Source organism: Mirounga angustirostris, unplaced genomic scaffold (assembly GCF_029215605.1).
Source record: "Mirounga angustirostris isolate CCGP_5_RB_7025 unplaced genomic scaffold, mMirAng1.0.hap1 SCAF_7, whole genome shotgun sequence".
Classification (NCBI taxonomy): domain Eukaryota; kingdom Metazoa; phylum Chordata; class Mammalia; order Carnivora; family Phocidae; genus Mirounga; species Mirounga angustirostris.
Window position 1 is genome coordinate 133,274,106 of NW_026991715.1, and position 72,089 is coordinate 133,346,194.

At 33.4% G+C, this 72,089-nt stretch overlaps 1 pseudogene; it reads left to right on the forward strand.

The window, feature by feature from the left end:
• Window positions 1–11,468: 11,468 nt before the first annotated feature.
• On the forward strand, window positions 11,469–46,647 carry LOC123853512 (tubulin alpha chain-like; annotated as a pseudogene).
• Window positions 46,648–72,089: the final 25,442 nt, after the last annotated feature.

The window sequence follows — 72,089 nt, forward strand, 5'->3', positions numbered from 1 at the left end:
TCACTCATTTAGTCCATCCCCCATGCACCCTACAGTAACCATCAGTTTGTTCTCTAGAGTTAAGAGTCTGTTTTCTGGCTTGCCTCTCTCTTTTTTTCCCTCCGTGTTCATCTGTTTTGTTTCTTAAATTCCACATATGAGTGAAATCATATGGTATTTGTCTTTCTCTGACTTATTTTGCTTAGCATAATATACTCTAGCTCTGCCCATGTCATTGCAAGATTTCATTCTTTTTTTAATTTTTTTTTAATTTAAATTTCATTCTTTAGATAGATGATAGATAGATAGATAGATAGATAGATAGATAGATAGATAGATAGATAGATGCATAACTTCTTTACCCATTCATCAGTCATCAGTCAATGGACATTTGGGCTCTTTCCATAATTTGGCTATCGTTGATAATGCTGCTATAAACATCGGGATGCATGTACCCCTTTGAATCTGTATTTCTGTATCCTTTGGGTAAATACCAAGTAGTGAAATTGCTGGATTATAGGGTAGTTCCATTTTTAACTTTTTGAGGAATCTCCATACTGTTTTCCAGAGTGGTTGCACCAGTTTGCATTCCCACCAACAGTGCAAGAGGGTTCCCCTTTCTCCACATCCTGATATCTGTCGTTTCTTGTGTTGTTAATTTTATACGTTCTGACAGGTGTGAGGTGATGATATCTCATCACGGTTTTGATTTCTATTTCCCTGATGATGAGTGATGTTGAGCATCTTCTCATGTGTCTGTTGGCCATCTGGATGTCTTCTTTGGAAAACTGTCTATTCATGTCTTCTTCCCAGTTCTTAACTGATTGTTTTTTTTGGGGGGGGAGGGGAGTGTTGAGTTTTATAAGTTCTTTATATATATTTGTATACTAATCCTTTATCAGATAATGCCATTTGCAAATGTCTTTTCCCATTTCGAAGATTCCTTTTAGTTTCATTGATTATTTCTTTTGTTGTGCAGAAGCGTTTTATTTTGTTGAAGCCACAATAGTTTATTTTTGCTTTTGTTTCCCTTGCCTCAGGAGACATATCTAGTGAGTCGTTGCTATGGCCAATGTCAAAGACTTTACTGCCTGTGTTCTCTCTAGGATTTTGATGGTTTCCTGTCTCATGTTTAGGTCTTTCATCCATTTTGAATTTATTTTTGTATATGGTGTAAGAAAGTAGTCCGGTTTCAATATTTTGCAAGTTGCTGTCCAGTGTTCCCAAGACCATTTGTTGAAAAGACTTTTCCCATTGGATATTCTTTCCTGCTTTGTCGAAGATTAGTTGACCATATAGTTGTGAGTTCATTTCTGGGTTTTCTATTCTGTTCCATTGATCTATGTGTCTGTTTTTGTGCCAGTACCATACTGTCTTGATCACTACAGATTTGTAATATAACTTGAAGTCCGGAATTATGATGCCTCCAGCTCGGCTTTTCTTTTCCAAGATTGCTTTGGCTATGCAGGGTCTTTTGTGGGTTCCATATAAATTTAAGGATTGTTTCTTCTAGCTCTGTGAAAAATGCTCTTGGTGTTTTGATAGGGATTGCATTCAATATGTAGATTGCTTTGGGTAGTATAGACATTTAACAATATTTGTTCTTCCAATCCACAAGCATGGGATGTTTTTCCATTTCTTTGTGTCACCTTCAATTTCTTTCATGTGTTTCATAGTTTTCAGAGTAATGATCTTTTACCTCTTTGGATAGGTTTATTCCTAGGTATCTTATGGGTTTTAGTACAGTTGTAAATGGGATGGATTCCTTGATTTATCTTTCTGCTGCTTCATTACTGGTGTATAGAAATGCAACAAATTTCTGTATTTTTCAAATTTCTTGATTTTTGTATCCTGTGACTTTACTGAATTCATGTGTCAGTTCTAGCAGTTTTGGGGTGGAGTCTTTTGGGTTTTCTATATAGAGTATCATGTCATCTGTAAATAGTGAAAGTTTGACTTCTTCCTTGCTGATTTGGATGCCTTTATTTCTTTTTGTTGTCTGATTGCTGAGGCTAGGACTTCCAGTACTATGTTAAGTAACAGTAGTGAGAGTGCACATCCTTGTCTTGTTCCTGACCATAGAAGAAAACCTCTCAGTTTTTTCCCACTGAGGATGATTTTAGCTGTGGGTTTTTCATATACGGCCTTTATGATGTTGAGGCATGTTCCCACTATCCCTACTTTGTTGAGGGTTTTTGTCATGAATGGATGTACTTTGTCAAATGCTTTTTCTGCAGGGATTGAGAGGATAATATGGTTTTTATCCTTTCTTTTATTAATGCAGTGTATCACATGGATTGATTTGCGAATATTGAACCACCCTTGCAACTTGGGGATAAATCCCACTTGATTGTGGTGAATCTTTTATGTACTGTTTGATTTAATTTGCTCATATTTTATTGAAAATTTGTGCATGGAGTGATAATATTTTTTAAAGAGATAATTATTAAACATTAAATGTGTTGTGTTAATTTCCTAGGGCTGTCATAACAAATTACCACATAGGTGACTTAAAACAAGATAAATTGATTTCTCAGAGTTCTGGAGGCCAGGAGTCCAAAACCAGGGTGTGAACAGGGCCACACTCCCTTGGAAAGCTCCATCCTTCCTGGCCTCTTCCTGGCCAAGGATGGCTCCCAGCAATCCTTGACATTCCTTGGTTTGTAGATGCATACCCAATCTCTGCCTCCATCTTTACACGGCCTTCCTCCCTGTGTCTCCATGTTCTCTCATCTTATTTCAAGGACACATCTTTGGAGTTAGGGCCCACCCTAATCTGGTATGATTTCAACTTAATTACCCTGCAAGACCCTATTTCAAATAAGGTCACATTCACAGGTACTAGGGGTTAGAATTTGAACATATTATTTTGAGAGACACAATTCAACCCACTAAGATGCTAAATACTTTCATTAGTTACCTAATTTGGTTCTCAGAGTAACCCAATGAGGTAAGTAATAATATTCCTTCTACCTTTTATATGAAAATCCTACAGCTTAGAAATGTAGTATCTTATATGTGACTGTTCAGCAAGTCGGAGGTGGATTGGGATTCTGATCCAGACAGCTTTACATCAGAGCTCAAAATCTTAACTATGCTGAAGAACATTTAAGTAATATTCCCATGAGATGTCACAAACTAGCATGTGAAATTCTGTCTTTTGTCCCCACAGTTTGTGTTTTTTTCATTACATCAGAATCACTTCCAAATTATCCAGGTGTACCTTGTTCCTATGCTTATTCTGGATTCTCAATAACTAGATTATTGAAAAGTTAGCCGATACCATTTTTCTCTTTGTTTTTCACTATTTGTTTCAATTGGTATTTACTGAGTACCTGCTCAAAGCCAGGCATATCATCTAGTAATAGGCTACTATTCTGGTGTAGGCTCCATCATTATACAAAGGAAATTATGTATGCATGTGCATATATATATGTACATAAGTATATATTTAAGGATGAATATATTTACATAATGCCCTTGTCATAGGATTTAGTTCATTTATAAAGAGATTTTTTTAAAAATACTATTGTAAGAAATCACTAAAAGAGAGAATTTCAAGTCAGGTTCTCAAAATAGAAATGATGATTGAAATTTAAACCATTTTCTACAGCCTATAATTTGAGAATTTCTTAGGAGACAGAAATGGAATATTTTATAGACAAGTGAGGATAAGCTAATATGAAAGTATCAGGGAAGTTTTCTGAAATACATGCAGAATGTTTCTGTTGCAAGTTCTTGGTGTCTCTGTAGCGCCTTAGCTAATTCTGCAGTGCTTAAATGTAAGTAGTCCCCACTGTTCAGTAATTGATTAGTACTGAGAGCTGGATGACCTTTGAAAATGCCAACTGCTGATCAAGACCTGATGTAAAAGTCTTTAGGAGACCACAGATCTATGTACAGTACGCTGCTGCTCCAGTAGCTATCATTCTTTTACTCTTAATACCAAATTAGTATCAACTTCTAGTTGACACATTAAGGGTGATGACTATTGTTTCTCATGATAATAATATCCTGATTTAAAAAACATAGAACCATTGGAAAATCAAAAAATAGAGTGAAATAAAATAAATTTGAAGGGTACTTTTAAAGCATATTTTCTTTGCTTTTTATGCAGCTTATGTTGAAATAATTAAAATTAAACTTATATATTGGAAAATATGTCACAAAGTTTTGTTAGGCTTTCTATGTTGTAGATTAGAATAAAAGAAGTTCAGGGGTAGGTCATTGTATGGGTATGAACAGTATCATTGTGTGAATTGAAAACAGTTATAATGGTAAAATCCTCCTGATATTATTTTAAGGTACTCTGGAGAACTGATTTAAAGATTTTATTTATTGGGGCACCTGGGTGGCTCAGTCAGTTAAGCACTTGCCTCCGGCTCAAGTCATGATCCCAGGGTCCTGAGATCAAGCCTTGCATGGGGTTCTCCCTCTCCTCCCTGCTTATGCTCTCTTGTGCTCTTTGTTGCTATCTTTGTCTCTCTCTCTCAAGTAAATAAATAAAAGAGAGAGAGAGTGGGAATGAGCAAGAAAGAGAGAGAGAGGGAGCAGAGGGAGGGGAAGAGGGAGAGAGAGAAGCAGACTCCCCACTGAGCAGGGAGCCTGATGTGGGGCTTGATCCTGGGACTCCAGGATCATGACCTAAGCGGAAGGTAGACACTTAACTGACTGAGCCATGCAGGCATCCCACTTTGGAGAATTCATTTAAACATAAATGATGTCCAGAGTAAGATTAAATACCTCTGATAGTAGTGGAAATGTATAAAATATAGTCAAAATGATAAAACATTAAAAACACAACTTGGTATTTCTTTAGTTGTATTTGATAACTAATAACTTTAGTTAAATTTTATAGACTAATAAAATAGTTTTGGGTAGAACCAGAAAGTCACAAAATATCATACAAGAAGAACACTACATTGTACTGACCTCCTAAATATTCTATGTACCAGCTTTTCTTACTATATGAAGTCATATTTTGAGTATTATAATAAAAAAAAGTTATGTGACTTTTAATATGGGATTTATTTTGGAGATCTTGGTATCACTGTCTTCTATAATTTTTTATTAGATTTTATAAGGGAAATTTTATTCCCAACTCCCAATGTCATGGGACCATAAGTTTTTCCAGGTTTATTTTTATCCTCTGCATATTGTGATTATTGTAACTCATTCTGATTTATTTTTTCTCTGCCTGACAGAATCTTATAGCTGACCTTGTAAAACAAGCCTACTAACTATACATGGCCTAATAACAAACATTCCATGTATTAACTTTTCCTTAATTAATACCTTAATTTCTATTTTTCTCATTTAATTTAATATTTCCTTTAATTACTCTTGAAATCACCTTAAATAATTTATAAGTTAAGTACATTATGAACAAACAAATGAAAGAATGAATAAACAATATAGTAATAAGAGAAAATCTTTTAGCAGTGGTTATAATTGGGGAACTATTGATATTTTATTACTTTTATTTGATTTCTTTGTAGTTATAAAACTACATGTATTTTATTTTCAATATAAAAACAAACAAATATAATAAAGTTGTATTAGAATTTTTAATGGAATGAATTATTATTAGAATGATTTCTTTAATAGAATGAATTATTTTAGAAGAATATTTTTAGAATAAATTATTGACACATAGTAAAGGACCTAATTTATTACAGATATTGATCTAACAGTATTTTCTAATCTATTTACTGCACCAGCTTGCTATTCAAACTACAGTGGGAGGTATCACCTAGGGGCTTGTCAGCAATGATGATACTGTGCTATCTATAGCCTCACCAGAAAACTACTGAATCAGGATTTGAACTTTAACAAGGTTTTAGGTTCTTATTTGCATGATTAAAGTTTTAGAATCACTACTGGAAACTGCATCAAACAAAATATCTCATGTAAAGGAATAATTCTATAGCCCAATAGGTTAGAATGTTATTTATGTTATCTTCTGCATCTGTATAGTACATCTTAACTTTTTCAAATTTCTGAGCTCACAAACTATATATATATGTACTTTTTTTTTTTTAAGATTTTATTTATTTATTCATGAGAGACAGAGAGAAACAGAGGGAGAAGCAGGCTCCCAAGGAGCGGGAAGCCCGATGCGGGACTCGATCCCAGGACCCTGGGATCATGACCTGAGCCGAAGGCAGACGCTTAACCATCTGAGCCACCCAGGCGCCCTATATATGTACATTTTAAAGTTTATTTATTTAAGTATTTTCTACACCTAAGGTGGGGCTCAAAGTCACAACCCCGAGATGGAAACAGCCACATCCTCTCCCAACTGAGCCAGCCAGGCACCCCACAAACAATATATTTTAAAAATCAAACCCTAAATATTGCAAACACATTTGATAAAAATGACTTTTTTCAAGTAAAGATTATTTAGCATACTAAAGAATAAATGTTCCATATAATATACTTTTAAATTATTGGTTTAAGCCAAGAGAAAAATAAATAAAAGGAAATCATTTTAGGTGCAGAAAGATAGAGAAGGACTAAGAAGCAAGATTGGATTTATAATGGAATATTTTTTTTCTATTTTCCATGCTGAGAATTTTCAGATACATAGAAAAAATATATTTTTACAATTCATTCAGTCCCTCATTTATCAAGTAGATAAGTATTAATTCATCCAGATATTAGATACAAGTACATATAAGAATATATTACCAGTGAAGTAGAAATTCATAAAAATATTTTTATGTATGCTATTATCATATGAAAAAATTATTATATTTTAAATTTATTTAGGGGGCGCCTGGGTGGCTCAGATGGTTAAGCATCTGCCTTCGGCTCAGGTCATGATCCTGGGGTCCTGGGATCGAGTCCCACATCGGGTTCCTGGCTCAGCGAGGAGCCTGCTTCTCCCTCTCCCTCTGCCTCTCTCCCTGCTCATGCTTTCTCTCTCTCTCTCTCTCTGTATCTCTGTGTCTCAAATGAATAAATAAAATCTTTAAAAATAAATAAATAAAAAATAAAGATTTATTTAGTTTTTTAGAGCGAGAAAGAGTGGTGGGGAGGCATAGAGGGAAAGGGAGAGAGAGTCTTAAGCAGACTCCATGTCAAGCATGGAGTCCATGCGGAGCATGGAGACCAACATGGGGGATGATCTCACAACCCTGAGATCCTGACCTGAGCTGAAACCAAGAATCGGATGCTTAACCAACTGCGCTACCCGGGCACCTTGAAAAACATTATTTTTAATAAATTTTGCTTAAAATGCTATTCAGAGATAAATATGGTTAATGTTTTTTTTTTCAAATTTACATTATTATCCTTGATATTAGAAGTGTACTTTCTTTTTTTTTTTTTTAAAGATTTTATTTATTTATTTGACAGAGACAGAGACAGCGAGAGCAGGAACACAAGCAGGGGGAGTGGGAGAGGGAGAAGCAGGCCTCCCGCCGAGCCGGGAGCCCGATGTGGGACTCGATCCCAGGACCCCAGGATCATGACCTGAGCCGAAGGCAGTCGCTCAACCAACAGAGCCACCCAGGCGCCCAGAAGTGTACTTTCTAATACATTTTATGAATATATTTTCTATATAGGGTATATTTTTAAAACAACTTTCAGTGTATTTTACATCAGAGTTTACATATCACTAGTTCATGGAATATGACAAGACTGCCAAGTCTCACACATTCAGAGAAACCTCAATCTTTAAAAAATTGTGACAATACATTTTCTATGGGTTGGTGAATGAAACTAGAATTTATATATTTCTTTGCATAACATCCCAATCTTAATGAAATCTAGTCCTATCAGTAATGGTTAATTGAAAGATCTAGAAAGGATTAACTGTTTACTACTTTGAGCTGGTCCTTATGCAAACTTATCTGAACTCCTAAGGACAAAGAAACACCAAAAGGAGAGGAAGGTGGCCACATTTCTTTAAAAATGAGTTGATTGTACATCTCTGGCAATATTTTTTAAACATGAGTCTATGCTGAAACTTTCACAGAGTTTTTATTGGTTTGAGGCACTCCCCTTAGGATTTAAATACATACTCCGTTCAACTTTTTTTAAGAGGATCCTGAAATATATAAATCAATTAAGAGCCTGGTGGGGGAACATCTTATCTGACACCACTTTTGTCAGACTCCTGACCTGTCAAAGCCAATTTGTTTTTGGTCCTGATGAAGAAAAGGCAAGGGATGATGTTGGAGTCTTGGAAGATATTATCTCTCAGAATTTTTTGATTCATGAAAACAATTACATTTTGTTTACAAAAATAATTACATTTTGACGATACTGAATTTGCTTCCATTTTTGCTAATAAACCTAAGTGAAACCTAACTCTGTAGGGATGGTGGCTTTTAAAAAATTAATCTGAAATTCAATTCTGTTGCGATGTATTATATAGCTACTAAGTTAACAAAAATATATCATTGAAACAATGCAATGTGTCAAAATAAATTTTGCTGCTTATGCTTTGTTGCCTTTAACATACATTTATATTACAAACCTTGTAAAGTTTCCAATATGAGTTTTGGTGGAAAGATAACCTTTTATTATTAGATAATATTATTTTAAAAGCTCAGGTTCTACGATAGCCTCCTTTTATGAAACATGGTGAGAGTAAATGGTGCTTTTATTTGGGTTGCTGTGTTTTTATTTTTCTTTGTTTTACATTTGTCATGTCCTTACCATTAAATTGAGAAGTGGATTTTATAAGTTTACTGCTTTACAGAATATTAAACAGGAAACAATTCTCTAAGGCATCTGCCACATTTCATATATGTGGGTTTTAAACTTAATGTTAACTTCACATTAAAACTCTTGCCCATATGAAAGTGAAAGACACAAAAAGCAAAACAAAACTAAATTTCAAGTACTATTTAAAGACACTTTAAAAAAATTCTATGAGGGCGCCTCGGTGGCTCAGTTGGTTAAGCAACTGCCTTCGGCTCAGGTCTTGATCCTGGAGTCCCAGGATCGAGTCCCACATCAGGCTCCCTGCTCAGCAGGAAGTCTGCTTCTCCCTCTGACCCTCCCCCCTCATGTGCTCTCTCTCAAATAAATATATAAAATCTTTAAAAAAAAAAATTCTACATGAAAATTAGCACCATCTAACACACTTTGCACATGTCTGATTTTAGTGTGATTTTTTGTTTCTGCTTCATTTCATTTTCTTCAAAATATATGCAAACTATTCAGCATTTAATATAACTGAATCCTAAATCTTCCTTTAAATCTGATATATATCAACTCATTTAAGTTAATTTAACCTCCATACTATCAAATTTGATATAATTTTTCTTTCTGCTTAATATGGGCTAATATTTAACTGATAAAATATAAAAATGAATTGCTATCTCATTCTGACCCTTAATATTCACCTTAATATTAGTAATACTGCTTCTTATCATTTCATATGTAAACTGTGGTTAGACCAATTTAATTCAATTGCTATAGATATTCTAAATCTCTTACTTAAGCCCATTTTAATTTTAAAAGCATGACTTAAAGTTTAAGTTGAACTGATTTAATTTATATTGCACATTGTTGAATATAAAATATGTCTTTAATATATAGAATTATGTGATGTTTCATATATATGCATTACTGAATCAACTATATCAAGTAATAAGGTGAGCCTCGACATTTTAAATGAAAAGTAAATTAATTAAAACTAATTTATTATTTATAAATTCAAAATAACTTGATAACAAAATTTAAACAACTTTGAGCATTATGTGTATATTTAAAATTTCTGAACTTGAAAGGATAATAAGCAAAGATAGAGTCTAAGCTTGATTTTCTAAGTTGAATAGTTGAATAGATTTTTTAGTTAAAAAATATCATGAAGTGCCCTGCTTCCAATACTGAAGTATTGGAAATATATAATATTTAAGTATTATGAATACATAATACTATTACATATTAATAATTTCCCTAATTTTAAAACACATGTTGATTAATAGAAACTGTGTTGTTGTTGTTTTTTAACCCAGTACAGATATAATCAAATATTTTAACAGAATCATGATTGAATTTCCAGGAAAATCCTCAAGCAATATATGTTTCAAATAATTTTCCTATAATTTCCTTGTAAGTCATTGTTTTGTAAATAATTACATGGAAACTGTAAAATAAACAATAAAACCTTCTAAGGAAGGGGGATATTTTTTTAGTGGGAATTAACAAAGTCTGTATTTCTAGGAGATAGAATCTAACCCTTTTCAATTTAGATTCGACCTGAATGCTGTTAATACCATTTCCCAGGACTTTCCAATCCCACTGGAAAGAACCTTTCTATCCTGCCTCTAAAGAGGTTTTACAAGATTGATCTATAGCAGAAAGTGGGATAGAAGCTTAGAGCCAAACATGGCACAAACAAAAATACCTTAATAATAAAATGATTATTAGTTACTAATTACTTATTATGTATTAGGCAGTTTTCTACACACTTTACATATATTAACTCAGAAATCCTTCCAATTGGCCTTAGCATAAGGTTCATTTATATCTCTCTTCTTTTCTTTTCTTTTTTTAACAGAAGACAAAACTGGATAATATTATAAGCAATATTTGTTGATGAACATTCTTCCATATTTAAACATTTCTGGAGGATATAGCTTACAAATAATGATATCTTATGTTCATGGAGGAATAAATTACTCAGGGTTACCCAGATAGTACTTGTTCAAGTTTAGTTTCAGCTCCAGGCCTACTGCCTTTGTTCTCTTGCTAAGACACACTCTGCCTTTGCATAGGAAGCAATGGAAGACATGGTTTTGTGCTTAAATATATTCATTGAAGATCATTAAAGTTTAGATTTCAGGCAACTGCCAACTAAAATAAATTGAATTATATTAGGTGGTCAGGGAAGGCCCTGATTCTGGGGAAAAGCTACTCAAAAGTACAGTGACCTGGGAAAAAGATCTGTGGTAAAAAGATGAAATCAAAAAGGAAATGATTATCACAACAAAGAAAATGTCCTTATTCATTTCTATTACTCATATTTTAAGTTTTTTTTAAAGACTACTTTTTAGAGTAGTTTTAGGTTCACAGCAAATTAAGAGGAAGGTATAGAGATTTCCCATATACCCCTTATCCCTACATATGCATATCTCCTCCATTATCCACATTTCCCATCAGAATGGTAGAGCAGAACCCCTTATCCATGAGGTATACATGCCATAGACTCCCAGTGGATGCCTCAAACCACAGGTAGTACTGAATCCTATATATACTATGTTTTGTCCTATATATACATACCTATGATAAAGTTTAATTTATAAATTAGGTCCAGGAAGAGATTTACAACAATAACTAATAATAAATAGAACAACTACAAGAAACATAATATAATAAAAGTTATATAAATGTGGTCTCTTTCTCAAAATACCATATTGCGCTGTACTCGCCCTTCTTGGGATGATGTGAGATGATAAAATGAGATGAAGTGAGGTGAATGATGTAGGCATTGTGATGTAGCATTAGTCTACTATTGATCTTTTGACACTATGTCAGAAAGAGGATCATCTGCTTCCAAACTGCAGTTGACCGCAGGTAACCGTAACTTTGGAAAGTGAGACTGCAGATAAGGGGGGGCTACCATACAGTTGCTCCAATTGATGAACCTACACTGATACATCATAATCACCCAAAATCCATACTTTACATTAGGGTTGACTCTTGGTGTTGTTACATTCTATGGGTTTGGACAAATATATAATGACATGTATATACTATACTGTCATACAGAGTACTTTCACTGCCCTACTTGGCGCTTTGCCTATACATCTCTCCTCTACCTCTGCCCCCCTGGTAACTACTGATCTATTTACTGTCTCCAGAGTTTTGCCTTTTCCGGAGTATCATATAGTTAGAATCATACAGTATGTAGCCTTTTCAGATTGGCTTCTTTCACCTAGTAATATGCATTAAAATTCTTCCATGACTTTTCATGGCTTAAGAGCTCATTTCTTTTTAGCACTGAATAGTATTCTATTGTCTTGATGTACCATAATTTATCCATTAGCCTACTGAAAAACATCTCAGTTGCTTCTAAGTTTTGGCAATTATGAATAAAGCTGTTATAGACATCCATGTGCAAATTTTTGTGTAGATGTAAGTTTTCAACTCCTTTGGGTAAATACCAGGGGCATGGCTGCTGAATCATATGGGAAGAATACATTTAGTTTTGTTGAGAAATCACCAAACTGTCTTCCAAAATGGTTTTTATATTTTTCAATTCCATTCCCATTAGCAGCAAATGAATTCCTGTTGCTCCACATCCTTACCAACATTTGGCATTGTCAGTGTTCCAGATTTTGGCCATTCTAATAGGTGTGTAGTTGTTTCTTATTGTTGTTTTAGTTTCCTGTATTTATTTGCCATCTGTATATTCTTTGGTGAAGTGTCTGCTATGGTCTTTGGCCTATTTTTTAATCGGGTTGCTTAACTAATCCCAATAGTTTATTTTTCCTTTTGTTTCCCTTGCCTCAGGAGACTCATCTTATAATAAATTGCTATGGCCCATGTCAAAGAGGTTACTGTCTGTGTTCTCCTCTAGGATTTTGATGGTTTCCTGTCTCACATTTAGGTCTCTGATCCATTTTGAATTTATTTTTGTCTATCACTCATTTTGTAGAGAAGTGTTCAAATCAATATTTGAAAAATGCTCAAGAGAATTTGTTATCTGCTATGCATGTAATGTATTTAATTTTGAAGGTACATTAAATACATTTCATAATTTGTATTGTAGTGTATGATTTCTCAACATATTCTTGTTAATTTTAGCCATTTTTAATGGAAGTACATTTAGCTACTTCAACAAAAAGACTATGGAGTTAGAAGATACCAAAATACTAATTTTGGCTATAAATCTGATATCAAGAATAAGCAGATCAGGAAAACAGCAATATTTTTTTGAAAACTGTCCCAATAAGTTTTCTACTAGTGTATTTGACACTATATCTATGTACTGTAAGTAAAGCTTTGTATTATTTAGATAAACATTATTTCCTCTTTCTTTAAATCCAACACTGTGTCACTAAATCTTTCTGATAAAGCTTCCTCAGGCTCATCGCATTGGACGGGCAATCAGAGGCTTCTAACATCCTCCCCTCTCTTTGGAATGTACTTTCTGCCCACTGTTCCCATACTAGAAGCTTTTCCAAGGATGCAGCTTTAAGAGAGTAATGTGTGGTTGAGATCATCAGGACTCTGTATGTTAAGTTCCCCAAATAAACTCTTAAGATTCTGGCAGACCAGTGTGGAGATCTACTTGTCTTGAGGTCATCCAAAACAACCCTTGTTAGTTCCCTTGCTGGTTAAAACTGTCACCTACCAATCTGGAGTGGTCTGCCTCTTTCTTCAGTCTTTCCTTTGTCCTCCATGTATGAGGGCCAGTTTCAAATTCCACCCAGGGGAACTCCTGAGGTTGTGAACTAATACCTTGCCTTATACTTTGTCAGGAAAATATCCAGATGAATGTATTTAATTAATCTTCCCAACATCCAAAATCAAATTCTATCTGCATGCCTCTCATTGTTGTTCAATCCTATATGCCAGAAGGAATTTTACTTCTCTTGCCTAGGATCAGTCTCTTGTAGTCTAGAATCCAAAGCTATCTGCAATCCCAAGGAATTATCTCGCCTGCATCATTAGTTTACCTTTTTATCATTCTCTCTCCACACAGCTTTTGATATCTCACATCTTAAGACAGTCACCCTAGCATTTCTACTTCAAAATAGCTTAAATATCTGAACTAATTAGTAATGCTCCACAAAGTTGCATTACTGGAAAATAACATGAACACTAACCAGCCCAAGTTGTATTAAATACCATTCCATCCTCACTATCCCACTAACGAACAATTTGTTTTTATGTCCCCTTTACAAAGCAATGTATACACTGTCTTATTTTTTCATAGAATCAAACCATTTCAACTACCTTCCCACCACTCCATGGAACTTGCACTTTTCAGATTTCTCCATCAATTCCATTTTTCATTTTCATCTTATTCAATTTGACCTAATTCTCACAACACTAATATTCCTCTGTTTCTACTACAGTCTCCTGAGTTGCTACTTCTTAACAAACTGATATGTTTCATTATCTTTATTTGGCTCATAACCCTTACAAAAGTCAGTTCCTAGAATTTCTCAAGACTCATTCTCAGAATAACTTTTCACTATCCTCTCATCTTGGAAGTCTTACCCTATCTAATGGCTGTAAATACCCTGGGTTAACTTTTGTATTCTAATATTCTCTGAGTTTCAGATTATTCAAAACCCCAAATACCTTTTTAATATTTTCAAGTTCATGTTTTATAAATTTCTCAATTAAATGCTAAAAAAAGGTAGAATTCTTTATATTTTCTCCCCAAAGCTAATAATGCTTCCTTTGCTTTCATCTCATGATAGGGCAGCAACTAGCAGCTAACAAAAGAAGAAGGAGGAGGAGGAAGAATAGGACAAAGAGCAAGAGAAGAAGACATGTCCCATATCCTGTCTTCTCCCTCTTCGTCCTTACAATATTCAATCTCTATGCAGATCTACTTCTCTTTGTTTCCACTGCCACAATTACTACTCAAATTTTGTCATTAATTGTAAGAAGACATACAACTTTTATCCTAATATGATAAAGAATCTCTCTTTAAGACACATTTTTCTTTATAATTTTATTCTCTTCAAGGGAAAATTTCAAAACCGAATGTATATATGCAAAAAATATGTCATGTATATATATATAATATATATGAATAATCTCACTATGACACTTTCTTTCTCTGTAAAATGTAGATAAAAGCATTTACTTCCCAAGATTATCTTGCAGATTCAATAAGATGATGTACATAAAAGGTTTAGTGCAAGGTTGGCCCATTAAAATTCATCTGTACGTGTTTAATTCAATCACTTTGACTTGAGATTTGAAGATCTAGTATGATATTTTACATAAAATATCAATGTCACTGTTGATGTTATGAAGGTTTAAAATATTTTTATAGGTAATTGTAAAAACTCATCACATTTTACATCAGTCTATACTATTATTTAGTTTACTCAATACTCAAATTATTTTGTAATTGTAGCTTACAAATAATCATTAGCAAATGCTCAGTGGCAATAAATGATGCACAGACTATCTCACTAACTGATTGATTTTACATTTCTTAGCTTTATTTTCCTTTTACCTTTGGGTGTTTATTGTTCAAAATGACAAAGAGCAACCTGAACAAGGGCATGGTAGAAACCCATCACTGTGAACTGAAGGCCAAATAAGCAGAATCTTTGAAGTTATACTTTGAAGTTCCATGAGACAGAAAATAGGGTGGAACATGATTTGTGATATCAGAAATAACCCTGAAGGAAATCTAGAGAAATGAGTGTATTTTCATTAGTTAGCTTTATGTTTCATAAGCTGTGTACTTCGATGTATTTTTGGTATTACAATACATCAAATTGAAAATTCTGAGAAATATATTGAATATATTTTCTATCTCAGAGCTCACTGGGAAGTTTCACTGTTCAGTTAATTTTACCTCCATTGGAAAATTATTCATAAAAATATACCTAATGAATGCTTCTACATGAAATTATTTATTGATATATACACCAAATATGAATAATTATATTTGATTAAATATTAAATATATATTGAAACATAAAAAGATTCCAACTATTTTTGTTTACTAATGTAGTTTGGAGTATGAAATAAAATATTTAAGATACCAAAGATTATGCCAACAAATTGGACAACTTAGAAGAAATGGATAAATTCCTAGATACACATAACCTGTAAAACTAAAGCAGGAAGAAATGGACAATTAGCAGCAATGAAATTGAATCAGTAATTTAAAAGTTTTCAAAAAACTAAAGTCCAGGACCAGATGTCTTCATAGGTGAATTTTACCAAACATTTAAAGAAGACTTAATACTTATTCTTCTCAAATTATTCCAAAAAATACAAGAGGAGGGAAAACTTCCAAACTCATTCTATGGGGCCAATATGACCTTGATAACCAAATCAGATAAAGACACCACAGAAGAAGAGAATTACAGGCCAACATCTCTCATGAATATAGATGCAAAAATCCTCAACAAATTATTAGCAAACTGAGTCCAACAATATATTAAAAAAATCAAATACCATGATCAAGTGGGATTTATTCACAAGATGCAAGGTTAGTTCAATATTTGCAAAACAATCAGTGTGATATGTCACATCAGTAAGAGAGAATATAAAAACCATATGGTCATTTCAATAGATGCAGCAAAAGCATTGACAAAGAACAACATCCAATCATGATAAAAACCCTCTGCAAAGTGGATCTAGAGGGAACATACCTCAACATAATAAAGGCCACAGTAATTAGACAATATAAAGAAACAAAGGCACTCAAATTGGTAAGGAAGAAGTAAAATTCTCACTATGGGTAGATGACATGATACTATATATAAAAAACCCTAAAGACTCCACTAAAAAACTACTAGAACAGATAAATGAATTCAGTAGTCTCAAGATACAAAAAATCAATGTACAGAAATCTGTTGCATTCCTACACAGTAATAATGAATAGGCAAAAAATGAAATTAGGAAAACAATCCCATTTATAATTGCACTAAAAAAAATAAATTATCTAAAAATAAATTTAACCAAGGAGGTGAACGATAGGTATCGTAAAAACTGTAAAACACTGATGAAAGAAATTCAAGATGACACAAAGAAAAAAGACAAGCAAACAACCCTAAAATTTGTGTGGAACCACAAAAGACCTCAAAAAAGCAATCTTGAAAAAGAAGAACAAAACTGGAGGTATCACAGTTCCAGATTTTAAGTTATATTACAAAATAATACAGTAATAATAATATAGTAGTAATTAAAACAGTATGGTATTGGCATAAAAATAGACCTATAGATGAATAGAATAGAACAGAAACCCCAAAATAAACCCACAATTGTATGACCAATTAATCTTCCTCAAAAGGAGAATAAATACACAATGGGAAAAATACAGTCACTTCAACAATTGGGAAAACTGGACAGCCACATGCAAAAGAATAAAACTGAGCCACTTTCATACACCATACAAAAAAATAAACTCAAAATGGATTAAACACCTAAATGAGAGACTTGAAACTATAAAAATCCTTGAAGAGAGCACAGGCAGTAATCTCTCTGACATTGGCTGTAGCAACATTTTTCTAGTTATGTCTCCTGAGGCAAGGGAAATGAAAGCAAAAATAAACTATTGGGACTACATCAAAATAAAAAGCTTCTGCACAGTGAAGGAAACAATCAACAAAACTAAAAGGCAACCTACTGAATTGGCAAAGGTATTTGCAAATAACATATCCAATAAAGGATTAGTATTCAAAATATTTAAAGAACTGGGGGACGCCTAGGTGGCTCAGTCAGTTAAGCATCTGCCTTCAACTCAGTTCATGATCCCAGGGTCCTGGGATCGAGTCCCACGTTGGGCTCCTTGCTCAGTGGGGAGCCTGCTTCTCCCTCTCCCTCTGCCTACTGCTCCCCCCACTCATGCTCTCTCTCCCTCTCTTTCTCTCTCTCTGATAAATAAATAAATAATAATACATAATAATAAATAATAATAATAAATCTTAAAAAAAGAATACCCCAAAACCAAAAAATCCAATTGAAAAATGGGCAGAAGACATGAACAAATATTTCTCCAAAGAAAACGCAGGTGGCTGACAGACACATGAAAAGATGCTAAACATCACTCATCATCAGGGAAATGCAAATCAACACTACAATGAAATGTCACCTCACACCTGTCAGAGTGGCTATAATCAAAAACAGAAGAAACAAGTGTTGGTGAGGATGTGGAGAAAAAGGAATCTTCATGCATTACTGGTGGGAATGCAAACTAGTCCAGCCACTGTGGAAAACAGTATGGAGATTCCTCAAACATTAAAAGTAAATGACCCTATAATCCAGGAATTGCAGGATTGGGTAAAAATACAAAATACAAAGTAAAAATACAAAAAAGTACAAAAACACTAATACAAAGGAATACATGCACCCCTATGATTATTGCAGCATTATTTACAATAGCCGAACTATGGAAGCAACACAAGTGTTCATCAGTAGATGAATGGATAAAGATGTGGTGTATATATACGTGTGTGTGTGTGTAATGGAATATTATTCAGCCATAAAAAAGAATGAAATCTTCCCATTTGCAACAACATGGATAGAGCTAGAGAGTATTATGCTAAGTGAAATAAAATTTGTCTTTCTCTCAGTCAGAAAAAGACAAATACCATATGGTCTCACCCATATGTGGAATTTAAGAAACAAAACAAACAAGCAAAGGGGAAAAAGAAGAGAGAGAAACAAACCAAGAAACAGACTGTTAACTATAGAAAATAAACTGATGGTTACTAGAGGGGAAGTGGGTGGCAGGATTGGGGGAAAAGGGGATGGAGATTAAAGTGTACTGATAAAAAAAAATTGTAAAAAAATGAAAATACCATAGGTTACCAATTTTTTTGTTGTTGTTGTTATTGATGTGATTTCGTAAAAAAAATCAAACAAAAGTTGTAGACATTTATATTTCTATATAAGAACCACTCTTTATAACTGAGGGATGCTGGAGGGGAGGTGGGCAGGCTGATAGGTTAAATGGGTGATGGGTATTAAGGAAGGCACTTGTGTTGGGCACTGGGTGTTGTATGTAAGTGATGAGTCACTAAATTCTACACCTGAAACTAGTATTACACTGTATGTAAACTAATTGAATTTTAAATAAAAACTTGAAACTACAAAAAGAAAAGAACCACTGTTTATCTAGCGAAAAATACATTTTAAAGAGTTAAAGATGAGCTGTGTGGGGTTTTTTGTGGATTTTTTTGTCTGTTTCTTTACAAACAGACAATAGTTCTAAACTTTCTTACCATCTCTGTGATGGCATATTGTTCTAAATATACCGCTTCTGTCTACTGGATACTTCCTGGCCATCTAACAACTGAAAAATAACTTTTTCATATTTGTATAAACTTTCTTCTGGAATAATTGTAGAATTAAAAAAAATTAGTGTAGAAAGCAACCATAGGCCTTTCACCCAGCTTCCCCTAATAACAGCATCTTATAATCATGATATATTTGTCCAAACTGAGAAACTAAATTGAGTACAATACCATTAACTGAATGACAAACATTACTTGCATTTCAAGTTTTTTCACTAATGTCTTATGTTCTAGAATATCACATTGCATTTAGTCATATACATAGGACATTTATATCTAAATTTCAATCTATATATTTTCATCTATATCTACTTTGCTTACAGTTTAATTTTTATGTAATGTGCCAATTAAAAAATAGATTCTTTCTTGTAAGTTGTTATATTTGTAGGTATAAGTTAGTTCCCAATATAACTATTTTCCTTTAATATCACTGGGATAGTAGGAATGCCCCCTCTTCTATTTCTGATATTTGGAATGTATTAATTTCTTATGTTACTATGACAAGTTACCACAAACTTGGTGACTTAAAATAACAGAAATGTATTCTCTTACATTTCTTAAACAGGTCAGAAATAGGAAATTAGAATAAACAAGAAAATATATGAAATTCTCTGACAGAGGTCAAAACTCTGAAACTGTATCACCAGGCCAAAGTCACAGTGTCAGCAAGGATGAACTCCCTTTGGAGGCTCTAGAGAATACATCCCTCCTATTCCTGCTTCTGGTGGCTTCCCAAATTCCTTGGCTGGTGTTCATATCACTCCAAAGCAAAAAACTTTGTTTTCATATGAATTAATATTTACAAATTCAAAGTATCAGGATGTAGATATCTTTCGTGGGGCCATTTTTAAACCCATGGCAGATTACTTCTGTCTTTCCTCATTGTTTTCCTCATTGGCTTTATTACAGGTTTATCAGTTCTATTACATTTTTCAAAAGATCATCCTTTCAATTAATTGGCTTTATCATTCTAATTTTAGATTTATTAATTTTTACACTAATCACAGTGATTTCCTCCCTTCTTCTTGCATTGGGTTTAATTTTCATTTCTTTCTCTTGTTTTTTCAGGTGAAAACATAGGGTATTGCTAGTAAACCTGTTTTCTAATATAAACATTTAGTGCTGTTTTAGTTCAAACTACACATTTTGATTTTATTTTTATTTTCATTTAGTTTAACTATTTTAGCCTTTCTCTTAAGACTTTCTCTTGGACCTTTCTGTTACTTAGATGTGTGTCTAATTTCCAAGCATTTAGGGATTTCCAGATCTCCTTCTGTTATTCATTTCTAATTTATTTTCCTTTGGTCTAAGAGCCCACTCTGGGGATTTCAAATCTTGTATTTGTATTAGTCTTATTTAATTGCCCCAAATGTAATCTCTCTTCATAAATGGTCAATGTCCACTTGAGAAGAATGTGTATTCTGTTCTTATTGGATAGAATGTTATAAATGTTAATTAGATCAAGTTGGTTTGTCAGGCTATATTAAATTATTACTTATTTTCTGCTTCTCTGATCTATTGATTACAGAGAACTGAGTGAAATCTTCAATTATAATTGTGGATATGTCTATTTCTTCTTTCAGATCTATCATTTTTAACCTCACATATTTTGAAGTTCTGTTATTATACATACTCCTTTAGGGTTGGTACATCTTCTTAGAAAATTGATCCCCTTAACAATTATCTAATGCCCCTCTATGTCCCTGATAAGTATCCTTGTTTTGAAGTCTAGTCTGAAATTAATATAGCTAGTTTAGTTTTATTATGAGTTAGTCTTTACATGGTCTATCTTTTTTCATCTTTTTAAAAACTGGCTTATATATTTATATTTAAATTAGGAATTTTTTTCCATTGGTTTATAAACCATATATATATAATTTGAATATAGTTGACATGTAATGTTACACTAGTGTCAGATGTACAACATAGTGATCTGACTAATTTATACATTATGCTATGCTCACCACAAATGTGGCTACCATCTGTCACCATACAATGCTATTCCAATATCATTGGCTATATTTCTTATGCTGTGCCTTTTTTTCCTGCGACTTACTCCCTCCATAACTGAAAGTCTGTGGCTCCACTCCCCTTCACTCATTTTCCATCCCCAGGCCCCAACCCCTCCGGCAACCATCAATTTGTTCTCAGTATTTATACGTCTGATTCTGTCTTTTGTTTATTTGTTTATGGGCGTTTTTAAAGGCGGGATATATCGCAGTTATGCATTTTAGAATAAATCAATTTAACTATTCTAGCAATTGTATTTAGACCATTCTTACTTAAACTGATTATAAATATATTTGGATTAAAATCTGTCATCTTTCTAGCAGTATTCCATTTGGTTTTTTTTTTTTTTTTCTCTTTATTTTTCTCATTGTTTCATTCTTCCCTGGTTTTAATTCAGCATTTTATGGCTTTATAGTTTTTATATCTCCTCTATTTTTATTTTTTAAAAATTTTTATTTTTTCTTTAAAGATTTTATTTATTTATTTGAGAGAGAGAGAATGAGAGACAGAGAGCACGAGAGGGAGAAGGGTCAGAGGGAGAAGCAGACTCCCTGCCCCAAAGCAGGGAGCCCGATGCGGGACTCGATCCCGGGACTCCAGGATCATGACCTGAGCCGAAGGCAGTTGCCCAACCAACTGAGCCACCCAGGCGCCCCATCCTCTATTTTTAGATTATTTATTTGTCTTTTGTTATTTGTTTGACTTTTCCAACAGTTTCCTAAGGGTTTACAATACACATTTGTAAATAACATGAGCTTATATTAATATATTATTACAGCACTGACACATAATGTATGAATTATAGTCTTGATATCTTCCTCCCATTCCATAGTCTATTATTGTCACATATTTTACTTTTATGTATGTATACTGCCCTATATACTTAGGTACATATGCGTATTACCAATTTTGCTTTAATGAGTAAATTGTCATTGATTCCAAAGCTGATTCCCTTCGTTTTTCTAAGCAGATCCAAGTTTCTAACTATATAATATCTTGTCTTATTGAAGAAATTCCTTTAACATTTTCTGTAAAGGAGAAAATCCTGTAACATTTTCTGCTAACAATGAAATCCTTCGGCATTTGTTTGTCTTAGCAAGTCTTTTTACTTCTTGTAATTTGGAAGGATATTTTCACTGGTATTGAATTTTGGGTTGAAAATGTTTTCTTTTAGCACATTTAAATATTTCACTCTTGCCTTCTTGTTTGCATTGTTTTTGATGATTAGTCTGCTGTATTTTTTACCATTGTTTCTTGGATTGTAAAATGTTTATTCCTCTAGTCATCTTAAATGTTTTTTTTAGTCTTTGCTCTTTTTTGACTATAATATGCTTATGTGTGCGGGTATGTATTTGTGTGCACATACACATGTGCAAGCAAACGAGTGTGTGTTTTTGGTATTTATCTAGCTTGTGCTATCTGACCTTCTTAGAACAATGATTTGTTGTCCGTCATATTATTTTTGGAAACATACCAGCCTTTATTTCTTCAAACATTTCTTTTTTTTTTTTTAAAGATTTATTTATTTATTTGAGAGAGCGAGAATGAGAGAGAGTACCTGAGAGGGGGGAGGGTCAGAGGGAGAAGCAGGCTCCCTGCCGAGCAGGGAGCCCTATGCGGGACTCAATCCCGGGAATCCAGGATCATGACCTGAGCTGAAGGCAGTTGCCCAACCAACTGAGCCACCCAGGCGCCCCTTCAAACATTTCTTCTTCAGGGATTTCATTATACACATATTCAAACATTTGACATTGTGCCACAGACCTTGGATTTTAGTTCTGTTTTGTTTCTTCTCTTCTTTCTCTTTACATTTCTTTTTGGGTAATTTAATCACCCTATTACTCATTCTTTCCTCAGCTGTGCTAAGTCTACTGATGAGCTCATTAATGGCATTCTTCATCTCCATACATGGTTTTAAATCTATCATTTCCATGTGATTCCTTTTTTATAATTTCCATTTCACTGCTGAATTATCCATCTGTTCTTGACTGTCATCTACCTCTTTCATTTAAAGGCCTTATCATATTATTTATAGTTATTTTAGGTCTCTGTCCATTCTATATCATGGTATGTCTGAACCTAGTTCTCCTGATTGCTTTTTGTTGTCTTTTTCTTTGCCTTATTAACTTTTTTGGTTGTTGTTCAATACTAGATATGTTGTACAGGACAGTACATATTGAGATAAATATTTCCATGCTTATCCCAAATACTTTTTTATGTTTTCTTGTTGTTTCAGTTCTAAATATATCATAATTTTCTTAATGATTATATATGCACATTTCTGAAGTATGTTTAGTTCCCAAATTATGGTATTTTGGCTATCTTATTAAGCTACTTGGTTTTCATATTATGGCTAAAAAGGAGACATGTATGATTTTATTAGTATTTTCTGAGACTTCTTTTGGTGGAAGAGAACACAGGCAACTTTCATTTTATGTGTGCTTGAAAGGAATGACCATTTTCAGAGTAAGCTTATATGTGCGAGAAAGAAATTTCATACTATTTATTAAACTCTTTGCCACATCAGAAACTCTCAATATGTGTGTGTACTTTGTATGTATTGTGTATATATATATATACACACACACATATATATGTATATATATATATGTATATGTATGTATTATATATATATGTATATGTATGTATGTGTATAAATATATATACATATACACACACATGCTAGGTCAATATCTTTAATACTCATAATCCATACTTGCACATTTTTAAAATACCCACCCTATTAACACATATAAATACATATAAATTTTCCCTAAAATGCAGTGTATATAACAACTAATCAAAAATGTCTACTATATAACTGATGTGTATGTGTCTGTGTGTGTGTTCACAGGCATATGCGGATGTGTATATGTGAAGGAGACCTAAGACATTGTGATTTGCTTAGCAATTTTATAAACAAGGAGGTCAGAAGATGGAACAAATGCATTACTATAAGGGTCCTTGCATCTTCGCAGAGCAAGAATAGATACTACTCTTAGATACTACTTTATACTACTTTAGAAGTCGTCTTCAGTTTTTTAAAGTTAATTCTGTAATTGGAAGACAAAGAATAGGAACATATACATGAGTGGCATCATGCAGTAGCTCTTTAAAATACAATGTGGATTTTGGGGTGAAAAGATACGTGTTTTTAGGTTTGCATACCTTAACATAAATAAGCAAAAACAGGAAAATTATTTGTTTGGTTTCCTTTTTTTCCTAATTAAACCATTATATTTTCTTCCTTCCTTCCTTCCTCCTTCCTTCCTTCCTTCCTTCCTCCTTTCCTTTCCTTTTTCCTTTCCTTTTTCCTTTCCTTTTTCCTTTCCTTTCTCCTTTCCTTTTTCCTTTCCTTTTTCCTTTCCTTTTTCCTTTCCTTTCCTTTCCTTTCCTTTCCTTTCCTTTCCTTTCCTTTCCTTTCCTTTCTTGGAACAAGCCATTCTGATTTATTACAGTGTTTTCTATGGTAGGCACTAGCTTTTCAGTTAAAATGATTTCTTTAGGTTTGCTACTGTTTGCAAATGCACATCAGTTATCACCTTTACCCTTCATATCCTAAATCTTTAGTGCCTGATTCCATCTTAAGCCAATCTTCATTTTTGCTTCTCTCTTGGATCAGATAACATAAATAGATTTCTTAGAATCCCCTTTACATTTTATAATACCTTGTTTTCTAAGACTGCAGTAATCAGAGGTGGAATGAAGAACAGAATCAGTAAAGGAAAAAAAAAAAAAAAAAGCATCACTCTCTCTTCTCGCCTAGGGTGAATGTGACAGTGGGACTCCCGAGCAGCCGGGGGCTGACTCCGTATCAGCATTTCTGCACCAGCAGCAGCATCTTCTGAACAAAAAGAAAAAATGTGAAATGACAGCAACGAGACCAGAATTAGTGGAAAGTAAGCATTTGCTAATAAAACTCAATTTCTTTTCAGGTCATTATTAGAAATGTAAATAAAGGAAACTGAAAATATTAAGTATGTTAAGTTATAATCAGGGTTTATAAATCGCTAAATTAATCTTTCACTTAAATATGGCACTCTGAGGATGATTTAGCATTCCTAATTTTTAAAGAAGGGACTATCTTAGATAATTATATCATTAGATCTTCTGTTAAAGAATAATTACCTGCACTTTAAAAAAAAATTCACATTATAACAACTAAACCATCTTTTTCAGTTGGCATTTTATCCTGACAACTTTAATCAAATTTTGTGAATTAGCACCAAAATCCACCATGGTCAGTAAACAATATCATGTGGAATAGTTATTTTTAAATGGAATGAGTTGTCATTTGTCTTCTTGTTAATAGTTTTTTTCAAACAACAATAACTAAGTTCAGGTATATGATAAATTTAATTTTAATTCTTTAGGGATTTAAAATAAAACTTTATTTTGGGGGCGCCTGGGTGGCTCAGTCGGTTAAGCATCCGACTCTTGATTTCAGCTCAGGTCATGCTCTCAGGGTTGTGAGATCAAGCCCCAACTCTGGCAGGGTGCTGAGCAGAGCCTACTTAAGATTTCTCTCTCCCTCTCCCCTTCCCTTCCCTGCTGCTCCCTCACGCAGTCTCTCTCAAAAAAAAAAGAAAGAAAGAAAGGAAGAAAGAAAATTGAAAAATAAATAAATAAAACTTTATTTTTATCACTTATATAAGATATTGATACAATCCTGTATAAATAACAATAAGAATTGGACAGAAGAGAAACCAGTAACTATATTTGAATGAGGCTCCCTCCTTCCATTCAGGTAAAAAGGTTACAAGCTTATACTTCAGAATTTCTATAAAAAGGGTGCTTTGTTTGGGACTCTATCACACACACTAGCACACAATAATTACCACACAGTTTTACCTGTGCCAGAATTGGGCATTAAATGAAGGAAAGTTCATCAATTTTGTATAAGAACAAAACGAGCAGACTTCTCAAGTTCTATTTTCTTTGGCCAAATATGCTTCTCTTTACTTATGCAAGATCTATCTGTGTGTAGAATTACGTCTCTTGCAGTTTATATGGAAAGACCAACACATCACAACATTAGTGCTCAATGTGGAGTTTACTATATGATTTTGTAAAAGACTTGAATTCAGCAAAATAGGTTTCATCACATACCCCTGTAAAGTGATTCAAAGTTGTATTAAACATTAGATATCTTAATTATGTTCTGCCTTGAGTATCACAGCAAACTGTCCACTGTCCAAAAACTTTGTATTTTTCTCCCCCTTCTTTTACTCAGTTTTTTCATTCTTCTTTTGAGATAACAATCAAGTTCTAGAGTTTGAAATCCTTAAAATATTTTCCCAATAAAAGCCAGTCTCTAGTTCGAGAAATTTTTGTAGTAGCTGGTTAGAGAATTAAGTGTCTCCCCATGATTATATACATTAATTTCTAGCCTCTCTAAACACACACACACACACACACACACACAATCTTTTCCTATTTTCTGCTTCACAGGATCTTTTCATTTAGAGGTGCTAGAAATTAATTTTTTCTGAAAACAGATAATTTTCCAGGTGCTTACATATTAAATACTGCCAAGCTCCATATGTGAGAGGATTAGATTATTCCTGGATCAAAGCCTGAAATGTATTAAAAATTATTTTAAAAGTCCATATGAAAAATTCAAATCTGTGTATTTCCTTAGCACAGTTTATGTTGTGTTACAAGACTACATTTTATTTTTCAAATGTAATCAGTATTCTCAGGCAGTACAAGACAGTGAACAAAAATAAGATTAATTTTTTTTTTCTCTAAACATCTCTGAGCTTGTACTGTGCTAACCTTTGTAGGAATACACCTCAAAGAAGTTTTATGATGTGATGATTTTCTTGGCGCTTCCTTGTGTAACATAACTTTCAGTTTTAGGCAAGATCATTTTCCAGATACAAATCCCTGAAGGGATAGAGATGGGATAGAGGAGGATTGTTTTACCTATTATTGCAGCCACTCCCTGAGGCCTGCATATTGCATATTTACACATGTGTGATTTATTATGGTTTACTAGTCTCTCTATATATTGTTTACCTTTTACTTGAGTCTAAATCTGTAGATCTCTCTTTTCTCTTCTGCAAGTTGGCGGCCACCTTTGCTTTCTTAGGACCACTCACTTCAATTGGCAGACCACTTCTTGGGACCACCCACTTCATAGCTATGCTTATGAGGAGCTTCCATAAATAAGCACCTTCATATATACCATAGCTTCTGCCCCCCCCCCATAATACCTGACTATTCTCCTGGATGGGAAAGATTAAGGATAAGAGTATGATACAGAAGAGCCTCAGACTGGACCTGGTACAACTGCTTGATAGAGTCCAAAGAATAACACTAAAGTATCTCTAAGCAGTCCACGAGCATAAATAGTTTTCTCCTCAGACCACACAAAAGACTAAATGGGGGTTGATATTGGTAATACTGGGTGTTAGAGGAACTTGCCTCATAAGTTTTGTTTATATAAATGCTCCATAAAAATGAAAACACTGCCATCTATTTATAATATATTGTAGTCAAGTAGAAACCCCATCTTACTCTCATATATGCTCAGAAGAGAGCAGGACTAATTGATATCACATAAATTCTCAGTGGGTCTATGTGCCATACAGTAAACTGAATGTGCATTATAAATTCTACGTAATAATGACTGTAAGAAGTTCAAGAAGTTATCAAGCCTTAGAATAATATGAAGTAAAAACAACTGAAACGGAGACCGTTATATTTAGTTAGGAAGTATAAATTTTAGGCTTAAAAAAAATGTGGAGGTGAGAAAACCAGCTATTCATGTGGGTCTTTGCCTGAAGCTGAAGAGGATCAAGCCAATCAGTTCTGTGCCTCATTTGTAGTAAGATTTTCTTGAAGGGGAATCCCAAACCATGATAAAAGACTGCTCCTGAAGTGACGTAGCTCAGTCTATTCACGAAATGAAAGAAACAAGAGTGTTCTCCACTCAGTAATGAGTAATTTTTTAAAGTAATTCTTTCAAAGTCAAATGTGAATACATCATTCATCACAACCAGGCAGATGTCTAGTTCCATCTGTGTGTGGGGGTGTGTATCATTAATTTCCATCATAGAAGTACATATAAGGGGGGCACCTGGGTGGCTCAGCCAGTTAAGCATCCAACTCTTGGGTTTGGCTGGGGGCATAATCTCATGGATTGTGGGATCAGGCCCTGTGTCAGACTCCACACTCCACGGGAGCTCTGCTTGAAAATTCTCTCCCTCTGCACTTCCCCCAACTCACTCACACCTGTCCTCTTTCTCTGTCTCTCTAAAATAAATAAATAAATCTTTAAAAAAAAAAAAAGAAGTACATACAAGTATTTTGAGAGGTAGCGGTAATGAAAATTTTGAAGAACTGAAAAAATCAAGAGAGTAGAGTTTATAGTTTTTCATTCCTTAGTTGAATGTCTTTAACAATATCATAGGAGATTTTGACAAGAAGCTCTGCAGACAGACAGACAGACACACACACACCCTTATAGTCATGTCTAGACAATGAAATTCATGAAAGCACATATTATTTGGCTCCAAGAGACTTTTGAAGGGCAGTAAAGCAAATGTTATGAGAAAAAATATAAAATATTTTATTTCCTCAATAATGACATATTAAACAAAAACCTTAATATTACTTGTAAAAAATTTAGAATATTTTTAGATAACATCTAAATCTTTAAATATATTCTTAATAGATCATCTCATCTAAACTCCTTACTGCCATATTAAACTGCTACATAATATTCCTAAATATTGTTTATTTAGTCTATGCTTATATTATTCCACTTTTGAAGGCTTATTTATTTCTGACATTTTATTCCATTTTTGGATATAGCTTGATTTTAGAAAACATCCCCATGTAATGATCCTAAAATTCTACTTCTTAGTCAAAATTTTGCTTCTGACACTACAAATTACATGAATATGGCTTTCTCATAAACTCTTCAAATATTAGAGGATGGAGATAGTTACCCCTTGATTATTCATGATGTCAAAATTTTGAGGTTTACCATATATACACCATGTATCATATATACCATATATATGTATAATTATATATATATACATTTATATTCTTTATGAATATAAACATTCATATCTCAGTTCTCAATGTTAAATAAAGCTCTACATTCAAGTAAAGTATTCTGTGCATAATACACAAACAAAATAATCCTACATTTGCTTGATACCATTGTTAAGATGTTCTTAATAAGTTATTTTTCCCACTTAATTGAATCTTATTCCTTCATATATCTCCATGCTTTTTTTCTAATACATGCTTTATTTCCAATATGCCTAAAACATATTAACTATTTCATTTATTGCAAAGTATACTCAACATAATCTAATCCTCCTATGATGAGTCATATTATAAAAGTAAACATCAATTATTATATTAAGTTATACTAAAACATTTTCTTAATTTCCTATACTGCTTAAGTTATAAGTGGTCACTCCTGCTACTGTGGGACCTATATCTAATGAACAGGTTTCTAACCTTAATTGGCTGTTTCTAATATTCTGAGGTCTGAAAATTATATAAGAAAGCTTTTTAGATTGTCTTTAAAATGAAGCAATATCTACTTTGTAAGTGTCTTAGGATGCTGACAGTGGAAAACTCTTTATATACTTTTAATTTGAGAGCTTTGTGATACTTTTTCAATGGTTCAGCACTCAGACAAATTTTACATTTTCTTTTGGTTTTAGAACTATGACAAAAACAGGCTTGTGTTTGAATCCTGGATCCAACCCTCTCTTGCTAAACAAATTGGGCATTCTAAACCCTTAGAGAGTCTCAGCATCCACTTAGAGGAAATAAGAATAATACTATCTACATTTAAGAAATATTTTAAAATTAGGGGCACCCGGGTAGCTCAGTTGGTTAAGCGTCCAACTCTTGATTTTGGCTCAGGTCATGATCTCAAGGTCCTGAGACTGAGCCCTACTCAGCTCCACACTGGGTGTGGAGCCTGCTTAAGATTCTCTCTCTCCTTCTCCCTCTGCCTCTGCCCCCGTGCTCATGTTGTCTTTCTCTCTCAAAAAAAATTAAAAATTAAATGAAGAAAAGAATATGAAGTTCTTAGTAAATTGCATGTAAACTGTAAATACCCAAAAAATTCTATTTACATTTTCTATCCTTTTCTACCTCATCTAAAGCTATAATTATACATACAACTCAACTGAAGTCTATACTGTCACATTTATCTCCATTTATATCTATATTTATGCCTATATCGATATATAAAAGTTTGCAATTGGGAGACATGTAGAAGCAAAACAAACTCAGTAGCATGATGAAGCTCATATCTATATCTTATTAATTTGAAAAAAGGAGACCATAGGTTAGCTCCATGTCATTGGTGGAGAGAAAATATAGGTATACTTAAGAATAAGGAATGATTCAGTGAAATTCACTTAGAGAAGAGGGAATCAAAATAAATAAAATAATTTATATATGGACATTTCTTATTATTGCTCAGAATTTTTATGTGATCTAGGCAAATTTATATAATAAAGATATTCTCAATGACATTCTTATTTTTGCCATTGAAGCTTCAATATTTGCTCTACTTAGTGTCTAATAATCAAATCCAAAAAAAATTCTGTAAATTTTTGAGGAATATCATTGAAGAATATCATTTGAAGATTTCATATGAAGAATATCATTACTGAAGAATATCAGTGATTTCATAAAATTCTTTAAATCCACAAGTTAAAAATTTTCATAAATGTAATAAAAATATGTTAATTTAGAAACAATCATTTAGAGCATTGTATGCGTATGCTATGCATTCTTCCCCTAGACAGGAAAACAGAATGTAATCAAAGAGCATAAATAATATCACAGTAATAGAAAAATCTAAACTATGGATTTAGGATGGTATACTAGTAAAATTAATTAATACTGCTGGTCAAGTTGTAGTAACCATCAAAGCAATGAAAATCACAATACATTTTTTTATTCAGGTCACCATATGCATTGGTTTTATTTAGTTTTATATTCACCACAAAACAAATTTTAACATTTTTTTAAAGATTTTATTTATTTATTTATTTGAGAGAGAGAGAAACAGCATGAGAGGGGATAGGGTCAGAGGGAGAAGCAGGCTCCCTGCTGAGCAGGGAGCCCGATGTGGGACTCGATCCCAGGACTCCAGGATCACAACCTGAGCCGAAGGCAGTCGCTTAACCAACTGACCCACCCAGGCGCCCAAATTTTGACATTTTTATATGGAATCTTTATGCACTACAATCTCAAATAAACTTTTCAATTTTACCTAATGTAAATGTGAATTTCAAGAATAATAATTAAAAAAAATCTTATAATCTCTCAAAGATGTGTTGTAAATTTTTTCCTGCACCTCCTAGGAAATGACCAGAATTGTACTTCAACTTCTTTTTTAATAATTGATAATTTAAAAACAAACCCTTGTAACTTTAAAATTAGTATGTACTCTGATGTTTGTATAAAGTTAAAAGTACAAAAATGGTATATTTTTTAATTTTTTCATAACAAAGAAGAGTCATGAAAAGAAATTTTTCAAGTTTTGCTTTTCAAAAAAACTGTCCCGGGTGCCTGGGTGGCTCAGTTGGTTAAGCGACTGCCTTCAGCTCAGGTCATGATCCCAGGGTCCTGGGATCGAGTCCCGCATCAGGCTCCCTGCTCTGTGGGAAGCCTGCTTCCCCTTCTCCCACTCCCCCTGCTTGTGTTCCCTCTCTCGCTGTGTCTCTCTCTGTCAAATAAATAAATAAAATCTTTAAAAAAAAAAAAACAAAACTGTCCCCAGCACTTCATGAAATACTCAGAAGAAATTTTTAAAAACTATGTTACTTTGTTCTAGGTCAGAGGTTTCATGTATTAGAAAATAAAATATCTTTAAAGCAATATCTGAGTTATGCCATTTGAAAATTTTTTATCGGCTGGAATTAGGCCAATACATGACTTGAATTTTAGGCTGAAGTTTGCTTCTAACTATGTATCCTTGGAAACAAAAAAAGTTCCCCCAAAGATCTCAAATTTCCCTACAAAAGTTATGAGTTTAACTAGATCATCTATAAAATGTATGTCAATACTAAAAATGTAGTGCTATATTTAACTATAACTTAGTTTTCCAGAGCTCACATTTTGACATTTAAATAGCCAAACGCTAAATCGTGGTGTGCTTTTGTGCTTATCATGACAAATGGCTTTTTTATAAGGATCATAATTTAAAATATTTATAAGTCTTCACCATTTTAATAAACTACTTACTTGATTGCACTATCCAGATATAATTTAAGTAGAATATGGAAACATGGATTTCATTTAATAACTAATTGTTAAACTTGTTGAAAGTGACAGTATGTACTTTTAACCACAGAGCAAATTAGTTCTATTTTGGGTGGTGTATTCTGTGGTCCACTTAGAGATCATAAGACACTTTACATAAATTTCATCATTTGACTAAATCTTTTTGCCACTACTTTCTCTTAAATGATAATAAAAAGCTAGAACAAGAAATAGAAATTGTTGATTAATACAGAAATGCCAGGAAAGATGGATTAAATTAACAAATTACAGATTCAACAAAGAGAAAACCAAGAGCAAATGACTGGACTTAAACCTACTTATGATAATAAATGCATCAAAATAAGTAGTCTAGTTAAAAGACAAAGATTAAAAGACTGGATAAAAGACTTAATTCAGTGCTGCTTACAGGAAACACACTAAAATTTAAAGAAATAATCAATCAATCAATCACAGACAGGATGAAAAGAGAATATGGAAAAGATACACCAACTAAAAACTAACCAAAGAATGGCTTAGCTATATTAATACCAAGCAAACATATTTAAACACAAGGGGTATCGCAAAAAATCAAGACTGAAGTCACCCAATGAAAACATATCAAGTCCCCTACACTAATAACGTATCTTCAAAATATATAAGCATTGACATAAGTGAAGAGCACTAAATTAGATCACAAAATGTGTAAGAAATTTAATAGTAAAGATAAGAGCAGGAATAAGTAAACTAGAAACCATACAAATAAACAAAGCTAAGATTATATCTCCAAATAAATTAATAAATTGGATAAACTCTTAAAAGACATGAAAATTCAAAACCCACATAAAATTCTTTTTTAAAAGAGATACCACTAAAAAATAAATAAATACATAAATGTATAAATACATAAAATAGATATCACTGGGTGCCTGGGTGGCTCAGTTGGTTAAGCAAATGCCTTCGGCTCAGGTCATGATCCCGGAACCCTGGGATCGAGTCCCACATCAGGCTCCCGGCTCAGCAGGGAGCCTGCTTCTCCCTCTGGCCCGCTCCCCTCTCATGCTGTCTCTCTCTCTCTCTCTCTCTCTCTCTCTCTTAAATAAATAAATAAATAAATAAATAAATAAATAAATAAATAAATAAAATCTTTAAAAAAAAGTTTGTTTTTTTTTTTTAATTTTATTTATTTATTCATGAGAGACAGAGAGAGAGAGAGGCAGAGGGAGAAGCAGGCTCCCAAGGAGCAGGGAGCCCGATGTGGGACTCGATCCCAGGACCCCGAGATCATGACCCGAGCCGAAGGCAGACGCCCAACCATCTGAGCCACCCAGGCGCCCCAAAAAAAAGTTTTAAAATAGATATCACTAACACAATATAGATATCCAAAAGACAGTAATTGGATATTCTGAAAAAGTTTATCTCAATTAAATTTTAAAGATTAAATAAAATCATAAATTCCCTGATAAAATTTGCAAGCATTATCACAAACAGAACTAAAATAACTGGAATAGAACTATGAATATTAAAAAACTTGAATCCATAATTTAAAATACTTATGCAAAAAGAAATCCCCAGCCACAGATGGTATCACTTAAATGAGAATGCATACCAACAATTCATAAAAAAAAACCTTTCAAAGAATATAAAATACAAAAATACTTCCAAACTCCTTTATTTAATAAATAATGAACTCGACACCAAAATTTAAGAGTGCTACAAGTGAGGATAATTGCAAAGTGATATTTCTCACAAAAATACACCAAATAATTTTAAGTAACAACACTAGCAAATAAAATCCAGCAATATTTAAAAAGGATACTACATCATAACTAAAGTTTATTCGTGAACTGTAAGCTAATTTGACACTTAGAAATCACTGAATATAATTTACTAAAATGACAGTACAAAGGAAAAAATAATCATTTATTCTGATGCAGGAAATCATTTGATAAAATTCAACACTTATCCTGGGTTTAAAAAATTACTCAAACTGGGAATTAAAGAGACATTTTCTGATGAAGAATATACACAAAAATAATCTACATTAAATATAATATTCAATACTGAAATATTAAATTACTTCTTACTGAGGTTAAGAGCAAGCCAAGGATGGTCAATTTCACTACATATATTTAAGATAGTACTAGAAAGCCTAGGTGGTGCAGTAGCATACATGGAGTGCTTAATATTTAAAGCTGGCTATTGTAAGTTAAAGATGCATATGGTAAACCCTTAAGTAACCATTAAAAATTAAAATAAAGAAGCTAGCTAAGAAGCCATTAAGGAGTTAAAAAGGAATTCCAAAACTGCTCTAAATCAAAACTATGGAATAACAAATCAGATAAATAACCAAGTGGGAGACTTAAACCCAGTCAAAATAATAACTTCTTATGTAAATGGTCTAAATGTGAAATAAAAGATAAAAAGTACCAGACCAGATTAAAACATCGACAGATGAACGGATAAAGAAGATGTGGTATATATATACACACACACACAATGGAATATTATGCAACCATCAAAAGGAATGAGATCTTGCCATTTGCAACGACGTGGATGGAACTGGAGGGTATTATGCTGAGCGAAATAAGTCAAATAGAGAAAGACATGTATCATATGACCTCACCAATATGAGGAATTCTTAATCTCAGGAAACAAACTGAGGGTTGCTGGAGTGGGGGGTGGGGTGGGAGGGATGGGGTGACTGGGTGATAGACACTGGGGAGGGTATGTGCTCTGGTAAGCGCTATGAATTGTGCAAGACTGTTGAATCTCAGATCTGTACCTCTGAAACAAATAATGCAATATATGTTAAGAAAAAAAAAAAAAGAAGATAGCAGGAGGGGAAGAATGAAGGGGGGGAAATCGGAGGGGTAGATGAACCATGAGAGACGATGGACTCTGAAAAACAAATTGAGGGTTCTAGAGGAGAGGGAGGTGGGAGGATGGGTTAGCCTGGTGATGGGTATTAAAGAGGGCACGTTCTGCATGGAGCACTGGGTGTTATATACAAACAATGAATTGTGGAACACTGCATCAAAAACTAATGATGTAATGTATGGTGGTTAACATAACAATAAAAAATTTAAAAAAATAAAACAAAACGCACATCAAATAAAAAGAGAAAAACTCAGAAAATAAGAAAGACTTGCCTAGTGATTTTATGAAGCTAGGAATTTTCTGGACTTTTGTGAAGACAAAATGAGATAGCTCAAAATTTTTAAGATGTAAGTTTCTCCAAGTTAACCTATAGATTCTAAGCAATGTGAATTTAAGCATATGAATCATAACTTTTTTTGAAATGGCAAGAACTTGTAAGTGATAAACATTAGATGAGATCATCTTGAATGAAAATAGAAGAATTGGAGAACTTATAATACTATATTTAAGGAAATACTATAAAGTTAAATGTAAGATACACTGTGATATTGACATGAGAATGAACAAATACAAGAATAGAATAGAAAAAAATTGTTCAAATAGATCCACACACATATATCACTGGATTTGTAACAAACATGGTATTATAGGTGGAAAATGATCTTATTAATAAACATTTAGATGTCTATAAAAATGTTGAATCTTGACTCTACATTGTGTCTCAAAAAGAATTAATTCAAAATGGGTCACAGACCTAAATAAAAAATCTGAATCTGTAAAGCTTCTAGAAGAAAACATAGGAGTATTTCTATTTGATCATGCTATAGGTAACAATTTTTTAAACAGTACATAAAACAGTAAAATAATCACAATGATGAAAAATACTAAACTGAACTCTATTAATAGGAAGAATTCTGATTCATCAAACATTCATTAATAAAGTGCATTGGCAAACCAAAGGTTGAGAAAGGTATGTGAGCAATAATTCATATTTCAAAAATTCACATTTTAAAATGTACAATTCAATAGTTTTTACTATATTCACAATGCTCGACCACCAACAACATCTCATTTAAAAAGTTTTCATCAACACAAAAAGAAACCTTTGCCCATTATCACTTACTCTCCAGTCCCCACTACCTGCAGCCACTGGTAACGACTGATCTACACATGTCAGCAAATTTGCCTCTTCAGGATACTTCATGTAAATGGAATCCTACAATATATGGATTTTTTTTTTCTCAAGTTTTTATTTAAATTCCAGTTAGTTAACAAACAGTGCAATTTAGTTTCAGGTGCAGAATCTAGTGATTCATCACTTACATACAAAACCCAGGGCTCATTACATCAAGTGCCCTCCTTAATACCCGTTGCCCATTTAACCTATACCCCTCTAACCTCCTCTCCAGTAATTCTCAGTGTGTTCTCTATAGTTAGTTAAGAGTCTGTTTTCTGGAATACCTCTCTTTTTCTCCCCTATGTTCATCTGTTTTGTTTCTTAAATTTCACATATGAGTGAAATCATAGGGTATTTGTCTCTCTGACTGATTTATTTCACCTAGCACAATATACTCTAGCTCCATCCATGTCCTTGCAAATGGCAAGATTTCAATCTTTTTGATGGCTGAGTAATTTTCCATTGTACATATACACCACTTCTTTACCCATTCATCAGCTGATGGATATTTGGGTTCTTTCCATAATGTGGCTATTGCCAATAATGCTGCTATAAACATCAGGGTACATGTATCCCCTTGAATCTGTATTTTTGTATTCTTTGGGTAAATACCAAGTAGTACAAATGCTGGATTATAGGGTAATTCTATTTTTAATTTTTTGAGGAACCTCCATATATTTTTCAGAGCAGCTGCACCAGTTTGCATTCCCACCAACAGTGCAAGAGGGTTCCCCTTTCTCCACATCCTTGTCAACATCTGCTGTTTGCTGTGTTAAATTTTATCCATTCTGACAGGTGTGAGGTGATATCTCATTGTAGTTTTGATTTGTATTTCCCTGATAATGAGTGATGTGGAGCACCTCTTCATATGTCTGTTAGCCATCTAGATGTCTTCTTTGGCAAAATGTCTATTCATGTCTTTTGCCCATTTTTTAACTGGATTATTTGTTTTTTGGGTTTTGAGTTTGATAATTTCTTTATATATTTTGGATACTAACTTTTCATTAGATACATCATTTGCAAATACATTCTCCCATTCTGAAGGTTGCCTTTTAGTTTTGCTGATTGTTTCCTCCACTGGGCAGGGCTTTTTAGGTTGACAAAGTCACAATAGCTTATTTTTCCTTTTGTTTCCCTTGCCTGAGAGATGTATTTAGTAAGAAGTTGTTATGGCCACTGTCAAAGAGGTTACGGCCTGTGTTCTCCTCTAGGATTTTGGTGGTTTGTGTCTCTCATTTAGGTGTTTAATCCATTTTGAGTTTATTTTCGTCTATGATGTAAGAAAGTGGTCCAGTTTCATTCTTTCGCATGTGGCTGTCCAGTTTTCCTAACACCATTATTGAAGAGACTGTCTTTTATCCATTGGATATTCTTTCCTGCTTTGTCAAAGATTCATTGACCATAGAGTTGTGAGTCCATTTCTAGGTTTTCTATTCTGTTCCATTGATCTATCTGTCTGTTTCTGTGCCAGTACCATACTGTCTTGATCACTACAGCTTTTAATATAATTTGAAGTCCAGAATTGTGATGCCTCCAGCTCTGCTTTTTTCTTTTTCTTTTCTTTTTTTTTTTTTCAAGATTACTTTGGCTATTCAGGGTGTTTTGTGGTTCCATACAAATTTTCGGGATGTTTGTTCTAGCTCTGTCAATAATGCTGGTGGTATTTTGATAGGGATTGCATTAAATGTGTAGCTTACTTTGAATAGTATAGACATTTTAACCATATTTGTCTTCCAATCCATGAGCATGGGATGTTTTTCCATTTCTTTGTGTCCTCTTCAATTTCTTTCAACAGAATTTTATAGTTCTGAGAGTACCAGTCTTTCAACTCCTGGTTTAGTTTATTCTTAGAAATTTTATTGCTTTTGGTGCAACTAAATTAGGTAACTAATTTAAAGTATTTAGCTTCTTAGTGAGTGGAATTGTGTCTCTCAAAAAATATGTTCAAGTTCTAACCCCCAGTACCTGTGAATGTGACCTTATTTGAAATAGGGTCTTGCAGGGCAATTAAGTTGAAATCATACCATATTAGGGTGGGCCCTAACTCCAAAGATGTGTCCTTGAAATAAGATGAGAGAACATGGAGACACAGGGAGGAAGGCCGTGTGAAGATGGGAGGCAGAGATTGGGTATGCATCTACAAACCAAGAAATGTCAAGGATTGTTGATTTTGGGGCGCCTGGGTGGCTCAGCTGGTTAAGCGGCTGCCTTCGGCTCAGGTCATGATCCTGGAGTCCCGGGATCGAGTCCCACATCGGGCTCCCTGCTCGGCGGGGAGTCTGCTTCTCCCTCTGACCCTCCTCCTTCTCATGCTCTCTGTCTCTCATTCTCTCTGTCTCAAATAAATAAATAAAATCTTAAAAAAAAAAAAAGGATTGTTGATTTTTGTACATTGATCTTGATTTTTTTTTTACCTCCCTAAACTTGTATGTTAATTCTAGTAGGGTTTTTGTTTATTTGTTGCTTTTTGTTTGGGGGGGGGGGGGGTTGTTTTTAGTGAATTCCTTCAAATTTTGTTTTGTTTTTAGTGAATTCCTTCAAATTTTCAATATACTAGATCATGTTATCTATGGAGACAGTTTTATTTCTTCATTTCCAATTGGTATAACTATCATCTCTTTTTCTGGTCTAATGGCCCGGAATAAAACCTCTAGTATAATGTTAAGTATAAGTGGCAAGAATAGACATCTTGGTCTTGTTTCTCATCTTATTGGGGAAGCATTCAGTCTTTCACCATTATGTGTGATGTTAGTTGTGGCTTATTCAGAGAAGCAGATTTTTTGGTTGAGAAAATTGCCTTCTATGCCCAGTTTGGTTAGTGTTTTTATCATGAAAACATGTTGGATTTTATCATGTGCTTTTCTGCATCTATTAAGATAATCATGATTTTTTTCCTTTATTCTCTACTATCGTGTATTGCATTAAATGATTTTCCTATGTTAGACCAACTTTGCAGTGCTGAGATAAAATCCCACTTGGTCATGTTGTATAATCCTTTTACAAAGGGCTGGATCAGGGTTGGTAGTACATTAATGCGTAGTTAGTTAATTTGTCTGTATACTGTTTTTATAGTATTTTTCTACAATTCTATTTCTATCAATTTAGTTGTGATGATCTGCTTTCATTTCTGATATTGTTCACTTTTTTTTTGACATTCTTGTTAAAGGTTTGTCATATTTGTTGATATTTTCAAACAGGAAACTTTTCGTTTCATTGATATTATGTAATAATTGTCTATGATCTATTCTACCTATTTGTGATCTAATAATCTTTATTATTTTCTTCTGTTGGGTTTAATTTGGTCATCTTAGTCTTAAGCTTTCTTAAGGTTTTTGGTTACATTGTGGAATTTATATCTTTTTAAATTTAGGTATTTATCTCTGCAAATTTCCCTTTAAAATATTGCTTAGGTTGTATCACATAACTATTGGCGTGTCACATTTTTGTTCTTATTCATCTAAAAAAAGTACTATTTTTCTGAATACCTTGTGGTCTCTTCCTTGAAACACTCTTTATTTAGGAACTTGTTTTTTAATTTCCATACATTTGTGAATTTCCCAACTTACCTTCTGCTTTTATTTCTAATTTAATTATGCTATGTTTGGAAAATATATTTGGTATGTTTTCACTTTTTTTTTTTAATTTACCAAGGCTTGTCTCATGGCCTAAACTATGGCCTAGAGAATGTTTTATATGCATTTGTAAAAAAATGTGTATTCTGCATTGTTGGGTAGAGTGTTCCATAGACACCTGTTAGGTCTAAGAGGTTTATTGTATTTTCAATAGTGTATCTAGGAATCACTTAAAGTCTCTTGAATTTTTGACATATAATTTTGCTGGATATAAAATTCATCACAGGTAGTCTGTATCCTTCAGTTATTTTAATATGTCATCTATCACATTTGGCCTTCCTTATTTCTGATAAGTCAGCTCTTAATTTTACTGAGTATCTTTTGAACCTGAAGAGTCAGTCATCTTCCTCTTATTTTCAAGAATGTCTCTTAATCTCTCAACAGTTTGAGTATAATGTGATTAATTCAGGGTGTCTTTGAATTTATCCTACTTGGAATTTGATGAACCTCTTGCATTTCCAGATTAGCACTTTTCATTAAATACTAAGCAAAAGCAGAAGGAGAACATTCACCCTTCCTCTACCTTTTCATTCTACTCAAGCTCTAAATGAATTGGATGATGCCCACAGGCACTGGTGAAGGAAATCTTTACTCCGTCCGTCTACTGATTCAAATGCTAATCTCTTCTAGAAACACCCTCACAAAAATGCCCAGAATTAATTTGTTTACCAGCTATCTGGGCATCCTTTAGTCCAGTCATATTAACACACACAGCAATAACCATCACAATAGATATCTTCTCAAGTAAACTGTAAGCTCCTTTTGGTCACAGCTATGTTTATTTTGTCATACACAAAGCATGTACTTAAATATGTGTTGAATAAGTAAATGAGTAGATTAAATTAAGTTTGGCAACTTAATAATATATACTGAATCCTGGAAAATACTGAAAATAAGCTCATTTTTAGTGAGCAAAATTTTCAGTGGGTACAAATAGGTTTCAGAAAAATTCCTTTCATATTAATAGATTCAAATAAGTTTTCTGCTGATAACATGTTTCCAATTTCATAAGGCTTATTAACTTGCTTTTTATGATAAAAGTAATAAATATGTTTGGTAGGAAAAAGCCAATTTTATTATTGCCATTATTTATGTTTTACTGTATGAGAGGCTCCTTTCTTTTCAGTATCACAAACTATCAATGTCTCAGTAAGTTAAATCTGTCCTCTGTCCAGTGTTTCTCACCTTTATCTATTACTCTAACAAGTTCAAATAGTCACAAGTTTTTTGGTTATTAAAATAAATTTTATATAAATAAAATATATAAATGTTTACTTCATGGAAAAGATGTGATTAGATAACATCATATTTAAGATTAAGCGTATGGTAATATATGGCATGAAACCTGTACAACATATCAACAAAATACAGGACACATAAAAAAGTTCAGTTCTACTGTAAGACTAAAGAATGATAACTGATGCTCACTGTGATAAACTAAGGAATGGCATGATCCTAAAAGAATGTGTGGGGTTTTTTTGGGGAAAAAAAATGGGCAGGGATGAAATGTTGAATGTTTACCCTTATGCTAAATCATATTAGAGAAAAAGGAACTTGTAGTTTGGGGTCTGCTTCTTCTACTTGACAAGTGAAACGTCACTAAGTGTTCCTGAATTGTAGTTTCTTTATCTATACAATAAAATAAAATATATAAAATAATTATAAAGATAACTTCAAAAGATTTATGTGAATAGAAAAATATTTAACAATATTAATTTTAACATGCAACTACTACAATCAGCAGCACACATTGTTGATAATTTATTAGGTCTTTCCATTTATTATCTCATTTTCCCCTCATACATACCGTATTAGACATGTCCTATATTTTTGCTTGTTATAAAGGATGAACCTGAATTCTACTGAGATCATATAAGCTGCTCTTGAACACACAATTCTACCTTTTGGGCAAGAATTTCAATGCATGCAGTTTGAAGTCTTTACTCTTAACTATAATATGTAACATGTGAAAACTCTTTATTAGTAGCTTAATCATTTGTACAATCTTTCTCACTTATCCTGCATAAACAGAAGCTTCAGCATATTCATAATATATAAATGCAAAGCTAAGTCAGTAAGCACCTTTTTTTTTTTTTTTCTAAAGCTTGGCAAGGTTCAGCTGCAGTAATACAAATCAATTTGGAGTATCATTCTAATGGCAGCAAGAATCTCCAAGTGAATGGAAAATTACAAGTGTTGGATTTATTCCATTTACCAAATGAAAACTACAGTGTTGTCTTCTTCTTAGTATAGAGAGATCCAATAAAAATAGTTCATTCTGCAATGCCAAGCACTGCTTTCTGGACAATTACAGTACCAACTCTTCCCTTCTAACTGTATATTGTAGGTTTTATGTACCGACCAATCTAGACTATTTACTTCACTTAGAACTTCTCCTGCCAAAAAAACACATTTTGTGCATAAATGGCTTCAATCTGGGAAGCCATCCAAAAGAAGCTGTCCAGGTGAATAACAGTGTGATTTACATGCAGGTGCAAAACATAAAACTAGAAATAGTTTGAAAATGCTAACTAAAGATATGGAGTAGAATTAAGTTAACTAGACAGGTATATCACTTTTCTTCTGGTATTTTAAACACCCTAGAAATGTTCTATTTTTGTTTTATTATTGTTATTTTTAGATTTACAATAATGCATCTTCCTTTAAGGTTTGCTTATGCACTTGATTTTTAGTAAAATAGATATTAGAGAAATGACTCATAGTCATACAATATCTTATGGTAAAAAATACTGTGGAGTGAGAAAGATCTTTCCTGCTTGACTAAAAAGAGAATCACTCCCAGGAAATATTTTCAAATACCTAAAAATATAAGGCAATTTTTCTCTATTTTCATCTTCTCAGCCCTTCACACAACTATGATTTTGTTTGTTTGTTTACTAATAGCATGCTGCATAAACCAACCATATAAATCATCAACAAACCAAAATTAGGAAAAAAGACCACAGGTTGTGCAAGAAGTTCAAAATACATCTACCTACACTATTGCCCCTAGATCATTACAGAAATTTTAAAAAAATTATGACCACAGAAACTATGAAATAAAGAATCATAGTTTGAGAGATGCAGACGTTTTATGTGTTTCTTTCCTTTGTCTTGGGTACTCTTTTAAGTTCTGGTTGGCTAACAGTAGTAGCAGGGATGTACAAAAGCTGATGGGGACATCCAATGACTGGTATTTTAGTGACAGCACCAACAGATACTAAAAATGGAAACTTAAGAGCATTGAATCTTAATTTTATTAGAAAATCATTCTTCCACTGACTACCCTTTAAATCTGTTACAAGAGTAAAGTGATTTAATAGTTATAAGACTTTATTTTTATAAAATGGAATTGTAAATGGGTTTTGCAGGAATAAAAGGAAAAGCACTTTAAAATTATCTAATGAATAACTAATGATTTAAAAAGTGTTACTAGCAAGTATCTTAGAACCTCCAGGTACTATAACATTTTTTTTTTTTTATAGATTCCTATTTGAGAGATTTAACAACAGTGGTTCTAATATGTTAAACAAAATGTGACAAAATCTTTCCTAAATATGAGAACTAAAAACATATGAAATATATGTATTTTTGGCTCTGTGTGGCCACTGCTGTATTCCAAGTATTTCAAACAAACAGTAAATATAAAAGTTTTGTATGAAAAAATAGCCTTAATATTTCTCTTGTAGCCTAATTATTTCTCTAATAAGTAGATGAACATTGTCCATAATCAGTCTTTCCTGAATATCAGATAAATTGCTAATTTTATAGTTAACCATGCTTGAATTTACACTTTATTTCTGGCACATATTGAAGTCTGTGACCTTGGATAAGGCACATAACTGTTTGAATCTCCTTCTCTTCATTTATAATAGTTAAGAGGCCATAGAAAATAGATATAAGAGAGAAGAGAATTAGGAGAAGAAAAAGGAAGGTAATTCAGAAATAAATGGAGACAGAAATTAAAACTACATGAACCCTAAGCCTTTGGCTTATAAATTTTTTTAACAATATATTTTTATCCTAGTTGATGACAGGACTCAAAGGGAAAGTTTTATGATGAAAATCACTATGTAAATTTAGTTTTGCCCTTTTCTACAAATGATTTTTAATCTAATAATATTATGTATATATATTCACATTCCTGTGAATTACTCTGATAGAATGTGACTTGTATTTTCATGGCTTACTTATTAATTAGTAATTGATAAAGTACAGATATGATTTTGATACTTTATCTAAATTCCTAACCCTGAAATTTGATCATTTTTCTCCAATAATTCTTGTGCATTAACCAACTATATTGTATTTTTAATGCTTAGTTGGATAACCATCAGTAGGGCTTACAAGAAAGTACTGATTAAGTCACTAAAAAATAAAAATTGTTTTAAGCAAATATTAGGCAAGTATTCATTACATAATAGTGGTCCTGGTACTATGGGCAATTGAGTAAATGTGTAAGTGATGGCTTCCAAAGGAACATCTGGTAATTTTAGATAAAAGATCTGGTAATAAATGGAGTTAGATTTGCATAAAGATTCTGAGAATTCACCTGGGCTCAAAAGGAATTGAATAGGAAGAGGGAAGAAGGGGATACTATATATGAATGGAATCAGGTTAAATTGCTATTTTCAGAAGTAGACACTTCTATATTTGGAAGTATCTGCTTTAGTGATCTACAGAATTAGGGAAATGTGTAAGGTTAAAGTAATTGTTTTATACTATACACTATATATATATATTTTATTAACCTCTGGTAGAAATATAATGGCCATCTCTCTATAGTCAGTAAACACAGCATCATAAATGCTTTCCATATTCTCATTAACATAAAGTATAAAACACAATTACCATAAAATAAAACTTTAAAAATTTTACAAATATTTAAAGCATAAAAAGTATAATATAAAGTGAAATTCCCCAGCAAAAGAACTGCTCCCAAAATAAGTTTTCAATCATGTTCATGGTATGCTTCTACAATATTTCCTATTATATACACATACCTGCAAGGGCATGTGATTTTACAAAAAATACTCCTACTACGTAGTATTCCAATATGTGAAAATATGATTAATTAAATCAATTAGACTATTAGAATTTATTATTATAAATTATGACATTAATTGTTCATTCAGAGTATGATCTACATTAATCTGTGGAATCTCGAGAAATACTTATACATACACTTACACAGGATACATTTTAATCATGAAATTACAAAGTTTATGTGTATTCCATAAATAAATAGATATTACTGGGGCACCTGCCTTTGCTTCAGGTCATGATCTCAGGGTCCGGGGATCAAGCCCCGCATCGGGCTCTCTGCTCAGCGGGCTCTCTGCTCAGTGGGAAGTCTGCTTCTCCCTCTCCCTCTGTGCTCTCTCTCTCTCTCAAATAAATAAAATCTTTAAAAAAAGTAGATATTGCCAAATTCCCCTTAAGGCATATGTTAACAATTAGAAATCTCATCAAGTCTGTTACAGTGTGTTTTCTCCTCATTATTGATATTTAACAATATATTTTTAAATATTTTCTAAAATGATACTCAAACACTAGTATAAAATGAATGCTATCATTTTAATGTCTCTATTTTTCATCACATTTCACTTCTTTACCCATGTTTATTTACCAATTTTTTCTTCTGCTATAAATTACCTTTTAATATCTTTGTACATACACTATTCTGCTATCTTTTTATTACTGATTTGTTGGCTATGAACATTATTTTCTTTTTAACATGTATGAAAAATAATCATGTAAATTTGACATGTAGTTTTTTTTTTTTAATGGAAACCATTCTCTAGTGAGAGTTTGTAATCTGACAGTTTTTGCCTTCATACCAAAAAAACTTCCCTAAGACACTATTCTTCTTTTTAATATTTTTTTTTGGCTTTGCTCTCTAAGTAAATTACTGTTATATGAACTTTAGTGAAATTGTTTAAATTGTTAGGCAATGGGTTAAATATAAAGTACTGTATATTACTACTGTCCAGTGATTCAAAATGCTAAATTTATTATATGTTAAATTTAGATAGATAGATAGATAGATAGATAGATAGATAGATAGATAGATGATAGATAGATAGATAGATAGGTCAAATTATGTTCTCCATCACTGCTTCACTCAGATTTGATGGAGCCCTGAATGTTGATCTGACAGAATTCCAGACTAACCTGGTAACCTATCCCCATATCCACTTCCCTCTGGCCACATGGGTTCCTGTCTTCTCTGCTGAGAAAGTCTATTATGAACAGCTTTCTGTAGCAGAGATCACCAATGCATGCTTAGAGCAAGCCAACCAGATGGTGAAATGTGACCCTCACCATGGTAAATACGGGGCTTGCTGCTTGTTGTACCATGGCGATGTGGTTCCCAAAGATGTCAGTGCTGCCATGGCCACCATCAAGACCAAGCATACCATACAGTTTGTGGACTGGTGCCCCACAGGCTTCAAAACTGGCATTAATTACCCACCTCCCACTGTGGCATCTGGTGGAGCCCTGGCCAAAGTAGAGTGAGTTGTGTGCATGCTGAGCAACAGTGTTGCCTTTGCTGAGGTCTGGGCTTGCCTGGACCACAAGTTTGACCTGATGTATGCCAAGTGTGACTTTGTTCACTGGTATGTGGGTGGGGCATGGAGGAAGGGAGTTTTCTGAGGCCCGTGAGGACATGGCTGCCCTTGAGAAGGAATATGAGGAGGCTGGGGTGGATTTTGTTGAAGGAGAGGGTGAAGAAGGAGAGGAATGCTAATTAAAAAATGTCACAAAGGTGCTGCTTTTACAAGGAAGCATATTCTGTTTTAAACATCGAAAATTGTGCTCTGATCAGTTAATTTGTATGTAGCAGTGTATTCTCTCATATGTAATTACTAACTTATGCTTTAAAACATACCACTTTGTTACAGACCCAAGCTGTCCATTTCCCTGATGGGTTTGAATAAAATATTGCCTGTCTTAAATGAAAATAAATAAATAAATAAATAAATAAATAAATAAATAAATAAATAAAATATTCTCAGTAACTTTTATCAGTTTGAAATACTGTATAATAAATATGGTAAATTGTATGTCCCTTCTGCATTTAGCATTACACATGACTATCTGGAGAGGTTAAGTATGACATAAGATTGATGTCGTTGTTTGTCAGAATCTGAGTAAAATTTTGGAAAGCAGACTTAGATGCCCTCCTAGAGGAACACATTTTTGTTCAAATTAAGGGCAGTGGGGACATGAGAGGACTTTCAGGTAAGACAGAGCAGGTATGGTAAAATGCAAATATGGCCATAAGTCGTTCCTTTCTTTATACTCTTGCCCTTTGGTAATACTAACCCTGAGGTTGGCCATGGGAAATACCATGGACAAAGGAAAAGTGGAAAACATAAGGCAAGCAGGGCTTTGAAAGGCATTTCTCTTGTTACATTTTAGACCTTTCTACCATTATGTCATTAAGCCTGGGTAAGCCTGTTTCATCAATCTGATGTCCTGTTGGCAGATGGTTATGTTATTGACAGACAACAGAGCACCAACACAGATTGAGCTTAGTTCCAAAACACCAGAAAAAATTCTCAGCCAAATCCAGACAAATTGACAAGCCACAAACTCATAAACTAAATGGTAGTTGTTTTAAGACATTAGATTTGGGGCAAAAAGTTTGGGGTCGAATAACTGTTATGCACGAAGAGCTAACTTATAGAACACAAAATAATAAATGTGATGGGCTAATGAAAGCATTTATGTTATGTCTATTCTTATACACTGATTTAAATCAAAAAAATTATTAAAAATTAAACTCCATGTTTAGAAATGAGATATAAAAATATTTTATATCTAAATCCTTCATTGCTAATTTTATCTTATTCATAAATAGCATTTTTAGGTTCATTTACATTACACTCATTTCTGTTTGCTAATATACACATCAAATAATATCTTAATTGACCTATTAAATTTAGTATATAACTTAGGTACAAATCTACCTGGTTTTTAATGATTCTAGCAAACTACAAAACCACTTTGGTGATTAAATATTGTAACTATCAGTAATTTAATCTTGTATATCATTCTATGTAGAGAAATTAACCCAAATACACACATTTTAAATGATTATTCCTGAAGAAGTTAAATAAACCTATTTATATAGACTTGGAAGACAATTTAATATATGGATTTAACATTAAAATTGTGTTTAATTATATCAAGAATTATATTTAATCACAAACTCTACCAGCATGATAAACAATAATAAATGACAAGGAGTAATTTGTATTAAAATCCTATAAAATAAAAATAAAAAATGCTCATGGTGGTTTTTAAAGTTCACTAAAATAACAATTGAATAATTTTTATACAAGTATATTTTTCTTTGAGATTTGTCTGTCTTTCATTTTTCTGCTTGCTTTTCTTCCTTCTTTATTCTACACTTACTGCTTATCTTCCCCTTCTTTTCCTTTCTCTCTCTCTCTCTCTCTCTCTCAGTCTCTCTCAATTCTAAGCTAATTGCTTCTAGATGATCCTTTTTTTCTCTATCTCCAGAGATAGGTAAGTAAATTATTTCTTAGAAGTGCTGCTATTTTGTATCCTCAATACTAAACAAATTAAATCATTAGTGATTATCATGTTTCCACTCAACAATGTGTATTTTGGGGGCTAAAGAAGTCTTATAGGTTGAATTTATAAACGAGAAACTCCAATGCTCAAAGTAAACTAGGCTCCATTAGGGTGACAAGACACCCTTCAGTTCTTGAAGGCTTATCTGCAATCTAGGATCTTTAGATGTAGGTTTACAGAGTGTGACAGAGGAATGTATACCTGTAATGAAGAAGGAATAAAAGGAGATGAGGCAGGCAGTCTCTTGACTTGGTAAGAACTGAAGTTGTAATTTAAGGTGAGAGTAAGCTGTTGACCAGCAGGTTGCTCCAGGACCTTAAGCACTTTCCTCAACTTTATTTTTTCACTGGTATTTAGGTAGTCTAATCTAATCTTTTTTACTAATAGTAACTCTTGTAATTCTTTTTTAAAAAGTAAAAATCACATGCTTACAGATATGCTATCTATTCCTGTTTCTTCCAAATATTTGATCTATAAATGCTGGAATTTTATCTGGTATTAAAAAGATATAATTTCACAGTATCACTTTATGTTTTGAAGTTTACATGGCTAAACACTCATCTAATCATAGGAAAATGGAAGATTTTTACCTTTCAGTGACTATAAATTCTATTCAATTTACAAATTCTAATTATTAGAATTTAATAATTTAATAATTTAATATACAGAGGTCCCTAGTTAAATAATACTTGGAGTTGATTTAGCTCCATATATTTTTTTAAAAACTTTATTTATTTATTTGACACAGAGAGACACAGCGGGAGAGGGAACACAAGCAGGGGGAGTGGGAGAGGGAGAAGCAGGTTTCCCGCCGAGCAGGGAGTCTGATGTCGGGCTCCATCCCAGGACCCTGGGATCATGACCTGAGCTGAAGGTGATGCTTAATGACTGAGCCACCCAGGCACCCTGTTAACTCTGTATTTTTAAAGATGTTTACAATAACTAAAATAAAATTTAAAACTAAAATAACCAGAGTGTACTGGGGCATATGTGTAATCTAATATAGTCAAATTCATAGAAACAGAGAGTAGAAAGATGTTTGACAAATAGGGGGAAATGGGGAGCTGATAGTCAAAGAATACAAAGTTACAGTTATGCAAGATAAATAATTCTGTTGATTTTCTATATAGTGTTTATAGTTAACAATAATTATTGTACTCCTAAAATTTACTAAAAGGGTAGATATTGTGGTAAGTGTTATAACTACATATAATAATAATAAAAACAACACCAATAATAATAAATAGTAATTTCAAGGGGGCAGGATGAAACGTTAGGGGATGATGTATATGTGTATGACCTTGACGGTGCTGATGGTTTCACAGATGTATATTTCTCCTCAAACTCATCTAACTGTATACATTAAATACATACTGCTTTTACATATCAAGCATACCTCAATAAAGTGATTTAAAAACTAAATTATTGTGGCTGTTTTCACACTATCGAGCTATTGATGAATTTTAACATGTTTAGATCATCTCTCACACACACAGCCCACACACACAAATAGTTTATACTGGCTAGAAAATAATTATGGATTATATGCATCTACTTCAGTTTAAAATATCAAGAGACCTTGCATGCATTCAATGTTCATCATCATTAGCCATCAGGGAAATTCCAATCAAAACCACATTGAGATACCACCTTACACCAGTTAGAATGGCAAAAATGGACAGGGAGAGAAACAATATGAGATCTGCTGGGCCGGCCAGGATTTGAAGAACCAGATGTTGGAGAGGATGTGGAGAAAGGGGAACCCTCTTACACTGTTGGTGGGAATGCAAGTTGGTACAGCCACTTTGGAAAACAGTGTGGAGGTTCCTCAAAAATTTAAAAATAGAGCTACCCTATGAGCCAGCAATTTCACTACTGGGTATTTACCCCAAAGACACAGATGTAGTGAAAAGAAGGGCCATATGCCCCTCAGTGTTCATAGCAGCAATGTCCGCAATAGCCAAACTGTGGCAAGAGCCGAGATGCCCTTCAACAGATGAATGGATAAAGAAGATGTGGTCCATATATACAATGGAATATTACTCAGCCATCAGAAAGGATGAATTCCCAACTTTTACATCAACATGGATGGGACTGGAGGAGATTATGTTAAGTGAAATAGGTCAAGCAGAGAAAGTCAATTATCATATGGTTTCACTTATTTGTGGAACATAAGGAATAGCATGGAGGACATTAGGAGAAGGAAGGGAAAAATGAGGGGGGGGGATTGGAGGGAGAGATGAACCATGAGAGACTATGGACTCTGAGAAACAAACAGGGTTTTAGAGGGGAGGGTGGAGGGGGAATTGGTTAGCCCGGTGATGGGTATTAAGGAGGGCACGTACTGCATGGAGCACTGGGTGTTATACGAAAACAATGGATCCTGGATCACCACATCAAAAACCAATGATGTATGGTGACTAACATAACCTAATAAAATTTTTTTAAAAATAAATAAATGTTATAAATATGACACTGACTAGGCACAATTAATAACAAAATTTCCATCTTGGAAAAATTAGATAGAGAGATCTAGCTAACCTATAAACCAAAGGAAAAATATACTCTAAAAATACAGAGAAAAGGAAAGGATAAAGATCATAAGAGAGACAACAGCAGGCATATAAAATTCAGAGCAGACATAAATCTACAAATAACCAGAACCCCAGAAGTAAAAAAAAAAAAAATATTAATGAAATTACAAATATAAAGATATTGGTAAAATAGAACTAAGATTCTTAGACCTAAAACAAATCAGAAAACAAGTTTGGAAGATGCATATTTTTGGAGCAGGGAAGGAATCAAAAACATATATTGTATTTTTAAATAAAAAATTTAAGAGTGAAGGAAATATCTAAGGACTTCAGTAACAAACGGACTGATTTTTTATTGGTGAAATCTGCAAAAATCACTTGCCATTTATTACACTGTCTACCAAATTTTGCAAATTATAGATTCCATTTGAAAAGATGAGACACTTGTCATTTTCACTATTTTGAGTAGCTTGTAGCCAAAAAAATAGTCCCAGTGAGAATTAGAAAAGAAGATTAAACATGAACAAGAGCAAACAACAATCTTCTGTCTGAAGATATATGAGATCTGCTGGGCCAGCCAGGATTTGAAGAACCAGATGTGAAAAGAATGGGTCATTTATGTTAGTCAAGCTCAACTTTCTGCACCTGCTTTTAAACCTACCTCAGTATTTGCTGTTGCTTGGCTTGGGCAAAAAGTCTAAGAAGCTTGGCATTGGGGTGTTAATAGAAGTGAAAGCAGTGCTTTAGACAATCTCATGGACTTGTAGCCACAAAAACTGCATTTTAGGATTATAAAAGCAGTCAGAATGTTAGGGACCAAAGTTCCAGAGAAAAAGGACATACACAGACCTCCACATGACACTCTCTTTGTCCAATTAATGGTTTTAACTGTCAGTGACAATGTTTTAAAAAATATTTTATTTATTTATTTATTTATTTATTTATTTATTTATTTATTTATTTATTTATTTATTTATTTTTCGAGAGCGAGCACATGCACAGGAGCCGGCGGGAGTGGCAGACGGAGAAGCAGACTCCCCGCTGAGCAGGGTGCCTGATGTAGGGCTCAATCCCAGGACTCTGGGATTATGACCTGAACTGAAGGAAGACACTTAACCACCTGAGCCGCCCAGGCACCCATATCAGTGAAGATTTTTTTTAGTATTCTTATAGCATCAAGGTCAACGCAAAATCCAAGTTCTGTGTCAGTCAAGGATAAGCAATAAATATCAAAACTAGGTTCCAAGTTGAGACAACAGCTACATCTAAGGACTGGGGTAAACCCGAAGATGGACTGAGGTGTTTTTAGTCTACAAATTTGCCTTTACTAGGTACACGTCCTGATTATTTCTACGTGATCTGTGTCCATGATGGTTATCAGAGATGAGGTGAATCCTTCCTGTAGGGAGTAACAGCATTTATAGCTTCCAAATTTTCTCATACAAAATGTCTGGCATCCAGTTAAAAAACAGCAGCTTTTTTTTTTTCTTTAATAACAATTGAACAACTTATTAAAAATACAAAGAAATGCAAAGGACCAAAATGTAGTTGAAACAGTTTTTACTTCAGGATCTAAACTATAAGATGCCAATAATTACTATAAAGTTCCAATAATTAAGACATTTTGGTATTGGTTCAAGACATGACTATAGAACAAAGAAATGATATATTAAATTCAAAAGTGATATATTAAATTCTAAGACTTTTAATTTGACAAAACAACTTTATAGGAAAGTGGGTAAATTAAGACATTTTCAATAAATGGTACTGGGTAAATAATCATGTAAAAACATAGTTACACAATTAGTCCTCAAGCAGAACAAAAATATATAGGTTGAAAACATACATACTATATGGACTTACCATATTACCAAAATGGCTAAATTGAGAGATAAATACTAACATATAGATAATAGGTATTACTGAGTACTGATCAAGGTATAAAGCAACTGGAACCCTTTTTACATAGGTGGTTAGAGTCTAAGTTGGGACAACTGCTTTGGAAAATCATTTGACAGTATCTTAAAAAACTAAACATGGACATATCTATGATTCAACTATGTCTATATATTTCTCCAAAAGAAATGTGTACATGTTACCAACAAGACATACACAGGCATGTTTATAGTAATATAATTTATAAAAGGCAAATGTTAAAGCAATTTGAATATTTATTGATTGCACTGCATTCAGATAATAATAACAATAAAAATAATGATACTGAAAGAAGCCAGATGCCAGGCACAGAAATGAAAATGGAGCATGATTGCATTTAAATAAAGTTCAAAAATAGGAAAATTTAGATTTAGAAGTCAAAATATTGGCTATTCTTACATGCAGTAATGATTAAAACAGGCTCAAGGGGGGATCTGAATGTTGGTAATGTGTGCCTTGATGAAGATGTGATTTCAAGCATAAGTTTACTTTGGGAAAATTCATGGAGTTGTACATTTAAGATTTGTTCACATTATTTTTTAAACTGAAAAAAGTATACCAAAATTAGGAGTATATTTATCTATGAGTGAAGTACCTTTTGCTTTTTTTCCCTTTTTAATAGTTTTTGGAATTTTTCAAATTTTCAACTAAGAGAATGAATTATTATTAATTTGAAGTTAAAACTCTATACTTAATAATAATAATGCAACTAGAGCATTCAAAACAAAAATGGGGTGAAGCAGGGGAAGAAGAATGGCACAGATGTTGATAGAGTAAAAGGACATCACTTAAATGACCACATCTTGTTAGGTGAATATTCCCACATGTGAAATAAACCTGGCTATCTCCCCAAATCATAATACTAGATAAACACACACATGTGCAGTTACTTTTAAAGCTATTTTCTCCTTGCTCTTGGGTTTAATGCAAAGTGTATGTAGCCTACTATATTTTGGTAATATTGTCTTCAACAAAATTTTCATTTTTTACTTGAGGAACAATATAATCGGTGAATTGAATCCAGACATAACTAAAAATACCAGACAATGTCATGTATGTATTCAAGGTTTTTGTTGTTGTTGTTGTTGTTTTGGTTAAATAAAAATAAGTCTTTTAAAAGCAATATGAATAAGATGGGGCTGAGGACAAATGTGACAATAAGCTACAAAAGAGTTTTCCTCTAGCCAAAATTAAAAGCACATACATTTCGATATTATCTTTTTTTCTGACTCTAGTAGATTTTCAGAGTAGAAAAATTTTGGAAGAACAACCTGGGAAGACAAACCAAGCATGAATGGGCCTAAGTGTTATCCAACTGAAGATTGTACTTCAGGAAAAAATACTTCTCAGGCAATTAAGAGACATTCATTCACGTGTTATTCATTTAAATGTGCTCTCGATGTTTTTTGTAAACACTGAGTTTACATGTGAAAATTAAGAAAATGTCCCATGCCAATTGCAAGACGTAAATGTGTCTCATAATTCTGCCTATCCTTTCTCGAGATGCCAATGTTCCCTATCTGCCTTTTGGTTGTTACTTTGTGGAATATTTATTTTTGTTTTCATAAATGCTTTAAATAAAAAAAAACCACTTAATCCAGCATCTGAAACATAACATATGCTTTTCCAAGGTTATCAAAATATCTTACTTTTCTTTTAAAAGATCTTAACTATGCAATTCCAGTTTTGGGCTTTCTTCCAAACAAGACTAAAATAGACTTGCAGTTGCACAATAAACAAGAGTTGCTAATTGCCAATTTTGTAGAATATCTTACAAAAAAGGAATATCACTTCAAAATGTGTTTTGATGGAACTTTTTCCTCTCTATTCATCTTGTTTCTGATAACTCAGGACTATTTCTTTGCACTTGTGCATTTGAATTTTGCCCATGTTTTGAAAGACAAGTTTCTTTTGTTTAATTTTGTCTTCACTGAATGCATTTTCTGCCTTTCTATTCTAGAATAAGAATGTAGTAATTTTCAAAATTTATAATTTATCTTCATAACATTATGCTTATGTGTTCATATTCAAGTAGAAACTGAGTAAGGTTCTTAAAAGTCATGATTAAAGCAAATGACTTTAAACAATATAATCAATAGAGTTGTTGCTTCCAGTTGTTTACCAGTATGTGGATGTTGCCCTCTGTTTTATTTACATTCACTGCTCTGGACTCCTATGTGCTTAATTTTGAAATAAAAAGCCATCTTTAAGAATGTCCAACTGTTGGGGTGCCTGGGTGGCTCAGTGGGTTAAGTGTCCAGCTCTTTATTTTGGCTCAGGTCATAATCTCAGGATCCTTGGGATCAAGCCCTGCGTTGGGCTCCCTGCTCAGCAGGGAGTCTACTTGTCTCCCTCTTCCTCTGCTCACTCTCTCTCAAATAAATAAATATTTTTTAAAAAAAAAGAATGTCCAACTGCTGCTAATGATAAAAATAATCTTTATTTTATCCATTTCTCCTATTCCTAACTATGGGTTCTATAAAATGGATTATTTTCACCCTGTGATTCACAAGAGAAGTTTGGAAAAATAAGAATATACATGAAATTAATTATATTTTAAAAGCATGAGAAGGTTTTATTATTACTAAGGTCATTTGAACATGACTCTGATATCTACTTCAATTAATTTTTCTTTACTTAAGAATATTATGGAATAATTTCATACTGTAAACAAATTTCTAGCACTAGCTTTCCCAGAATACAGAATTTTTTTATAGGTTGGTGAACTACCAAGCTGTCAGTAAATTCAGAATGTTTTTGTACATTGTTCTTTGCTCATCCCCTAATCTTTCTCCCATTCATATTTCAGATCTAAATTTATAAATCACTTTTAATGATCCTTGATTTCTTAAACTAGGTAAAATTCCCTTGCTGTATGTTTCCATCACTCCTCTGTACTTTCTATGTAATAAGTACAGCATATTAGACCTGCAATAATGCCTTAATTTTAGGGTCTTCCCAATGGTCTGCAATCTTCTCTAGGTGGAATATTTTATCTACACTTACAGGAGCTAGAAACTTTGTTGTTACCTCTCTATCTCTCCCTCGTATTTATATCTATCATTAATATATGCATTACTAATTTGTTAAATGACAGACTAGTGTTTTATGTGAGGGAGAATGTTCATAGCCAGGAGTTTCTAACTCAGATTATATGTATTTGAAAGAACTAAATATGAAGAGAGGAAACAAAATGTCTGAGGCAACTCAGGCCAAAAGTGGCTTGAGGCATATTTGCATGTTTTGGATTAAGAGATGGATCTCCATATTCAAACCAGGAAAAGGACCACTGCTAGTGATGTGGAGGCCAAGTCAGTTTGATCAGCTCCAGGAAGCCACCAGTGGAGCTAGTTTTGTAAAAGTTGCTTGACTAAAGGCCAGAGATTGGCTTACAATTTTGGTAGAGAAGAGAGCATGCTGGAGGTCGGAGTGGTGGTGCATGCCAACCTCCTGCGGCCTTTAAGCAAAGTCCATGGCACAGCTCCTGATTGCACAAAACCCAGCCAGTACTTCCACTCTGGAGGCGACTTTCCTGACACATGCCACATGCTAATACAAAACCATGAAGGGAGGCAATGAAGCGCAGGTTGACATAAACATAAATAATTGTTACAAGATACTAAGACTTAGACTTTTCAACAGAAATGTGAGAAATTGTTTGGAAGCTAAAACAGGAAGAAAGGAGAGCATCTACCACACTTTAACAGAGCCCCTAACACAAGTGAAGTGTGAGAGAATATTAACAGCTTTCTGTTGGGAAACCTGCCCTGAAGACCATGTCCTCAGGGAACTGTCAGATTTCAGTTAGGGGAGGTAGGAAGGGAAATGTCCAGAGAACGGGAGAGGATATATGAACGGACACTGCTGATGACAGCTTGTCAGTTACAAGCAGCACACAACAGAAGGTCTTAGAGGAGGGGAAAGGTGAAGAATTAGGAAAAATTGGAAAGTTTGCAGAACACAATCTAAGTGATGATAGAAGCTGGGGGTATAAAAGAATTCCAGGGCTGCTGCATTTCATGATAGCCTATTCCCTAGATCTTTTGGAGGAGTGGTTGTAAAACAGCAGAAATGGCTCCTATGGCTTATGTAAAAAGCCTTCGAGAGGAACCTGGGTGTGGGCAGTTTTAATAACTTCAACTTCATATATGAAGGTTTCTCTTAAAATCAGTCTGCATGAGATCATCCTTTTGAGAAAATGCAAATTTCCCATTCCCATTTTTCCTTTTAAAATTATAATATTCCCGTTTTACAGAAAAAAAGACAAACCCCTCACAAATCCTTAATGTTGTTATTCTGTAGTGTCCTGATTAAAACAAAACAAACAAACCCCTCCAAAACCCCTCTAGGATATCTAACCAAAGGAGACTGAGTTTGATCCTGGTCCTATGATGTTAAAAAATTCTAAAGATGCCATAACAATTCAACTTTTAAGTCAGATTTTTATTCTTTATTTTCTACACCTTTGAAAAGCAAATCAAATCAATTGTCAGCTAATGGATCATTAAAAATAGTTGTAGATAAAAGAACACTGCATTTCTTGTTTGCTTACAACTCACAAATAATTCCAATCTCTGAATGATAGTCCCTATGTCCTTATTTAAATGAACAAAATTGCTAAGCTTTTAGATCTATAAAAACATAAAAAAAGTAGAAATACAATTGTTGCTAAATCTCTCATAGCAACCCATGGAATGTGTCCAAGTAAATGTATAATAATTATGAAAAACACAATCAACCTTAGCTCATTAAGAATTTGATTTTAAAAGCCCTTTTACGTTTAATAGCTATTTATCCAATTTTGAAGTATATTTATGTTGTTTTAATCAATCGTGTAATTATAAAGATCAAGCAATCCAGAAGAAAGTTTTGAGAAGTTAGGCTCTTGCTGGCACAATGGCACAACAACAACAAAAAAGGTATTTACATGTTTGATTTTTTTTTTTTAAGATTTTATTTATTTATTTGACAGAGAGAGGCAGTGAGAGAGGGAACACAAGCAGGGGGAGAGGGAGAAGCAGGCTTCCCTGCTGAGCAAGGAGCCTGATGCGGGGCTCGATCCCAGGACCCCGGGATCATGACCTGAGCCGAAGGCAGACGCCTAACGACTGAGCCACCCAGGCACCCCTACATGTTTGATTTTGATCGAGGAGTATTATCATTTAAGGAATTTTAAGTATTTGATGAGTCAATGTAGTATATATAACATTATGAGAAAATATAATAGAAATAGAAATATGAATTTATTCACACATAAATTTTAACTTTATTAGAAACATTTTAGGTGTACACAAAGGTAGAGAAAATATGTTCCCATAAAGTATCTTTAATAATTGTCAATATTCTATACCTCCACCTTCCTTTCTCCACTCGAGTATTTTTTTTTTTTTTTTAAGATTTTATTTATTTATTTAACACAGAGAGAGCGAGAGAGAGACAGAGAGCAAGCATAAGCAGGGGAAACGGCCGGCAGGGGAGAAGCAGGTTCCCCACTGAGCAGGGAGCCTGATTTGGGACTCCATCCCAGGATTCTGGGATCATGACCTGAGCCAAAGGCAGCCGCTTAACCGACTGAGCCACCCAGGTACCCCCACTCAAGTGTATTTTAAAGAAAAATCACACAGGGCACCTGGGTGGCTCAGTTGGTTAAGCATCCCACTCTTCATCTAAGCTCAGGTCTTGATCTCAGGGTCGTGAGTTCAAGCCCCCCCCCAAAAAAAAATCATGGACATCATATTCTTTCGCAGTTAATTACTTCCATATGTAATCATTAACATACTCCCTCCATATAAACACATTAAATTGTCAACAAAATAAACAATCCCTTAATTTCTTTCTTTTTTTTTTCTTCCTTTGGTGAGTAAAGCGATATAAGTTTATTAAGTGAAGATACAGAAGAAGCTCTCAAGAGTGAGAAGGGTCCAGGGGTGCCTGGGTGGCTCAGTCGTTAAACGTCTGCCTTCGGCTCAGGTCATGATCCCAGTGTCCTGGGATTGAGCCCCGCATCGGGCTCCCTGCTCAGCAGGAAGCCTGCTTCTCCCTCTCCCACTCCCCCTGCTTGTGTTCCCTCTCTCGCTGTGTCTCTCTGTCAGATAAATAAATAAAATCTTAAAAAAAAGAGTGAGAAGGGTCCAGACAGGGCTGCCAACGAGGGCCTTTAGGGTTGGTCTTTTATAGAAAGCTAACCAGGGAACTTAAATTCTTTTAACATCTCTATTGATAATACCTTTAGTGGTGTTTTTAGGGTCTGGTTTTTTAGGGTCTGGTTATTCTTTTTAGGATCTGGTTATTCTTTTTGCTCACAGGTGATCATCATAAAAAAAGACACCCACCCCACATATAATGCTATCAAATACCCATTTGATGATCAACTTTCCAAAACATATTGACATTGTTTTTAAAAAATTCAGTTCTTTGAATCAGGATGTAAATAAAACCCAGAAAATCCATATCTTATGCTTAGTTGACATAGTGCAAGTTTAATCTAACATATAACCATTGATTGTTTTATTTTATTTTATTTTATTTTATTTTATTTTATTTTATTTTATTTTATTATTTTATTCTTTGCTAGAATTCCTGACATCCTGCCTATGGTTGAATGCACACCAGTTTGTTTCTTTTAAATCATATATTTAACTGTCTAACTGACCAGTTTATTTGAATACCAAAACGTGTATCAAAATTAGCATGGCTAATGAAGAACTCGTGATATCCAATGACCACAATTCTGTTTCTACCATTATCTTTCTCTCTTTGTTCATGGTACAATACTCTCCTTTGCTCAAGGGAAAAACTTTAGAATTATCATGAATGCTCACATAGGTCCCCTGAGGACTCTACTTCCTCTGAGGCTATCCCAGAAGAGAATTTTTGTTTTGCACAATCCAGTGAACCATTTGATTAAAATGGGAGATAATACATTTTTAAGAATGCATAAACTTTTCCAAATAATATTTTTCTGTTGACATATAATTTTTTTGCCCACATCACCAAGTAATGTTATGCTGCTCACAGTCTTATTCTCCATTCTTGGTTTTTCGTCACTCGAGATTTAATGTCCATATGAATTAATTTTGAATCATTAATTCCATTCAGTTCCTTAACTTACCCAACTCCAACTTTTTCGTGGAAGTTAAATATTTATAGCAATAGTCTTAGCATGAATCTTGTTAAAACACTAACTGGCCTGCTAACATCTTTAATTCAAATGTTGTAATCAGTAATAACTAACTGTGAGCATATTTTCAATAAACTTAGATTTTTATGCACATGCTCCTTCTACCTTGTTATTGGTCTTATGAAAGTATTATCTCATATTTACCTTTTTCCCTAAAACCATTGGCTGCCTTTGACCTCATTTTTCTTTCTTCCCCCATTCCAATCTTTACTGTATGTTTTATTAAACAGAATATATGCTAAGGCTTTCCTTAAAAATATAAGAAAAATAACCACAGTGGCTTAAGTAAGACAGAAGTTTATTTATCACAAGGGTTTTCAAACTATAGTCAGAGGATCAAATTCAGTCAGATGCCTGTTTTGCCCAGCCTAGGACAGAAGGAAGAAAATGTCTGAATAATAATAAACACTAATGAACTATAGTAAAATCTATCATAGTCTGGTTCTTTTATACCTTTACTATCTCCTGTGAGTAACTTGCTAGTATAAAGTCTTCATCATATCACTAAACTATATAGTTATATGTGCATATATGTGTGTATTTCATTATTTACCTTGTATTTATTTAAGAATTTTAAACCAGGGCTATCTTTTTTCCCTGGATTGCAAAATTCTAATAATTTCCTTGATGTATAATGGACAGTTAATAGATATTTATTAGATGAGTCAAAGAATGAATGAATTGATGTATGCATGCATGAATTGAGTAATAACTTTTTTGGCATTTTTTAAGTACATTTGTTGAACATGGTGGTTTTATTTTGTATTTCTTTCATTTATTATTAAATTATAGACATATCCTATATTATTTCATAGCCACTATAATACTTAAGATGGGGTGCCTGGGTGGCTCAGTGTGTTAAGCATCCGACTTGCTTTTGGCTCAGGTCATGATCTCAGGGTCTTGAGATCGAGACACATATCAGGCTCCATGGTCAGTGCAGAGTCTGCTTAAGATTCTCTCCCTCTCCCTCTGCCCCTCCCACTCATGCTCTCTCTCTCTAAAATAAATAAATAAATATTTAAAAAATACTATGATAAATATTATATACTTTTATGAATGAATATTGTAATTCTTCCCCAGTAATTGATATTTTCCATGCTTTTAATTTTTTTTTTAAAGATTTTATTTATTTATTTGAGAGAGAGAATGAGAGACAGAGAGCACGAGAGGGAAGCGGGTCAGAGGGAGAAGCAGACCCCCGCTGAGCAGGGAGCCCGGGTCAGAGGGAGAAGCAGACCCCCTGCTGAGCAGGGAGCCCGATGTGGGACTCGATCCCAGGACTCCAGGATCACGACCTGAGCCGAAGGCAGTCGCTTAACCAACTGAGCCACCCAGGCGCCCCTCCATGCTTTTAATTTTTAAAGATGGTTGGGGGGTTGGAGACAAAACGGGTGAAAGTGACCAAAAGGTATAAATTTCCAGTTGTAAAATAAATAAGTCCTGGGAAAGTAATGTACAACATAATGACTATAGATAACACTATTATCTTATATTTTTGAAAGTTGCTAAGGGAGATCTTAAAAGTTCTCATCACAAGAAAAAATGTAACTGTGTGGTGATGGATGTTAACTAGACTTATTGTGGTGATCATTGTGCAATATATACAAATATAAAATCATTGTATGTGTACCTAAAACTAATATAATGTTGTAGGTCAGTATATCTCAATTAAAAAATAATTAGAAAGCTATTTGTGCTTATTTTATATATTTTTAATTATTTTCATGTGTAGATTTCTACTTCTAAAAATGGTATTTTCTGATAAAAATTTAAAAAAATATATGTTTGTATACACATATATTTATATGTATGCATTTATTTATACATATATGTATTTAATGCTCATGATAGACTTCGCAATGTGGATTTTTAAATAGATTATGAAATGTTATTATTCAATTAATAATACAAGAAAATCCACCTAGCACAACAACTCCAATAACATCAACTTTAAAAAGGGTGGAATTCTTCAGGTACCCATACTGGAAACACTGTCAAGTCAGAAAGACTTTAAAGCCTCATTGCCCAAAAAAGTGGCCACTAGCCATGAGTCACATTTTTTAGTTAAAATCTATGTTAATTAATATTGGATTAAGTAAAACTTCAGTTTCCTAAATTCTATTAGCCACATTTCACATGTTCAATAGCCTTATGCAGCTAGTAGGTACCATATTGGATAGTACAGGTATAAAATATTTCCACCATTGTGTGTGTGTGTGTGTATGCTAATTTATATCTCCACATATATACATTTACTTATATTTATTTATATAAAAATTTAAACACAATGTTTTCCTTAGGGGAAATTTAACTCCTTTCCATACTTTTGAGATGTCTATAACTACACAAAGCTCTATTTTTTTTTGCTTTGATTTAAATGGTATCTGAGTTTCATAAATAAAAAGAAGTAAAAAGACATTAAAGGCTCTTACTCCAGGTGGAATTGTTTATCATTCAAGGTCCATGTTTTAACTGGGTAATTTCAGGAAAGCTTAATAAATCAATTCCACACAATTGTGTGGGCTGGGATAGGAAAACCACAAATGACAGCCCAGCACTATTGGGCTCTTCACAACAGTACAGTTCTACTAACCCCAAAGTTGAAGGAACAAGGGTGACAGAGAGGAGACAGCTATATAATATCCCAGAAGCCTTCAGAAACCAGCTAATATGGGGTTTTGGCGGCCCATAATCTGGTACCCTGACTTTAGTATCCAGTGTGAAATGAAGATCAAAGTTCTTATTCCTTATTGTCATCAAGCAGATATATTTTTAAAGATTTATTTATTTATTTATTTTATAGAGAGAGAAAGCACAAGTGGGAGGGGCAGAGGGAGAGGGAAAGAGAATCTCAAGCAGACTCCACACTGAGCTCAGAGCCTGATGTGGGGCTTGATCCCAGGACCCTGAGATCATGACCTGAGCTGAAACCAACAGTCCAACACTTAACCAACTGCACTACCCAGGCACCCCATCAAGCAGATATTTTTATATTAAACATACACATACAAAAATGCAAAGTCCATACACATATGCCCAATTAAACACAAAAAGCAGTTGTTAAGTTCTTTTTTTGGAAGATTTTATTTATGGGGGGGTTGTGCCAGAGAGAGAGAGCACAGAGGGAGAGTGAGAGGGAGAAGCAGGCTCCCCACTGAACAGGGAGCCTGATGTGGGGCTGGATCCCAGGAACCTGGGATCATGACATGAGCTGAAGGCAGATGCTTAACCAACTGAGCCACCCAGGTGCCCCAACACAAAAAGCATTTGTACAATATTCCTAAAGAATACCAATGCTTCTAAGAGAAAGCAGATCCTCTCTTCATATTATAGAAGAGCTACTTTTACCTAAATATAAAACAATATACTCCACACCTTAGGTAGTAACATCCTGAGCTAAAATTTGTATCCAAAGTCAAAGCAAAGACTGATATACAGAGGATCTTGAGGACACATGTTCCACTTAGATGTCTACTCTTCTTACAAAGCCATGCTCACATCTAAGAGGTGAGTGGAATGATTACAGAATAGTTTTATTTCTAGTCCCTGGACATATCCCCTGAGCTCCATCTAGAAACACTGACCTTACAAGCTAAACAATCTAGTTTTGAAGAAGGCAATATCTCTGTGTTGGCTTAACAATCTAACCCAGAATTATAATAGCATCTCATAAATTGCAACACACACACACACACACACACACACACACACTCTTAGAAGGACCATGTTTTCGGAATAATTCATTTCCTAGAAGTACAGTTTCTGATTCCTCTATTTTGTTTTCAGTTACAGGGCATCTATAATATTATATTATATTCAGTTACAGGGCTAAAAATATTAAATAAGGAAAAATTTACCACTAATCATTCAAAATATGTCTTATTTTTATTTTTAATTATTTGACATTTACATATATGCTAAAATAAACTAGCTCCTTTTTCACATTTTAAAATGTCCCTTTATCTCAATCTTACTCATTCTCACTCTCTCTATTGCTTCAGCTTTGCTACTTAACTAAGTAAATGCTTTATTTGCTAGTTATATTTGCCAACAATGCGTATATCAACAGGTTCAGAGGGCAATTCATTTGGATAGAAGTCAGAGGAGATTGGAAGCTTTGACCTTCCAAATTTAAGCAATTCCATCTTCCTCCTCTAATTTGCTGTCCACTTCTTTATATCTTTTTTATTTCAAGTTTTTGCTTAAATTTTAGTTAGTTAACATATAGTGTAATATTGGTTTCAGGAGTAGAATTTAGTGATTCATTACTTACATAAAAGACCCAGTGCTCATCACAACAGTGCCCTCCTTAATACCCATCACCTATTTAGCCCATCACCCCACCTACCTCCCCTCTAGCAACCCTCAGTTTGTTCTCTATAATTGGGTTTCTTATGGTTTGCCTCCCCCTCTCTTTTTTTTTTTCCTTTCCCCATGTTCATCTGTCTTGTTTCTTAAATTCCACATATGAGTAAAATCATATGGTATTTGTCTTTCTCTGACTTATTTCTATATCCTTCTAATATGTGGGGCATTGCTTTTTAGTAAGACCTTTATTTAAGCAGATGAGGATGGAAATGCAGACTTTTAAACTCATTCTCCTATGGTCAGTAAATTTGTACAATATCTTACTTTAATTTGTTCTATTACAATGTTTCTGTGTAGATAAGCAGAGTCCTCAAGATACTATACAACTAATTATGAATTAATCTATTCCACTGAAGAATTTACCAGAAGTTCTCAAATTACATAGTAAGAGCCAATTTACTCTATGTAGTCCTTGCCTATTATGTAGTGTCTTTGTTATCATGCCAGATCTTTGGCATAAGTCAGGTCAAATTATCAGCTTAAGTTTCTTACCCTATTTGAGGGTTGGCCAAATTTTAAAGACTAAGTGATAGTGGGGCTTGTTTTGGGTTTTTTTTTGCCTTTGTTTTTACAAATTACAGATTTTTTTTTACAAAGACCAAAAAATCAAATGTCAACATGCAGAATGGTCTTAATGGTTTCTCTTTTTATGGACATCTGGATAAAGTAGCTGATAAAATTTGTGCTCTATATCATGTGTTCTTCAATTTGTTCCACATTGATTTAGAGGACAGGCCATATGGAGGCAAATCCATAGTTCAAATTAATGGCTGGAACTAGCTTGTCATTATTTTCTATATCTAAAACCACTATAAGATAATGGATTACTATAGATGGACAGAATAGTCAAGGCATCTTACATCAATAGGTATTGAGAGAAAAATGTGTGGGCAACAACTGATCTCCCAAACTAAATGGCATTCAAAAATAACCTCTTTCTTCTCATACTCATGAATCTTCAGATCTATTCCAGATGAACAAAACTAAATAAAGCTCAGCTTGGGAACTCTGCTTCTAGCCAGGGGCCCAGTTTGATTCTTTCCTGTAGGCTAGTATCAGTGGAACAACATGGGCCCAGGCTGAAGGAGCAGCAGCTACCCAAGAAAACCTCTTCAGTGACAGTAGAAGCATACGTGGATGAGCTTAACCAGGAAAGCACAATAGAAACATCTGCATATATCACACAGGATAATATCTCATTTGTCAAAGCAAGTCATATGGCCTAGCCCATATGCAAGCTCTCAGGATAAACAATCTACCCACTTTGTAGCCAAAGGCTAACTAAAATAGCGTTGAAGTATGATCTTCCCAAAAACATAGGAGGTGGGAGTGAATGTTAATGAAGTGTAATCTAATCTATCTCAGAATTTAAATTGTATGTGATGCATTTAGGTACATACTGGTTTAGGACACAACCCATGAAATTGTTTTTTTTTTTTTTTGACATATGTATATATATTTTATTCTGATATATATGTGTGTTTAATAAATTTGAATATAATTGTTATTAAAAATTAATTAGAAGTAAAGTTCTTTAAATTGTAATACTATGTTTTATTTAACCCAATATACCTAAGATACTATCATTTTGGTATGCAACCAATATAAAACTTATTAGTGAGATATTTTGCACTCTTGCTTTTATTCTAAGGCTTTATAATTTGGTGTGCATCTTACACTTACTGATGAAACAGGACAATCTAATGCGACACATGTTCCTGGATAGAATCCTGTGTGGCATAAGAAAGATAAGTTGTTGGGACAGTTGGAAAATTTGAATGTGAATAGGGTCTATGAATTTAATGGCAGTATTGTAACAATGTCAATTTTCAGATTGGTAGGGTTGTATGGCTATAATATATGAGAGACTCTCTGGGACAGTTACACTAGAAGTGAACTTTTGAAGACATTTTATATGTAAACATTGTTTTATTTTGCTATTTGAACCAGTCATTAGAAATGATCCCAAAAATCCTACTTTTGTATAATTGTTTATTTTGATCAAGAGGTTAAAATAAATTAATTTGCAAGTGTATCAGAATAAAGCCCATCTATTTTTATTTAGTCTTAATTCACTAATTATAAACAATGATTTATGTTCATATATGATCATAAGCGATAATTATCATTTAAAATAGCTGAAAACTGTCATACTTAAAAAAATACAAATTTAGTTACATCTAGGGACAAAATTTAGGGATCTTACATTAAAGAAAACTTCAAAAAGAAAGCAATCTGTCATCTAGTATAATGATAATGATTTTGATAGTAGTATTAGATATACAGAATATAATTAATGTTGTAACATATTTTAACTTATAACTGAAAAATAAGCTAAGATTCTCATGTTGCTAATAGCAAATAATGTCATTTTAAAATATGATGCTGTTACTTCAAAACCTCTAGCCATTTCAATTAAAAAATGCATTCTGTTAATAATCCAGATGTTTCATTTTAATTACACTAAGCATCTGGATATTTTGCAACATCTGTTTGGCTTTCTGTTTTACAACATCCGATGTTAACTTTTGAATTTAACCAATGCATTTGTCTATAAAGAAATATGGGGCATACATACACATACCCATAAACTTAAACCTTTATGTACAAATTCTCCCTAAAATCTTCAATCCCAAATAAATTGATGAATGCATGCAGAGGCCTTTTAAAACCACATTTAATAACAGATTTATTATCAGCCTAATAAAATATGCATACATCTGTTTTTATCTACATGTTTATATCTACACGTAGGTATAGGATTTATATCATGTATGTATAACACTACATACATATATATTATAATATATGTAATCAGAAAATATATATTTATAATTAGGGAGGGAAAAAAGGCTGTTCTGGGGAACTAAGACAATGGCGTCCCCTGGTTAGCAAAATGAAATCTATGTCTATGTTAGAAAAAAATTATCCTTTAAGTGCTATCCACAGATTATTTTCAAGATACCTAAATTGAATCACTATATTGTACACCTAAAACTAATATTATACTGGATGTTAACTAGCTGGAATTTAAGTAAAATATTAAAAAAAAAGAAAAAGAAGATAAAATTAGTTATAAATCATTTAATGATTGCATATTTCATCATGTAGATATATGAAATCTGTTGAATCTTGTCAAATTTCTAACATGTAGGTGTTTTCAATAAATATTCACAAAATTTCACAAAATATAAAAAATAAAAAGTTTAAATGGTAAAAGTTTAGGAACCTGACACAAAATCTACTGTTTTCTAGTGGATACATCAAAACAGAAGGCCCTAAATTATGGATATCCCTTTAACTGTAAACAAATATGCATGCAAGTTGTTAACTCACAAAACGTTCATCATCATGAATGAGCTTTTCCTTTTTAGAAGTTTTTGGAATAAAGCTGTAATAATCATAATATGCTGAAATTTATTTTCTTATATAACTGATTTTCTCTAAATGAGCTCCAATATTATATTTTACATATTTAATAATCTTTTTTATAACACCACCATTATTTTAAAGTGTAGAGAATTGCCAATGATTATCTAGAAATGTACAGCATTCACTTTGGAAACAGCACAAGAGAATGCAATGATTTTACAAATTCTTGAATTTTACATATGTAATTATGTATATTTGCATAATAAAATATTCTAATTAATTATAATTATTTAAAATATGTAATTTTCTATTTGGAAACAAATCCTGGCTAGTGTTTTGAATATTCAAGGTTAAGATACCTGAAGAAATTCATAATTCTTAATTTTCTGTAAATGGATAGATAATAATTTATGGTCTCATTCAAATTAATGTGCTTTTCAAAAGTCTTCTTACATTACAACGTTATTATTTTCTTTTTCCCCCAGGTATTTTTAATCTTTGGCCAGCATTTCCCTATTTCAGCCCCTATTCTGAGTTTGATGATTTTAGATTCCACATATAAGTGAGATCACACAGTATTCGTCTTGATCTCTCTTACTTATTTTACTTAGCATAATGCCCTCAAAGTTCATCCATGTTCTCTCAAATGGCTGAATTTCCTTCTTTTTTATGGTTGAATAATATTCTACTGGGTATGTGTCACGCTTATCTTCTTTATCCATTCATCCATTATTGGACATTTAGATTGCTTCCATATCTTGCTAATTGTGAATAATGCTTCAATAAACATGGGAATGCAGACATCTCTTAAATATCCTATTATCATTTTCTTTGGATAGCACCTAGAAGTGGGATTGCTGAGACATACGGTAGTTCAATTTTGAATTTTTTGAGGAACCTCCACATTGTTTTCCATAACAGCTGTACCAATTTTCATTCCAATCAATAGTACATAAGGGCTCCCTTTGCTATACATCCTCACCAACACTTGTTCTCTTTTGTCTGTAATGATCGCCATTCTAACAGGTGTGGGGTGGTATCTGTTCTTTTTCAAGATTGCTTCGGTAGTATGGACATTTTAAAAATATTGACTCTTCTGATCCATGAACCCAGGATATCTTTTCCATTTGTTTGTATCTTCTTCAATTTTTTCATCAATGTCTTATAATTTTGGGGATATAGAATGTCACTTCCCTTTTTAAATTTATTCCTAAGTATTTTATTGTTTTGATGCTATTGTAAATGGTAATATTTTCTCTATTTCTTTTTCAGATAGTTCATTGTTGGTATATGGGAATGCAACTGATTTTTGGATGTTTGTTTTGCATCCTAAACCTTCCAAATTTATTACTTCCAACAGTTTTTTGCTGGAGATTTTAAGATTTTCTATATACAAGATCATGTCATCAACAGAAACATTTTTACTTTTTCCTTTGATACGTGGATGACTTTATTTCTTTCATGACTAATTGCTCTGATTAAGATTTCCAGACTGTTGAATAGGAGTGATACAAATGGCCACCCTTATCTTGTCCTTGATCTTAGAGGGAAAGCTTTCAGTATTTCACACTTGAGTATGGGGTTAACTGTAGGCTTGTCATATATGGTCTTCATTAGTTGGCATATGTTTCTTCTATATCTAATTGTTGACAGTTTTTCTCATGAAAAGATGTTGAATTTTATCAAATATTTTTATGCATTTACTGAGATGATCACATAATTTTTCTTTCATTCCATTAATGCAATTTATTGTATTTATTGATTTGCATATGTTGAACTATCCTTGACCCAGGGATAAATCCCGCTTGACATGGCATATGGTTCTTTTAATATGCTGTTGAATTTGGCTTGCTAGTATTAGGTTCAAAATTTTTGTATCTGTATTCATAGAGATATTGTCTTGTTTTCTTTTAGTATCCTTATCTGGCTTCGGTATCAAGGTAATGCTCATCTTAGAAAATAACTTTGAAAATGTTGCCTCCTCTTCATTTTTTCAGAATTTGGGAAGAACTGGAATTATTATTTTTTTAAATGCTTGGTTGAATTCACACATGAAGCCATCTGGTCTTAAGGCTTTTGGTTGGGAGTTTACTGATTACCAATTTAATCTCCTTACTTGTTATTTGAGATTTTCTATTTCTTCATTATTCAGATTTGGTGGGTTGTAGAAATTTATCCATTTCTTTTAGGTTACCCAATTTGTTGGCATATAATTGTTCATAGTAGTTTCTTCTGATCCTTTGTATTTCTGTGGTACTGGTTGCAACGTCTCCTCTTTCACTTGTAATTTTATTTGAGTTGTCTATTTTTCTATGGTAAATCTAGCTAAAGGTTTATCAATTTTGTTCATATTTCCACAGAACTAATTCTTAGTGTTGTTGATCTTTTCTATTGTTTTTCTATTCTCTGTTTCATAAATTTCTGCTCTGATCTTTATTATGACCTTCCTTCTGATAACTTTGTGGTTAGCTATTGTTTTTCTATTTCCCTGAGGTATAAAGCTCATTTCCTTATTTTGAGATCTTTCTTTTATTTTAATAAAGGCATTTAACCCTATAAAATTTCTTCCTGGGGCACCTGAGTGGCTCAGTTGGTTAAGCGGCTGCCTTCAGCTCAGGTCATGATCCCAGGGTCCTGGGATCGAGCCCCGGATCGGGCTCCCTGCTCGGTGGAGAGCCTGCTTCTCCCTCTCCCTCTGTCTGCCGCTCTGCCTACTTGTGCTCTCTATCTCTGTTAAATAAATAAATAAAAATCTTAATTAAAAAAAAATTTCTTCCTGGCACTGCTTTGCTGAATCTCATTAATTTTTGTATGTTCTGTTTCCTAATCTCTTTTGTTCCAAGATACATTTTATTTCCCTTTTGATTTCATCTTTTCCCATTGGTTGTTCAGGAGTGCCTTGTTTAATTTACACATATTTGTGAATTTTCCAGCTTTTCCGCTGTTATTAATATCTACTTTCATACCATTGTAGTAGAGAAATGCACTTGGTATGGCTTTTTTTTTTGGTTCTTTGATATCTTTTTTAATTTATATATAATTACATATAACATATTAGTTTTAGGTGTACAACTTAATGATTTGATATTTGTATATATTGTGAAATAATCACCACAGTAAGTCTAGTTAACTTCCATTACCATACATAGTTAAGGAATGTAGTGGGACTGAATGAGGCTGGGCAACTTGCTGCTTGCTTCCTCCTTCCCATCAGTAGAGTTCACATGTGCTTTTTTCTTTTTTTTTTAAATTTTATTATGTGATGTTAATCACCATACATTACATCATTAGTTTTTGATGTACTGTTCCATGATTCATTGTTTGTGTATAACACCCAGTGCTCCATTCAGTACATGCCCTCTTTAATACCCATCACTAGACTAACCCATCCTCCCACCCCCCTCCCCTCTAGAACCCATAGTTTGTTTCTCAGAGTCCATAGTCTCTCATGGTTCGTCTCCCCCTCTGATTTCCCCCCTTCATTTCTCCCTTCCTACTATCTTCTTTTTTTTTTTTTTTTTTTTTTACCATATAATGTATTATTTGTTTCAGAGGTACAGGTCTGTGATTCAACAGTCTTACACAATTCACAGTGCTCACATAGCACATACCCTCCCCACTGTCTATCACCCAGCCACCTCATCCCTCCCACCCCCCACCACTCCAGCATCCCTCAGTTTGTTTCTTGGTATGATTTTTTTTTAAGATTTTATTTTTCGGCGGAGGGGAGGGAGAGAGCACAAGCAGGGGGAGTGGCAGGCAAAGGGAGGAGCAGGCTCCCCACTGAGCAAGGAGCCCAATGAGCAACTCAATCCCAGGACCCTAGGATCATAACCTGAGCCAAAGGCAGACGCTAAACCAACTGAGCCAACCAGGCTAACGACACCTGGTATGATTTCAGTCTTTAAGTTTTCTGAGACTTATTTTGTGACCTAACGTGATCTACTGTGGAGAATGTTTCATGTGTGCATGATAAGAATGTGTATTCTGTTACTGTTGGATGAAATATTCTGTATATGTCTTTTAATTCTATTTGATCTAAGGTATAGTTCAAGTCCAGTGTTGTTTTGCTTTATTTTTTGAGGTTTTTTGTTTTGTTTTGTTTTACTGATTTTTTGTTTGGATGATCATCCATTGTTGACAGTGGGGTACTGAAGTCCACTACTATTATTGAACTGTTGTCTATTACTCCCT